A 69,583-nucleotide genomic window follows, 5' to 3' on the forward strand; every position below is an offset into this window, starting at 1 on the left:
GACAGACGCAGTCACAACCCAGTGCCCACAAATCAATGCTACGAAATGAGCCTCTTTAGTGAGCATTTACTGTGGCCACACCCTGCTGTACGCGCGACTTATCTCCTTATCCTTGCAAAAACCCCTTGAGGTAGCACTGGCCTCATTTTGTCGATGAGTAAAGTGAGGCTCAGGGAGATTCAGTAAGTTGCCTAAGGTCACAGAAAGCAAGTGGCAAATTTGGGGCTCGTTAGGGGAAGTGTGGGGTTCAGCGGGGGGCACATCCCAGAGGGCTTCCCAGAGGAGGTGCCGCTGCCCTTGAGGTGTCCAGGAGAGGGGACTGGTCCAGTAGAGAGAAGGAGGAGCGGGTTCCAAGCAAAGGGAACCACCTACGAAGGCCTGGAAGCTGACCGGCCTGGCAACCTGGGGTTGCTGCGTGTGGCCTGGCCAAGAGGTCACCTGTGCTGAGTAGAACTGGTCCCTTCCCCAGATGGTGGCCCCCGCTCGCCGCTCTCAGGGGCTCTGGCTCAAGGGCTCTTTGGCCAGGGCAAAGACTCAGCCTTGCCCAGCCCTTGGGACAGTGTCGGTGCCGGAATGCCCATCACGGAGGCGGTCCAGACTGCCTGCTCTGTCCTTTGCGGACTCTGTGGCCTTGGGCAAGTCACTTCCCCTCTCTGAGCCTTGGTTGCTTGAGCTACCTCACGGGCTTTTGTGAGGTTTACACGTTTTGAAAGATACAAAGGGCTCAGAGCAGGGCCTGGCTGGAGTTAGCAGTCTGGATGTGCCAGCTGTCACGGTTTTGAGACCATCCACCTGACAAATTCACTGCTTTCACTTGGGTTAAGGGACGCCAGCAGTGGTTATGGAGCCAGTGGCCCCCAGTCACCCGGCCCCCAGCCCAGGACTCAGCCTTGCCGGTTCCACCACCAAACCCTCACCACCACCCCCACCCCCCCCGGGGCCCGAGTCCCAGTGGGGGAGGCACAGGTGCCTCTGGCTGGGGACATGGAGATTCCTGGCAGTTGGGGGGAAGGGTGGGAACCAAGAGACGCGGTGACTAAGACGGGAACTCCTCCAGCAGGTGGGTTCTTTCACTCGGGCTCTGGTGAGTGACTCATGCGGGGGCAGGTACAGAAGGTGCTAGGGCCCAAGGGGTGTTGCTTGTCCTTCCCAAGAAGCTGGTTGCACCGTGGGCTAGGGAGGGCTGGGGGCGCCTCCCAGGCTCTAGGGCTGGGGAATGGATAGGCCCTGTGACCGGGAGGCCTGGAGTCAGAAAGACCTGGGTTCAGATTCCAGCACGGTCATTTTGAAGCTGTGTGACCTTGGGCAAGGAACTTCCCCTCTCTGTGCCTCAGTTTCCTCTCCTGTAACATCAGGCCAATTAAATCCACCTCCCGGCACTAAAGCCTTCCTATCGTGCTTTGTTGGATCTTGGTGACTCCCCACCTCAAGGACCTTCAGGGGCTCCCCCTTGCCCACCCAACAGAGCAGGGCCTTCTTCTGTTAGGAGCTGGGTGGCACATTTGCAGAATGTCTGCAGACTCTGTGCAGCTTTTCTCTTGTTCAAACCTCACACAGGTCTGTTTTACAGCCACGAAAGCAGCCCCACACAGGTGCTCAAGTTGCCCAGGAACAGGGGCGCCTGGGTGGCGCAGTCGGTTAAGCGGCCGACTTCAGCCAGGTCACGATCTCGCGTCTGTGAGTTCGAGCCCCGCGTCGGGCTCTGTGCTGACAGCTCGGAGCCTGGCGCCTGTTTCCAATTCTGTGTCTCCCTCTCTCTCTGCCCCTCCCCCGTTCATGCTTTGTGTCTCTCTGTCCCAAAAATAAATAAAAAACATTGAAAAAAAAATTAAAAAAAAAAAAAAAAGTTGCCCAGGAACAGACCTGGGTTTCAAAACTTCATGTATCCTCTCCGTCGCATGCATAGCCTCGCCCAGTTAGTACAATGGTGGGAGGATGTGCCTGGGTGGCTCAGCCGGTTGAGAGAGTCCAGCTCTCGATTTCGGCTCAGGTCATGATCTCACGGTTTGTGAGTTCAAGCCCCGAGTCGGGCTCCACGCTGGCGGTGGGGAGCCTGCTTGGGATTCTCTCTCCCTCTCTCTCTCTCTCTCTCTGCCCCTCCTCTGCTCTCTCTGTCTCTCAAAATAAATAAATAAACGTCTAAAGTAAATAAAGTGGCAGGCGTTTAAATGCAGGTATGTGGTTATTACAAAGAAGAAAGGAGGGAAGGGGAGAAAACCAGGAATCACACTGTAGAGTCTCATCTGTGCCAGGTGACTTTCCCAGACAGCCTGGCCGGCTCCGGAATCGCCATTAAGGAAAGAAAGTGCAGTGGGTGCCCCCCCCCCCTTAGCCAAGCTGAATCTTGGTGACCCAGACAAGCAAGTTACAAACCTCCCTTAATTCGGTTCCCTCTGTGTCCTAACTTACGTTTATGTTACATCCTGTTTTGTCTTGTCTTGTTACATACCTTTTTTTGTATGCATAAAATTATTTGTAAAGGCACCAGGCCCTGATGATTTCAAAGACGAATTTAGCTAATCTTCTGATAGTTTAAACTGATAACAGCAAAGGTAATTCTGATGCTTCTTAAACGATTCTAGGTCACAGAAAAAGACAGAAACTCTTCCATTTATTGTATGGAGGCAGCGTGACCTTAACATAAAAACTTGAAAAGCAAATAAACCCACCAACACATTTTAGCAAGAACAAGAAACACAAGCCAGTAAAGCACAGACCCAACTCTCTCTGATTTTGACGCAAACATTCCAAATCAAATGCTAACAAATAGGGGCGCCTGGGAGGCTCAGTCTGGTAAATGTCCTACTTCCGCCCAGGTCGTGTCTCATGGTTCCTGAGTTCAAGCCCCGCATCGGGTTCACTGCTGTCAGCACAGAGCCCACTTCGGATCCTCTGTCCCCCCTCTCTTTCTGCCCCCCCCCACTTGTGCTCTCTCTCAAAAATAGACATTAAAAAAAAAAGAACAAATGCTAACAAATAAAATATGGCTGTATATCAAACGAATAACATACTTTGAGCAAACAGAACTTACTTCAGGAATGCAGGACAGGTTCAATGTCAAGTAATCGATCAACATACAATATCAAGTAACTGATCAACATAATTGTTTACACCACGTTGAGAGAGGGTAACAGGGGCGCCTGGGTGGCTCAGTTGGTTGAGCATCTGACTTCGGCTCAGGTCATGATCTCGCCGTCTGTGAGTTCGAGCCCCGCATCGGGCTGTGTGCTGACAGCTCAGAGCCTGGAGCCTGCTTCAGTTTCTGTGTCTCCCTCTCTCTCTGCCCTCACCCCCCTCCACTCTGTATCTCTCTCTCTCAAAAATAAACAAACATGAAAAAAAATTAAAAAAAAAAAAAAGAGAGAGGGTAACAATGTGATCGTATCACTTCAATAGCTTTTTCTTTGAAAAAAAAAACTACTAACTAAAACAAATAAATTACTGAAGTATGATAAAGGTTCTTTGCCAAAACTAACAGCAAACATCATTCTAGATACTAAAGCCATTTCCCTTAGAATCAAAACAAAACAGTGTTTTTGGAGGTTCTATCAAATACACCAGGATAAAAAACAAACAAACAAACAAACAAACAAACAAAAAACACAAAAGAAATGCTACTGAAAAAGAAGAGATAAGGCAACTTGATATTGTAAGAAATCGTTGGCTAAAAACAGAAAAAGGAAAAGATTTCATTCATATGTATATTATTAGGGGGATACATCTACCAGAGAAGGTGTAGGACCTCCGTGAAGACAAAAGGTGTTGAAGCATAAAGAAGAAAGAGCTAACGTCGGAACGTGGGAGGAGCCCCCACGTGTGATTCCAGTCAAAATGCCAGTGGGAGGGGCGCCTGCCTGGCTCAGTCGGTACAGCAGGTGGCGCTTGATCTCGGGGTCATGAGTTCGAGCCCCAGGTTGGGCATGGAGCGCACTTAAAAAAAAAAAAAAAAAAAGCCAATGGGGCCTTTTAAAAATTAAGTACACACCTACCTAACCTGAAAGATGCTCCGCCTCATCAGAAACCAGAGAAAGGCAAATGAAAGTACCGACGAGTTAGCACTTTCTACTGAGAGGTAGGGCAACAATGAATGGCTAGTGGGGTTTGGGGGGAGGCACTCCGTCATTTTTGCTGATGGAAAGGCAAACTCTTACCAGCTCTTTTAGAAAGAAATCTCGCAATATCCCATACAATTTGTTTGCAAGAACTTAAAACAGTTTACTTCTTGTGCACCCTTTATTAGCTTTCTCTCACAAAATGTGCCCACAAGAAAGTGAATCAAGTAAGAGAAGCATAATTTGAGACACGAATAGGAACTCCAACATAGAAAAGAGGCAAAGGGACTCCTCGAGGAAATGAACGAGAGGAGACAGACCCCGGGAAGAAACCGCAACAGGTCTGGAGAGCAGTTGGTTTGTACTGGAGCAAGGCAGGGAGGGGGGCTGGGCTCTAGCAGTTTTCTAGAAGGTTAAATTTGGAAAGCACTTAAACAAACCGAATCCCTTGGGAAACGGTTTGAACAACGAGTGGAGAGATTGGGGTTGCGTTACTAAGGACATAGATGATTCTAAGCAAACGGAAAACAGAAAATTCCTAACAGCAGGAAAACGAAAGGTCGTGCAGAAAGGAAAGGTAATCAGAACTTCTTACTTGGCTAACGTTAATAATAGGGAATAACAATGTTCGCTGAGATTCTTGGATGGACAGATTAATGTCTTCCATCGCATTTGGGAAGTTTTCAGCCATAATTCTCCACATTTTTCCCCCCGCCCCAGTAAGTTTTTTGAAAGAGGATCATGGAGCAGATTTGCAAGCAGAAACAAAGTGAAGGTCTACCCAAGCGACGGTTGAACGGGGTGTACTAATATCACGCTGCAAAATGACATGGCAGAGGGCATGGGTACACCGAGGGTGCAGGGTTGCGGCCAAACGTTGCCCCCCACCACCATTATCCACAGGAGCTACCCCTTCTCAGCCAATTACTTCGGGTGGGGCTCTGATTCCAGCTCTGGGGTGGTCATGTGACAAGGCCTCAGCCAATCAGAGAACTGCGTTGTGGCCATGCGATTGGATCAGCCATCGATGCAGGGCCCAATCAGAACCAAGCAAGCTCAAGGTTGCCTGGGTGGCTCAGTCGGTCGAGCGTGGGACTCTCGGTTTCGGCTCGGGTCCTGATCTCAGGGTGTGTGGGTTCGAGCCACACCACAGGCTCTGTGCTGGTAGTGTGGGGGCTGCTTGGGATTCTCTGTCTGTCTCTGTCTCTTCCCCTCCCCTGCTCTCTGTCTCTCTCTCAAAGAGAAACTTGAAAAATTTCAAAAGAAGAATGAAGCAAGCACAGAGAAAGCACCAACTGGGATGGGCAGGACTCACACACGCTCTCCCGTTGGGCGGCGCTCTTGAGAGGCTGGAAACTTGCGGGTGGGCGGGGGGGGGGGGGTGGCCATCCTGCACCACAAGGAGAGGAGAAGTCTAGAAGAAGTCTACCCAGAAGAAGTAGATCAGTTGGGAGAGAGAAACGCATTGTGGTGTTGAAGTTGCTGCCTTTGCGTTACGCTGCACCTGAAGATTTTTTTTGTTTTCGTTTTGTTGTGTTTTTTTGGAGACAGAGAGGACACAAATGAGCGAGGGGCGGGGTGGGGTGGGGCGGGGACAATCTCCCAGAGAGAGAGAGAGAGAGAGAGAGGGAGACAGAGAAGCAGCGCTCACGCGATGCAGGGCTCGAGCTCACCAATGGTGAGCTCATGACCTGAGCTGAGGTCAGACGCTTAACCGAGGGAGCCACCCAGACGCCCTGAGGTTGGTTCTATTTCGGGACTTTTCTTTTTCAAATCAGCCAGTTTGAGTTGGGTTTTCTGTTGTTTGGGACCACATGGGTCCTGGAGAATACTCTGGTAATCTCAGCTTCAGAAGGGAGCATCCAGCCCCAGAAGGGCTCAGTGGCTTCTCTTGATCAAGGTCACTCCTTGGTCAGGAGTTGCTGTTAAGGCAGGGCCTCATAGACATCAGTGGCTTCAGGGGTCTTACGGATTAGGTTTCTCTGGATATTAGTCAGGACTCCTTTATATGCAGGCTGCAGACACCAGCCTCAAATGGATTTATGAGCATAGATTGGCTCATTAACTGCAAAACCCATTTATATCTAATTTCAGTCTTGGATCCTAGTGTTCAAATAATGTCCTCAGATTCCCTTTCTCTTAATCTATTGGCCCTGCTCTGTATAGGTGTCCTGTTCGGACAGAATCTACCCAAGTGGTGGCAAAGTTGGTTACCAGCAGCTCCAGCCTTTCCTCCCACAAACCTAGCAAATCTTATGAAGACAAGAACATTTTAGGGGCGCCTGGGTGGCTCGGTCGGTTGGGCCTCCGACTTCGGCCCAGGTCACGATCTCGCGGTTCGTGGGTTCGAGCCCCGCGTCGGGCTCTGTGCTGACAGCTCGGAGCCTGGAGCCTGCTTCCGATTCTCTGTCTCCTTCTCTCTCTGCCCCTCCCCCGCTCACGCCTCTGTCTCTGTCTCTCAAAAAGGAATAAACATTAAAAAAAAAAAAAAGAACACTTTACCTAGTAATAGGCGTAGGAAAAGGCCAGGAGCTGCCTCACTTGGGTCGTATGCCCATGCCTGAGCCAATTGCTGTGGCCGAGGAATGGAACGTGCTGGTTGACCAGACCTGGGGCATGTGGCCACCCCATGGGGCCAACGGGGGTAACCAGCCTGAACCATATGGATCAAGAACATGGAAGGAAAATTTGAGGTGCTGTCAACCAAAAGGAGGGGGTGAGTGGGTGCTGAACAGGCAAAAATAGCTGTCGTCCACTACCTTTTAGTCTATTCCCAGTATCCCAAGGTCATCATCACAGCTGTAATTAAATAGACCCCAAACCCTCCCCCTTCTTCAGGCACCCTGTGTTTTCCTTTAACATCAAAATAGAACGACCTGAAGGGCACCTGGGTGGCTCCCTCGGTTAAGCCTCCGACTTGACTTTGGCTCAGGCCACGATCTCACAATTCGTGAGATCGAGTCCTGAGTCGGTCTCTGCGCTTGAGAGCTCAGGTCCTGCTTGGGATTCTCTCTCTCTCTTCTCTCTCTCTGCCCCTCCAGTGCATGTGTGCTTTCTCTCTTAAAATAAGTAAACTTAGGGGCGCCTGGGTGGCGCAGTCGGTTAAGCGTCCGACTTCAGCCAGGTCACGATCTCGCGGTCCGTGAGTTCGAGCCCCGCGTCAGGCTCTGGGCTGATGGCTCGGAGCCTGGAGCCTGTTTCCGATTCTGTGTCTCCCTCTCTCTCTGCCCCTCCCCCGTTCATGGTCTCTGTCTGTCCCAAAAATAAATAAAAAACATTAAAAAAAAATTAAAAAAAAAAAAATAAAATAAAATAAGTAAACTTAAAAAAAAAAAAAAAGAAAGAAAGCGGTTTACCTTAAAAAAAAAAAATAGAATGACTCGAGCCCCGTTACCACCTGTTAGGGACAACCAGGCCCCTCCATGATCTCCCTGAGGATCTCCAAGCAGGGCTCACGGTCTCCTGAGTCAGGTCACGACCAGCCTACTTCTTTATTATTATTATTATTATTATTCTTAGCTTAACTGAGGTATAATTGACAAATAAAACCTGTATATGCTTAAAATGTACGACTTTAGGTTTTGAAATATGTATACATTGTGAAATGATCACCACAAGCTAATATACATATCGCCTCACATAGTGTGTGTGTGTGTGTGTGTGTGTGTGTGTGGTGAGAACACTTAAGACATGCGCTCTGAGCAAATTTTGAGTATACGATACAGTATTGTTAATTACGCGGCCTACTTCTTTGGCTGTCCCCGTACGCTCTTGGTCTCTGGAGTCGCCAGTCTCTTCTGCCCTTCTTTGGCTCCAAAGGAAAACCCCTGAATTTCTCCATTGCCCTCAAAGATCCAAAAACCAAGGCTGGGTGATGAACATTTTCCTCCCCCTCAACTGCCGGTAAATAACTCTCAATTACTTTTCTTACACCCACATTTCCACCCCAAACCAGGCACTAGATGCGGGGAGGGAGGTAAGGGCCTACATTTTTGAGAGAGACATGCTGTTTGGAGACTCTGTCGCTCAGTGACGTAAGCAAGCTGAGTGGGCATCGCGTGAAGGGGATGATGGGACGCTGAGGCTGCCCTTCTGGTCCTTGCGTCGGCATGCTTAGCGGTCACTGGCCGGTAGCTGGGGAAGCTTGCATAGCAGTTAAAGGGCATGTTGGGAAAAAAACGCAATCGAGAACAAAATCCTTTCCCTTCTTTAAAATAAAAAATTGTTTGAAAATGTTTATTTACCTTTCAGAGAGATAGACACAGTGTGAGCAGGGGAGGGGCAGAGAGAGAGGGAGACACAGAATCCGAAGCAAGCTCCAGGCTGCAAGCTGTCAGCACAGAGCCCGGCATGGGGCTCGAACCCACGAACTGCAAGATCATGACTCAAGCGGAAGTCAGACGCTCAACCGACTGAGCCACCCAGGCGCCCCCATAATCCCTTCCCTCCTGAAGTTCAATGTTATTGGAACTTTTCTGATGGACTGAGTCTAACCTGAAGACTATGGGGGGGGGGGGGGGGAGAAGACACCAAGGGCCCTTGAGAAGGAACTCACCATGATCAAGGGGATGTTACCCACCCTACATGGAAAGGGTTGCAGGGGTTTGTCTTGTTTAAGATAGGGTGTGGGAGACGCTGGAAACCCTTCTGGCCAAGCCCCTGTGGCCTTGACACAGGGATTCATCAGTGATGCTAAGCAGCAGGATGAAGCAACAGCGGCAGAAAACCGAGGCCCCCTGGTGGTAAGTCCCGGCACTTCTCTGACACTAGGGCAGTTAGAAGGTGCTATTCGTACACCCACCGAGCGGGGAAACAGGGCCACTGCTGGCATTTGCAGACTTCCCCTCCACCCCTTAATGATCCATTTTAAAGTGTTCTGTTAAGCCCCTAGGTATCCACTCTTATCATCATTGCAGGGAAGCGGCAGATGTTTTGAAACGGCAGGGTTTTCCTTTAACATATCCTAGCTAAAATTCTTGGGTATGAGCCCTTACCCCTGTGATCTAGTCGGAGTAGATTTGTTTTTCTCTTTTCTTACGGTTTTTCCTCTCTATTTTTTTACATGGATAATTACGTAATCTAGTGGATGTCTAGTTTCCTCTTCAGCAAGTAAGCTTCAGGGTATAGGGGTCGTTGGTCTTATTCATTGCTGGCTCCTCGGCCCCTAAAACAGTATTGGGCATTCATTCATTAAGCTGACGGATCGCTGGGGAGTGTCTGTCCTGTGCCAGGCCCTCCACTAGGCATCGGGGGTGGAGAGGGGATAGCAGTTTGCCAAACACTGACGCCGTTCTTGTGGAACTTCCGTTCTAGTGGGCAGAGAACACACTATCGTGAGCCGTGGTGGGTACTCAGCGTGTCATGAGCAGGGTAAGGGGCTCCTGGCCCAGGCGGTTTCCTCTGATCCCTTGATATTTGAGCAGGGACCTGAAGGAAGGGAGGGAGGGAGGGGGCTCCGGGGAGATTTGGGAGAGTCCCCAAATCTACTCAGGTACAGGCCCTGAGGGGAGAGCATGCTGGGCCGTCCCAAGAGCCAGTGTGGCTGGGAGGCAGCACAGGGGAGGGGAGAGGGGATGGGGTGGGACTTTGGAGGCCACCCTAAGGACTACCCGGCTGTGCCCCACTGCCCAGAGAACTCTGAATGCTCTGGTTTCCGTCTTCAGTGGGCTCCCGACACCCCCAAACTTGGTGAGCTTCTCAGTTACGTACTTGCCCAGTACCCAGCCTTCTATGTGGGTTATGTCTGTCTCCATGACTCCATCGCTGGCTGCCTGAGGACAAGGACACCATCTGTCCTGCTCACTGCTGTATCCCGGGTTCCTAGGAGGAAGCCCGGGACACAGAAGGTGCTCGGTAAATATTTGCTGAGTGGTGACTGGGTGAAAGCAGCCTACTCTGTTCCTCTGGGCTCTCGCTTCTATTTTCTGCCCAGTCTGAAGGGCTCCAAGCTGAAGGCGGACGCCAGGCCGGGGACAACTCACTGCCCCTTCCCTCCCAGAACCCGGTCCCTGTTCCCGTCGCCTTCAAGCCCTGGCCGGGACCTGCTCCAGGCCTGAGAGGCCCCAGGAGGCCTGAAGTAGTTGCCCTCGACTCTGCAGACACCCCTTCCCCCACTCAGAACATCTGTCGAGTTTGCAGTTCAAGAGTAATTCTGTGTGCCCTCTCCCTACTCCGTCCGTTTCTGAGACAAGACAGCCACCCAGTGGTAATTTTTCTAGGCTTTTGTTTATTTTATAGCAATTGTCATGATTAGAGAAGTAAATAACACATTTAAAAACCTTCTCAGGGCCAAAGGATGCCAGAATATTTACAAACACATGGGGGGGGGGGTGGCAAGACATGAGGGGCTGGGATTCCGCCCAGGCCCTGAGCCAGGCTTGGATGTTGATGCTAGCCACCAGGACTGTCCCACCGGCCACAGCACGGGCTCAGGGAGCAGTGGCAGCCGTGGGGCTCTGCTCAGTGGGGCTCTAGCTAACCTGTGGCCCCGCCTCCTGCCCAGGGGGCTCCCCACACCCCACAGGCCAGCTCAGAGGGGCCTCTGGGAAGCACCGAAGGACAGGGGCAGTATGGAGGCACAGGGGCTATGACAGAGACCGGGGATGACCCAGTCTGCCCGGGATGGGACGGACACGCTCACACACACACATACAGACACACACACACCTTCACAGAAGAATCGCCAGGGGAAGATCTTTTGTGTGTTTTTCGTCTTCTAAGTCTGCGTGTGTACGGTGTTATTAATTTTTTGCTATTTGTTTCTTCGACAGTGACATAAACTGAGGTAAACATCTGTGACCAACACCTCTCCTAAGGGGCGAAGGGTCCCAACCCAACCAGCAGGTGGCAGCACAGGGCCCCGATGGCCACGGAGCAGGCCGGGCTTCTTCCGCCCTGCTCCTGCGTGGGGCCATCGCTGCCCCTCTCTGTGCCTCCGCAAACAGGGGCTGGGCTACATAACTACGGTCCCCTTCCCGAGTCTAACATTCTAGATACTACGACGAGGGAGAAACTCCCAAAGAGGATCTTAACAGAGAAAGAGAGAGAGAGAGAGAGGGCACACGGCGAGGGACATCTACTTGGAATCTTGCTTCCTTGTTATTGCAGGAGAGAAGGGGTGTCGAGAGGCCTAAGGCAAAAGGAGAAGTCGCGGCTGGGAGAGAGAGGTGGCCCGGATGGGCTCCAGGTGGGCCAGGGGCAGTGACGGGGGGCCTTCTCTGAAACTTGGCCCGTGGTGGGAGGAGGGTTTGCTACTTACCTGGCGTGTGGAGGGCCCCAGTGCCCACTGGAGAGATGGGTCTCGAGGAGGGTGGGCGCACCGAGGAGAGCGGGGCCAGGCCCTGGGGCAACCGCAGTTTGTAAACTGGACCCAGGCAGGGCAGGGGGACCTATAGCCCTTTTGCGCGATGGGAATGAGGGATGAGTGGAGAGGTGGGGGCTCCAGGCCAGAGGGTGGTCAGGCCCTCCCTGGCCAGCCCGGCTCATCAGAGAGCCCCCTCAGATGGCCTAGAACCCCAGTGGGACCCTGGCAGGTGCGGCCCGGGCTGGTGGACGGGACACGGTCAGGCAGAAGGAGCAGCCTCACCCCTGTAGAGGTTATTGCGGGGTCCCAGGCCTCCAGAGATGGCAGGGGTCATGGGGGAACACTGGGTGAGCTGGCGTGCCTGTTTTGCTGCCTGTGGGCTGGAACCAGCCCGCAGGTGCCTCCCTGCCAGATTCCCTGAGGGGCGGGTGAAGCACAGGGGCCTGGACGCCCCCTGGCAGCTGCCTGGGGAGGGTCCTGGGGCAGAGTGGTCTCCAGAGGCGTCTGGATGCAATCACCGAACACACAGGACTGCACGCGTACACGTCCACTCTACTCACACACCGCACGCACGCCTACTCACACACACTCACCCCCCTCCTGTTTCCACGGACCCCCATTCTCACGCCCACAGCGGCATACTCCAGGACCGGGAACCTGGGGGACGCGGGGATGGGGACAACCCCAGGCTGACATGCTGGTCTCCGGCAGAAACCCGGGGGTATTCCTGGCACGAATCACCTCGCCGCCTGCCAGCAGCCCAGGCCGCCGGGTCTGGGCTCGGGGAGCCAGGACCTAGGATCTGGGGTTCCCGGGCCTGGGCAGGCGCGGCCAGCAGGGGGAGCTGGGCCTGCCCTAGGCTCGGCGCTCACTCCCTTCGCCTTAGGGATGCGGTGGGGGGCGGGGGGAGGAGGGCAGCTGGGCCCCGCCCCGGCAGCCCGTCAGTCACGAGGGAGTGGGACGCTCGCTGGGGAGGAGGGGGAGGGCTTCGGGAGCGCCACCTCTAAGGGGCTGTGCGGCTCCAGGCCAGTTGCCCTCCTCCTGTGCTCAGTGTCCTCATCCGGGGAACGGGTTGTGTGGGAGTCACTAGATTCTTCGGGTCCGTGCCTGTACACACACACACTTTTGCAGCATCCAGACATTTGCTACATTTTGCCGAGGGCTTGGCCTCTTCCCTCCAGCCTCCCGGGGAAAGGGGCAGGACGCAGGTGAGCAACGCCCCTGCCCTCAGCTCATCGCCTCCCCCCACCCCCACCCCGCCCGCAGCCAGTGTCCGGGGGCCCTACTCCCCTTCTCTGCCCCAACACTCCAGTCCCCTTATGTGCCCGGGGGCGTGGTGGCGCAGGGTAGGGTGGCCAGGAGGGCAGGACCAGGGGTGGGACTGCGGGACGATCTGCCAGGGGGTGCAAAGGGCCAGGAGCAACTAGGCAGGGTTCCAGGGTTCGGGGCGGTGTGGGGGAGTCTGCCCGCAAGCTCCCTTGCTCCTGGTGTCGGGGGACGGGGGAGGGGGCGCCTCTGAATCCTCGGGTCTGTGGGGCTCGGCTCCTGTGGGCCAAGTCCCTGCCCCACAGGCGGGGCGAGAGGTCTTTCGGTGGCTATCTCGGCGGCCCGCCGCGGACCCGGCGCCTGGGCCCGCCGTCCCGCCTAGCCTACCGCTACTCCCTCCTGCCGCCGCGGGGGCTGGGCGGATTTGCCGCGGCCGCCGCCAAGCCCCCCGTTTTGGCGCGGGCCCGGGGCGGCTCCCGGCGGCCCGGCCTGGTGCGAGCGCGGCGCCCCGGCCCGAGGGCGGCGGGGGCGGCTCAGACGCAGATCTCGATGGCCGTGGCCAGCACCACCTGCCCTTTGCTCTTGTCCGGGCGGCCGTCGGTCCTGCCGGGGGGGCCCGGGGGCGCCAGGCCGGCCTCGGGCACGGGCACGGGCACCGGCACGGGCACGGGCACGGGCGCGGGCGCGGGCCCGACGGCGGGGGGCGCGGGCCGGGAGCCGCTGCCGCTCTCGGTCAGCACCGTCCGCTTGAGCGGCCCGGGCGCCTCGAGGCGCAGCGGCCCGGCGGCGGGCGGCCGGTCCCCGGCGGGCTTGCGCGCGCGGTGCGAGGGCCGGCGCCGCAGCTCGGACGTGAGCTCGTGCTTGAGGAAGCGGAAGACCTCCTTGGCCGGCCCGCGGCGCTCGGGCTCCAGGGCCAGCAGGCGCTGGAACATGCGCAGCGCGGGCTCGGTGAAGCGGCGCCACTGCGACGGCAGCCCGGGCAGGCGGCCCCGCTGCCAGCGCACGAACTCCTCGAAGAAGGCGTCCGCGCCCGACGCCGCCTCCCACGGGAAGTTGCCGGTGAGCACGCAGAAGATGAGGACGCCGAAGGCCCACACGTCCACGCCCGTGTCCACCGCGAAGCCGTCGGCGCGGCCCGCCTGGCACACCTCGGGCGCCGTGTACGGGATGGTGCCGCTGACCCGCTTCACGCGGCAGCCCACGCGGCGCGTCATGCCGAAGTCGGCCAGCTTCACGCGGCGGCACTCGCGGTCGAACAGCAGCACGTTCTCGGGCTTGATGTCGCGGTGCACCAGCTGCCGCCCGTGCATGAAGTCCAGCGCCAGCCCCAGCTGCTGCACGCAGCGCTTCACCGTGTCCTCGGGGAGTCCCACCTGGCGGGCCGGGGGTGGGGGTGGGGGTGGGGGTGGGGGGAGCCGCGCTCAGGGACGGCCACCCCGCCGGGCCCTGCCAGGCCCCTCCCGCCGACCAGTCCCCACGGCCGCCCGCCAGGCCCCGCCGGCCTCGCCCCGAGCTCCCGGTCGCATTCCCGGGGCTGCCGCCTGGGCCATGCCTCTCCCCTCCCCCACCTCACCGGGGCACCTCCTCCTCCTCTCTCTCGGGCCCAGTCATTCTCATCCCGCACCCCCCCACCCCCACCCCCACTGCAGCCACAGACCCGGGCCTGAGCGCCCACGGTGGGCCGGGTGCCCTTCCCGCGCTGTCTCAACCCCTCACAGCTGCTGTTACGCCCACTTCCCTTATAGGGACATAAGGCTCTGAGAGGCCTTGCCACTCACCCCCTGAGCGCAGGAGCAGATTCATACCTGGCACCACCAGGCGCAGAGCCGGGAGCCTGGGATTTTCTGCGCACTCCCTCCCACTCCAGGGCACCTCCTCTGGGAAGCCTCTGGTGGCCCCGCGGCCTCCTCTCCCCCCTCGTGCCCCCACTGTTCCTACGCAGCATCAGACAAGGCTGCCGAGGAGGGTGGTGTTGGACTTCATCCCAGGGCCCTGGCCGCTGCCTTCCCCGAGCCTGGCTCAGTCTGTCATCTGGCTTATTTCGCAGTGTCTGTTCCCCACGAGGAGGCGCACAAGCCTTTATTCCTAGTGTATCCCGGGCCCTCCGGTGGCTGACGTACAGAAGGGGCTCCGTAAATGCTTGTTGGCTAAATAAGTGGTCTGACTGCCCCCCGCCCCCCCCCACTCTCCCCCTGCAGGGGTGGGAAGACATCTCCCCTTTCCCTGGGCCGCCACACCCAGTACCTGAGGAGGAATGATGTCGAACAGGTCCCCGGCAGGTGCGTACTCTTGGGCGAAGACGTAGCAGTCCTCGGTCTCAAAAACCACGTCAAAGACCTTGATGATGAAGGGGCTGGAGGAGAGGCTGCTGGTGATGCTCACCTCCCGCAGGAAGTTCTTCAGCTTGGTCTTGTTCTTGTTCACAAACTTCAGCGCCATTTTCGTGCCTGACGGGGCAGGAGCCACAGTGGTGAAGGCTCCTGTCCCCGCGCTCCCGCACCTGACGTCCCCAGGCCTGCCCGCACAGCCCGTCCCCGCCACGGGGCAGCGTGTGTCTGTCCTCATCTTACTGGTAGCAAACTGAGACCCGGGGAGGGGAAAGGACTGGCCAAAGGCCAGGCAGCGAGTCGGGGGTCAGGCCGGGTCTCCTGCCCCAGCCTGCCGGCCTCGGTGAGGATGGCCTGCTGCTTCCTCCACTCTCCCCTCTCCTTCCTGACGTACAGGATCCTCCTTCACGTCTCGGTCTCCCCCCACGCTAGAACGTAGCCCCCTGAGCGCGGGAATCTGTCTCGCTTGTTGCTGTATCTCCAGTGCCTTCAACAGTGTGGCGCACAGTAGGTGCTCAACACATGTTTGTTACGTGGCTAAGGAGGAATTAGACACTGAGAGGTGAGGGTCTGCAAGGCATAGGTCCCTGACTCTGCACTTGGGCAGCCATCTGTACCCACTGAGGGTGCAAAGCCGTGTGACGCACACGTGTCCACAGGGCCCTTACCTGTCACAGGGCCCTCTCTTCACTTCGCACTCACAACCCGCGCCTCATAATGACCCTGGGAGGTGGGCCAGCCCTAATGCTATCCTATTTTTAACAGAGGAGGAAACCTACGCACAGAGAGGTTAAGTCACTTGCCCAAGGTCACACAGAGAGCAAGTGGCAAAGGTCAGGCAACCCCATGTCCAGTGTTCCTCCCGCCGCTGTCAGTGGGCACAGAGCCCCCGCCCCCCGCCCCAGGTGTGTGCAGCTGTGGGAGCTCACGAAGTCCCCGTCCCTGACTGGCTGCATGGGCACCGCTGTGAGGCTGTGCTGTGGGGAAGGCATCATGCTCGCGGGGAAGTGAGAAGATTCTGGAGCTGACTTCTGGGGTCTTGCCCTGGCTCACAGCCTCTACAGCTGCATGAACTTAGCTGAGCGATGGGTCTCTGGGTCTCGGTGTCTTCATCTGAGAAATGGAGATGGCCACAGTGACCTCCCGGGGACATCTCCCACCCCTCCTGAAGCGTGGTGCCGTTTCCAAGGACGCACCCTTGGGCTCTGTCCACTCCGCTGGGGTCAACTACCCCCGATGGGCCAGTGATTCCGCAAACACCACTGCCAGCCCTGACTTCTCTCCTGAGCTCCCGATGTCCCGGGGTCATGCCCTTGGCCCCAAAGCAGCCCACCCTCCAGTCTGGGCCCCGGGCCCCGTCTCAGGTCTCCCTGGGCCGCTCAGGCTACATCTCTCCACCTGGACCACGAGCTCTGTCTGCCTGCTGACCCCTCGGCTCCGGAAGCGAACACCCACGAGCCCCAGGCAAGTCCCCCCGCCCCCCGCCCCCCAGCCTTCACACCCGCCGCCGGCAGATGCTCACCCGTGCCCTTGTAGGCCACCAGGTCGACCTTCCCATAGGTGCCCTTGCCCAGCTCCCGGACGAGTTCGTAGTGCTTGGTGACATCGCTAGCGGCCAGCGTGCGGAGGGTCAGTGCCTGCATATCTTCAGTGAGGAGCGGCACGCCTGCCCCCAGCCCAGGGGCGGTCCCCGGCCCACAGCAGGGCAGGGAGCGGGGTGGCTCGGGCTCCGGGCAGCCCACGCTCATCTTCTCCCTGTTGTGGGGGGCGCGGCACCAAATGTGACATCAAGCCAGGGCCCCCTGGCCCAGCCACCCGCTCCTTCCCCGGTACCTCGGGTCCCCGGATGCCAGGCTCAAGATGACCACACGGGGGCGACGAGCATCTATCCCCTTTCCCCCAAGGCTTCAGGGCCAGGCCTGAGCCACACTCCCTGGAGACACGGTCCCTGCCCCCGCAGTCCCCACTCGGGTACCACTGGCCCGTCTGTCTCAGGCTGTCATCCGGACACAGCCTCAGACAAGGCACACGTGTTTACGTCACACAAAGACACTCCGTGTACCAAGTTCACACGGCCGCTCCTGTCGGCAAATACTGATCACCACCTGCTGTTCGCCAGGGGCCTGCTGCTCAGAGCCCTGGGCCCGCATCGCTAAACCGACAGGTAAGAATCCCACCCTCACGGGACTTAGGTTTTGGGGAGGAGACGGGCGATAAACATAGTGAACGCGTGAATTACACATTATGATACAAGCAAGGTGTTACGGGCTTTTGAGAATGTAAGGCAAGGGGTGGGGAAGGTGCGGTCTCAGGGCAGGGGTCACGGTAGCAAATTCCTCAGCCAAGCAGGCGCAGACAGAACTCTGGCGGGGTGGTGCAGATGTCCCCCGCTCCCCCAACAGCCTTACGCCCCTCCCCCCTCCCCAGACAACACAACCCTGCTCAGGCATACGCGGCTACAGGTGGCATCCCGGGCCCCACCTCCCTCCCACACCAGCTCCGCCCCAGACCCAAGGCAGAGCCCAGGCCCACAGAGACCCAGCCCTCCCCTGCCTCACCCTCCACATTCACAGCCTGACTGACCCCTTCGGTATCCGCACAAGCTGCACCCACCCGTCAGAGGCACCGAGTTTGTCCCCAGTGTTGGCGGGTCAGGGAACTGCTTTGGGGAGAGTCCGGGGCCGGGTGAGAGTGAACGCCCACCTGGGGCCTGCATTTCTTGTCTGTCAAGTTGGCGGTGGGGGTGCTGGGAGCGAAGCTTCCAGGAGCAGGTGCGCACGTGTCTGTGCGTGTACCCGCAGGAGAGGCCGGCACCGAATCCTCCATAAGCTGAGCCCCGGGAGCCTGCCTCCTGGCGCACCTCCCCTTACCCCCTCCTACCTCCCATCCCAGGTGACTCACCCCACACTTCCCCCAGCCCCCACCCCTGCAAGACAGCCCAGGGGTCTTGGATAGCCGACCTGGAGCTAGCCACCCGGCTTTGAATCCAGCTCTGTCACCTGCTAGCTGGATGGCCTTGGGCAAGTTACTTCAGCCTCCCATGCCTCAATTTTCCATCTAGAAAAAGGACGTATTAGTGCCTTTTCTCTACGGGCTGCTCAGCCGTGGAGCGCTTGGTGCCTGGCACACGTAAGGGCTCTGTGAGTGCCCCGGAGTGGTGTCGTGCATCCTGCGTCCCCTCCGGCTGAGCCGGCCACAGGCTGCTCTCGGGAGCCCCGCATCCTCACCCCGGCCCAGCCGCTCCCCTTCCAGGCCCAAACCCTCTTCTCCTCCTCTGCCTTCCCCTTCCCTCTTGGCACGACCCAGCCTCCCACTTCACACGGAGAGGAGGAACATCAGGAGGGAACTTCCTGGCCTCCCACGTCCTCCGGCTGGCTGGGGGAGCAGGGGGCCCTCTGCCCCTCCTCCGATTTGGCTCCTGCCCCCTCTGCTTCCTCAGGATCCTGCTCCCCCACTCAGCCCCCTTCCCCTCCATTCATGAGCAAACCCTACTCCATAGAAGCTTCCCCCGCTGCAGGCTCTGCCCTTCCTTCCCTAATTCCTTTGGTCTGAACGGATGCCAGGAGTCTGTCTGAAACGCCACACGAATGCCCTCAGGCTGCAGCCTGGATTAGCCCATTTCATAGACCCCCACGGGGGATGGATGGCGCCAGGCCCACGGACACAGGGTCCCGCTGCCCCTACCTCTGCCAAGCTCCTTGTGTTGAACCCGACTGGGCCGTGGCACCTGTCACCCGGTCTCTGTGCGGTCCCAGCTCCAGCCAGACGGCACCCTGTTACTGTAGCCGCCGACTAGGCTAAAGTGGGCGGCATCTCCCCGTGGTGGTCTTTCCTTGCCTTCGGGGCTAGAAGGGGTCACTGGTCCCAACCTCTGCCAAATATCCCTCCCTGCCCCCCCACTCCCCGTGGGGAGAATTCCGAGTGAGGAAACCCAGGCGATCTGCTTTGAGGCAGCAGGGAGGGGTAAGGCTGTCTCTGGGTGAGCGTCCTCAGGCCCTTTCAGGGGAAAGTGCGGGCCGGTCCCCCAGGGGGTCTGATGAGTACACACCCTCTTTGCCTTGAACTCTTCCCCCTGCCGGCCAGTGAGACGCTGGGCTGCTCTGCTGACCTACTTCTCTTGATGATTGTGGACTCCCCAAGGGCTGCTGCGCTGGGCAAGGCCATGGGCGTGCAGGCACATATACACACCTGTGTGCAACACTCCCGCTTTGGGCTTTGGCCCTGCCAGTCCTTTGGGGCTGTTTCTACGTCCTCTGGGAGGTTGACCGACTGGCAGCTGCAAGTTGCTAGAAGCTCTTTCTCCCCCTCTCCCCTCCTCCCTCGCCCGGGGGCTGTGGGGTACATGGCTCATCCCTGCTGCTTTGGCCTCCGAGATGCACTGTGCAGGCAGCTGTCTGGGTCGGGGGTGCAGCCACAGTGGTGTGGGTCTGGGTCCCACATTTGCCCCCTGCACTCCGGTTTAGCCCTTGCTTTGACCACCACCCTGCACTGCATCTCGGTGGCTTCAGTGCCTCTCGAGTCTCCTCTGCCAGTCCCGCTGCCCGCCTTGATCTCCCCCTGCCCCACAGCCAATCTTCTCTTTATCCTCACGCCCCACTCTTCCAGGAAGGCTTCTCTGCTGCCCCAGTGCCGGGTCCTGCCTCTGCTGAGTCCCAGGATTCACATAGGGTCTGTGTGGCTCTCTCTGAGGGTTCCTGTTGAAGATCTTGGGGTGGTCTCCATTCCGTCCCCTGTCTGTTCCCATCAACAGGCCAAGAGCTCTCCCGGGGGTAGTGGCTACTTTCTCCCAACCTTTCTTAGTTCCTAGGACCCAGTTTTGGGGGTCCCCACTACTGGCCCCTCCCTCCTTCACAACCTCCCTCTCCCTTCAGACCTGTTCTCTGCCAGCCGTCAGCAGGCGACAAGGAATTAATCCACACAGCCCTCCCCGTCGCTGCGTCATAGCCCCAGGTACACGCTGCCTCTGACCCAGTTACGATGCATGTGACTTAAGTGGCACAGTGGGGAGCGAAAGAAACAGCATGGGCCTTGGGGCTCAGCAGGCTTGCCCTTGATCCTGCCCTGCGCCACTTTTTAGGTGGGTGACCTTGAGCGAGTCACTTGTCTGGGGAAAATAACAACAATGGCAATAGCAAGCAACTAACGCTGAAATGGGGCTTACTACCTGCCGGGCCCTGGACTCAGGATGAGCTCATCTTATCTTCCCGATTCAACGGGTAGGTGTCATCATCACCCCCATTTTAGGGCTGAGGAGAACGAGGCACAGAGAGCCTGAATAACTCGTCCAAGGTCATGCAGCTCGCGTTGGGACTGGCTCCAAAGCCGGTGCTCCGAACCACTGTTTTCCCAAGTGGGGAAACCGAGGCCCAGGAGAGAGCAAAGCCTGAGCCGAAGACGCCCATGCATTCGCTCAGCTCCTGCTGGGAGGTGACTGAGCGGCAGGCACTGTCCAGGCGCTTCACGGGTATTAACTCACAGCAGTAGGTAGACCAGCAACTTCCTTCAGGCGGGGACTCCAGGCCAGAGAGTAAAGTAAGACACATCCGCCTCCCCGAGTGGTCGAGGGCACATACACCTGGCATCGGTGGGAACTTGACCTGAAACTATTTTGCCTTCGTCACCATTGCCTCCGCTTGAAGGAGCGGCTGTGGACTCGGTGGCTGTGAACTTTCCAGCAGCAGGTGGTGGAGGCCCCTGGCTGGCCCCCTGTTCCTCCCATGTAGCCGGCCATGCCGGGGGACCTCACGTGCCTTGCACCTCAAGTGTGTGTGTGTGTGTCCTCGCTGGCCCCGAGGGAGGCCCTTGGTTTCCGGTCTGTGTTGCTGAAGGCAGGTGGGTGTCACCCAGCCTTCCCGGCAGCAGTTGTGGCTCTGGCCCTGTGGGCTGGGTCTTCTGCCGCACGCCGGGAGGGCTTCCCAAGCAAGAAACAAGACCGAACCGCCTACCACTTCCTGTTGGCAGGTGGCTTGGGCTGGGTGCCTCTCTTACGAAAACCATACCCAATGCACAACCCAACTCAGAGCTACTTTGGAGCCTGCCTTCCCTACCCTCCCCCACCACAGGCACACACAGTGCCAGCTTGGCAAAATGTCACTTACTGAGTCCTCATAAGAACCCTGAGAAGAAGGGCAAGATGCTCCCTCGGTTTTTTTTTTTTTTCTTAAAAACACAGCTATATTAGTACACACCACAGAATTTACCGGTAGTAGGCGTACGATTCAGTGATTTTAGCAAACGTCCGTTGCCGCAATCAAGTGCTGCTTTCTGTTTTATAGATGAAGAACCTAGGAGGTTGGTGATTTACTATGGTTCTGGAAAAGACAGCCACTGTCCACCAAAACTTTGTGTTCCCTCTTTTATAATACAGAGCTGCTGCTGGAGGGTGGCTGTCGGCAGGGTACTGCATTTCCTGCCTGCCTCGCATCCGGATGTGGCCATGTGACCAGTTTTCCCCAATGGAACGTGAGCAGCGATGATGGATGTGACTGTCTTTTAAGACTGGGAGGAGTTTCTCCATTCTCTCATCGGTCCTAAAAGACAGTGGAGTTACAAGATAGGAAGGAGGAGCCTGGGTGCCTGGCTGTAGGTCTCCTGGCCAAGAGGATTACCCACTCTGCATTTTATGGGAGCCAGGAGCGAACGGCTATTGTGTTAGGCTGCTGAGATACAGGGGCTTGCTTGTTACAGTGGCTAGCACTACTCTAATCCAAGGATTATGTAGCAAGGAGGCCAAAAAGGTATGATTTGAACCTCGGTTTGTCCACTTGCCTGGAGGATGGCCAGTCTCAAAAGAGAGGGGGGCCTGCGCTTACCCTGTCTCCTGGGAGGATAATAATACTGGCAAATGTTTATTGAGTGTTTCCATATGTCGGGTGCTGTGCTAACCACGATGGATTCAATCATTTAACAGTTACAAGCCTGGGCAGCAGGTTCTCCTATCATTACCCCATTTTACAGAAAGGACTCCTGATACACTGGTGGGCTAACTAATTCGGATTTGAACTCAGGCGTCAGGCTTCAGGTCCCGTGCTCTCATGCACCCCATCCGCTGAGGCTCCTGAAGGTAAACCCAAGCAAACAGCAACCTAAAATGAGACCGTTGTTACAGTCCCAACAGGGAGGACATGTGTTCTCCATCACTGGGGGAGAGAAGCAGAGAGTGGGGAGTTGGGGGTGGGAGGTGAGGTTGGACCAAGTGATATCACCCAGGCCTTTCTTACTCTCACTCGGGGGGGGGAGGGGGTCTAAGATTCTCTGTCCCCATAGTACAGGCAAACCCCAAGAGTATCCTTAACAAAGCTCTGGCCTAGAAGGATTCCATCCGCAGACGATTGTTGCTGGGTGGGTCACCTCCTTGGGTTCGTCTTATTAAAAGCCGTGTGAAAAAAGCAGCCATAAGGCATTATTTCAGGTACTGAGTGGGGACAGGGAGCCTGCTTCACTCTGCTTCTATGTAAAGCGAGGGGGTGGAGGCTCATTCCCCAAGCCTCCATGCCGAGCCAGCTCCCGATACCCCCTGGCCCCCTTATCTGCCTCCAGGCTTCTGCCTCTGAGGCCTCCTTGTCCGTGTCTTAAGACCACATCAGACCCACTCCTTGTCTTGCTTAGGAATTTTCAGTGGCTTCTTAAGTCGGCCTGTGGTGCTTTTTTCCTGCTCAGCATGAATTTCCCTTTCTTCAGGGAATGGCCCCTCTCTCAGGCCACGTGGTTCAGTAAGGTGGTCTCCATCTTGGCTTAGGGGCAGGCCTGACCTGGGCCTAGCTGGCCAGCACATCCATCCCACCTGCCAGGTCATGTGACCGGTTCACAGATGAACCTGTGACCAAAGGTGGCCCGCTGGGATCTAGCCCCAGGACTCTGGCTGCAGCTGTCAGGAAAGAGATGCCTCCTGATCCCTGGGATGCGAAGCTGGAGGACCCAGGTCTGGAGCTGCTGGGGGGCCAGCTTTGCCACCATGCGGGGAGCGCCTGCCTGAGAATGAAGCAACAGAGAAGAAAGGCAGAGCTGTAAGGCGGAGAGGTTTCTGATGGCTCGGGGCACCTGGATCCAGGCATGACTAAAGGCAATTATACTCCTGACCGTTTGTTTCATGCATCGATACATTTCCTTTCTGGCTTGAGCCACTTTGAGTTGAGTTTACGTAACTTGCAACCTTAAGATTCCAGATAAGTATACCCGCTCGGGCCCGGGCACCACGTAGGGTGCTGGCACGGGGCGAGTAGGTTAGAGTGAAGCATGAGGTAGAAGGTGTGAACCTACACTTCAAGAAGGCAGATAAAGTAAGGAGTCAGGTGACCAGAAGTCCGAAAAGCCAATGTCAGCACTCCAGCATTTCCAAGGAGGGCATGGCAGTGGGGGTCAGGGTGGGTTCCTGGAGGAGGTGACACACAAATGGGCTTTGAAGGGGGCTGACAATCCGGTAAGAAACCCAAGAGCTCCTTGAAAGCAAGCCTCATGCTTTAGTCACCTTGGTGTTCCTAGCACTTAGCCGGGGTGTGACAAATGGCAGGTGAGTAACGCTTTCCGTGTTGGGCAAGTTGTAAATTTGTGTCTCTTGGCTTTCCTGAACGTGACCCTGCAGGCCCAGTTATTTCCTCGGGGGCTTGTGTGAGGTAGCATCGGCCCCGTTTTAGCGATGCAGAGACTGATGGCCAGAAAAGAACAGTGATTTGCTCAAAATCACACAGAAAGTCAGTGGCGGGGCGGCACTAGAGGCCAAGGTGCGGGGTGAGGTGTGCTCTCCCCCCAACAGCCAGGGCCCCAAGCTCAGCAGAGATGGGTGTGGCTGGGAGTGCCACCGGTGTGGACAGAGTGGCAGGAGGTACGAGGATAACGGTGATAGCGGCTGCTAACACTAAGGATCCCTGTTGTGTGCCAAGGGCCTCACAAAAATCAACTCATCTAAGCCTCCCAACATCCTACGACACAGGGGCTATACTTCACCCCACCCAAAGATGAGAAAACTGAGGCCCAGAGCAGTCATGTTACTTGATCAAGATCATCCGGTCAATGGCAGAGTGGGGATTCAAATCCAGGCATTGTCACTCCAGTGTCCAAAAGCCTAACCACTCTGTTTCATTGACCCTAAATTGATATAGTACAGATTATCACTCATATTCTCAGTATGCCAATGCTTTGCATTGCTGCTGTCATCCAATCTTCACAGCAACCCCATTTTACAGATCGGGACACTGAGGCTCAGAGGGGGTCAGTAGCCTGCCTAAGGCCACTCAGCCGGTAAATTGCAGAGACCAGGACTGAACACTGAAGTTCCCCTGCTCCGCTCCACTCCTCTCCTCTCCCCTCCTCTCCTCTCCTCGCTCTGGCCCCAGCCTTCAGCACCACAGGTGAGGACAGCACCCAGGCGGGCTCAGTGCTAAGTGCAAGGTTAGGAGAGGCGGGAGCTGGGGAAGCAGGCAGGGTGGATGGACCACTGCAGACCTGGAACTCCGGCCTCCAGGGCTGGAAAAGGATGCACAGGTATACTGCCGCTGATTTAACCAGACCCCTAATGGGTTGTGTTCAACTTTTTTTGCTACTACAAACGATGAGAAGCCTGCACATAAATCATTTTGCTGTGTGCCGATGTGTCTGTAGGCTCAATTCTAGAAATGGGTTGCCAGGTTAAAGGGTGAGTGCGTTTGGAATTTCTGTAGAATGTTCGATTCCCCCAGAGGGCTGTGCCACTGGCCTTCCCCCAGCCGTGTAGGAGAGAGCTGCTTCTCGGTGGAGCAGGGCAGCGGCCACCAGCTCCTTCGCCTTCTGTGGGCTTCTGTATCAGAAATGTGGGGTGGTGGTGGGGAGATACGAATAGGTTTCTCACTTGCTTGTTATTTGCATAAAGTAACTCTGGAATCAACATCAGACATTAATAAAGGTGCTTGACCACCCTTGGCACTCACTCCCACCTCCTCCTTCAGCTACTGCGGTAACCTCCTGTCTGGTCCCCCCACCTACCACAATCTATTCTTCTTTTTTTTAATTTTTAAAATGTTTTTATTTATTTTTGAGACACAGAGACAGAACATGAGCAGGGGAGGGGCAGAGAGAGAGGGAGACACAGAATCCGAAGCAGGCTCCAGACTCCCGAGCTGTCAGCACAGAGCCTGACGCGGGGCTTGAACTCACGGACCGTGAGATCATGACCTGAGCTGAAGTTGGACGCCCGACCGACTGAGCCACCCAGGCACCCCTACCACAATCTATTCTTGACCCAGCGGCCAGGAAATCTGGCAGAACCTACTCAGGTCGCATTGTTCCCACCATCAGCTCCCATTTCATTCCAAAGTCCTTACAAGGGGCCTCAACTTACCCCTCTGACCTGTCTCCTCCCTCCCTCTGCTCCACACACACTGGTCTCCCTGCTGTTCCCCCAAACGCGCCAGCTCCCGGCCTGGGGGCTGTTCTCTCTGCCCTTAGATGGCTCCGTGGCTCCGTTCTTCCAAGCTCTGCTCAGATGACAGCTTCTCAACCAGGGCTACTCGACTGCACTCCAGTTATCCTGCTCCAGCTGCCCCCAGGGGAGGGTATCACTCTCTAGCGTGTTATAGAATTTAGTGACTGGCTCTATCGGTTGTGGCCGTCTCTCTTCCCCACCAGAACTTAAGCACTAGGAGGGCAGGGACTTTGTTGGGCTGGTTTTGTTCACTGCTGATCCCCCAGCAGCTAGCACAGTGCCTGCACAACACAGCACTTAATCGATATTTGGTGAATGAATGAATGCATACATCCCTGGGGAGAGGCGTGGGAACTGAGTGACCAGAGGCAGGGCAGGAATGAAACTTTTCACTAGGATTTCACAGTCCTCTTGGGTCTAGGGAGTACAAGGAAGTAGGCTCAGTTGGTGGTCGAGGCAAAGCCAAAGGAAAATGCAAGGGGAGGCCATGTGCATCCACCTAGGCTCAACAGCCCAGGGCTGGGATCCCCTGAGAGGGGCCAGAGGAGGGGTGGCCCCTGGGAGCCTCCTGGACACCCCACCCTGAGCAGAGCCCTCTCTATGTCCCCACGGCAGGTGCCGTAGTCTGGCTCTCGGCTGTTCACCACCTTCCCTAGAGGGTGTCCTTGATCCTCTCATTTGTTTGCCCCACTGAAGAAATCTGTTCACGCGTGGGTCCTCCTATCTGCTGCCAGAGAGTGGGGAGACCCAGAGCCTGGTCCCGCTGGCCCCAGAAAGAGGCCTATGGGGTGCTTGGAAAAGCACTTGCCCCTGCTGCTGCCCCCAAGGAGCTCTGGTCAGCCACCTGCCTTCCCTTCTCTTCAGTCTTCCAGTCTATGAAATGAGCTATTTAGTGGTTCTTATCCCTTCATCGGTCACCGAAGGTTCACTACCCTCTCCTCTGAAAAAGTCCACAGCTACCCCATGCACACTTGTATGTACGACATCGGGGGGGGGGAGTGGTGGTCAGAGCCCCAGGGAGCCCTCAAGAGACTCCAGATAAGGCCTCTCCCTCCCCTTGGCCTTTCAACACAAATATAAACTCTAGCAAACATTCTATTCTGGTCAAAAGGAGAAAGAGAAGAATATTCTCAAATCACTTCCTTGTCTTCCCCCTTGTGCAAATTCCAGCTCTATCCCTTCTTGCTGTATGACCTGAGGCAGGTTGTGCCACTTTCCTAAGCCTCAGTTTGCCCGTCAAGAAAATGGGGCTGAGAATGCCCATCTAACGTGGTGGGCCTCTGTAAGAATTAAACGGGCACTGGCTGGACAGAGGGGCCTGGGGCCGTGGTTCCGTCGTGGATTTGGCACAACCTTGCACCACCTTGGGTAAGACCACACTCTGACTTTGTCTCGGCTTTCTATGCTGGAAATGGGGGCTCTGCTAAATCTCACCCCCTGAACCCGCCTGAGCCAGAAGGGGCTTTGGAGGCCATCTGACCCAGCTTCCCCATTTCCCAGGTGAGGAGGCTGAGAGAAAGAGCTGGGACTTCAACAAGATCAAGCAGGCGAAACTGGAAAGACCTTCTGGCCACTGCCCTCCCCACTAGGGGCAGCCTAGGGTTCCCCTCGCTGCGAGGCTCGGCCTCAGCCTCCCCTCCCAGCTGGCGCAGTCTGCCCCTTCCCTGGGGCACATCCTTGGCGGTTATTAATAGCCTGTGACGCTGTCTGCCTGCAGCTGGTGCCCAGAGCTGGAACAGGCTCTCTGCTCCTTTTTGCCCTCCCGGCCGGACCCTGGGGGGAGGGGGGAGTCCTGGGCCTCACCCCTCCCCACTGGCCTGAGGGCCCAGTCCCTGTGGCAGCCCCTGCGGGTGTGGGAGGTGAGCCCTGTTGCCTGGGTGAGGCGGGCGGCCCAGCACCCGGGGAGTTAGCAGGAGTGGAGGGCCGAGAGCACGGAGGTGGCCTGCCACTGGCTGACTGGCCCGGGGGCCCGGGCTGGGTGTCCACCAGTGGAGAGGTGGTGACCACCGGAGAGACAACAGGGTGAGCAGAGGCTGCCTGAAGAGACGAGCCCTTCCCTAGCTATGCCCTCCGCTCTTCCCCGAGCCTCTCTCGGCTCTTCCCCGAGCCTCTCTACACGGGGTGAAACGAGGATGTAGCCTAGCTCAGGAGACACATTCAGGCACCCCTGGGTAGGGCCACCACCATTTCTCGTCACGGAACTCTGGGTAAGTCACTTGTTCTCTCTGTGCTTCTGCTTCCTCATCAGTAAAATGGGGATAATATGGTACAAGTTAAAGTATTATTAGGGGCGCCTGGGTGGCTCAGTCAGTTCAGCGGCCGACTTCGGCTCAGGTCATGATCTCGCGGTCCGTGAGGTCGAGCCCCGCTTCGGGCTCTGTGCTGACAGCTCAGAGCCTGGAGCCTGTTTCCGATTCTGTGTCTCCCTCTCTCTGACCCTCCCCTGTTCGTGGTCTGTCTCTCCCTGTCTCAAAAATAAATAAATGTTAAAAAAAAAATAAAGTATTATTAATAACCGCTAACATTTATGAGCCACTTAAAGTATAAGTTCTTTAGGTATGTAAAGACTCATTTAAAACTCACAACAGGGGCGCCTGGGTGGCTCAGTTGGTTAAGTGTCTGACTTTTGGTTTCAGCTCAGGTCATGATCTCCAGGTTCGTGAGTTCGAGCCCCGCAGCAGGCTCCACGCTGATGGTGTGCAGCCTGCCTAGGATTCTCTCTCTCTCTCTCTGCCCCTTCCCCACTCGCGCGCTCTCTCAAAATAAATAAGCTTTACAAAATTAAAAAAACGAAAACAACTCGCAACAATCTTGGGAGGAGCTATTAGTATTCCCATTTTGTCCCTTAGAGCTCAGGAAAACCGAGACTCAGAGGATGAAAGATTAGGCGACGTGTCCTGTGTCACTGAGCTAAGAAGTGGCTTAGAGACGTCTGTCTGGCTCCAGAACACTCCATGAATACTTGCTGTCGAGCCTCTACTTTGTCGAGCATCTACTATGTTCTGGCATCTGGAATACATTCATGAACCAAACAAACAGCCCGGCCCTCAAGGAGCTTATGTTCCAGTTTGGAGGCAGGCAATTGTAAGGGTAGGTAAGAGACGTAGGTCAGAGGGCCTCAAGGAGAAAGCAAGGCAGGGAGAGGTGAGGGAATGTTGAGGGTGAGGGATGAGACTGTAGACACTGGGTGGTGAGAAAAGGCCCCACTGACAGGACTACAAGCATGTGGATACTGTGGCGAAAGCACTTTCTCGGCAGGGGCTCGGGGAACAGTGGGGAGGCCAGCGCGGCTACAGTGGTAAGGGCGAGGCACAGGTCGAGCAAAGGGTGACGATGCCGTGTGCAGGGTCTTGGGGGCCGCGGCAAGGACCTGGCTTTCACTCTGTGAGATGCGCGCCGAACACCTGACTTGAGCAAACCCTTCCTGAAGCCAACCTGCGTGCCAGACTCTGGGAGGCCAAGAGACGCTATGAACCTGACCTCGCTTCCACTTAAGAGACTTGGAGTTGAGCCCCCCACCGCCTTCCACCACTGTCCCAGGCGTGGGGCTGAGGAGGAAGGGGCGAGGGAAGTCTTAAAAGCTTCTGGGAAAGTTTCGTGGGCCTGCACTGCAGATGCCTCCATGGCCCCATGTGAGCAGAGGTGGAAGAGCAGGAAAGCGGAGCGATATGTCCAGAACTGCAGCCAGAGCCCAGGCTAGGTCCTGTCGGCTCCTTCTGGCTGGCCTTGCTCTGTGAATTGTGTGCGAATGGTCTCAAAGTGGGCAGGATGTTCCGTGAATCCTAGATGTGGAAGCGTGAATAAAGACCTTCACCTCTGAGCTTCCATTTTTTTTCCCCTGTAAAAGTGGGGGCAACATTCCCTCTCTGCTCAGGGCTTGTGGGGACTCACGTTCACAGCACGTCACAAACATTCATTCGCTTCATCCTCCCCATGACCCCAAAAGGCAGGCATTACCACCATCCCTTTTTGTAGGTGAGAGATCTGAGGCACAGAGAGGTGAAGCACCTCGCCCAAAGTCACACAGCAGGGTCTAGAGGTTGTGCTTTTCTCCACTAAAATATGTTAACTGGGGGCCTCGCCACCCCTCCTGGAGACACTTGGGAATCAGGGCTGGCAGATAACCTGAGCCCTTGGGAAGGGAAGATCTCTCTGCAGGGCAGTGGGCCCCCGTAGAGAATGGGAAGCCTCCCTTCTATGATGGGGGAGTCGAACAGACCCAGGGGAGCTACTCTGGGGTGGAGATGTGTGCAGTCTCTCTGGGGCCTGACCAGGAGGAGGGGGAAGAAGGCTCTGTCTTGTCCAGTCCCCACGCCCCTGTCCCTCAGGGCCATCCCAAAGATCAGAGGCGGTTGGAACATTCTCTGGCTAATGTCACAGAGACAGCAGGGGGAGGGGGGTCATTGTGGCTTCCTCTGGCCTGGCCCAGCTCATTTGCATACCCCGCAGGGTGTGGCAGAAGTGACAGAGCAAACACTTAAGTATCAGGCACTGTTAAAAGCACTTCACTTGTAACACGTTCGTCTAATCCTCCCCATAACTCTAGGAGGTAGGAGGTTGGAGCTATTTTCACCCCTACACTACATCGGAAGGAACTGAGGCATGGGACAACTGTCTTGTCCAAGGTCACATGGCTAGGCAACGGTACAGGTGAGATTTGAACCCAAGGAGTTCGATGCCAGTTTCACCCAAACATTTGGTGGCTCATAGAGGTGGGGAGTCAAAATCCTCGCTCTGGGCTAATGTGCTGTTCTCAGCACTAAATGAGAAAGCATGGTGCACTTGACATCGAAAAATGTTCCACTGCTTCTTCCCAACCCTGATATTACACGGCTCCCCAAGTGGGGGCTGAGCTGGGAATCTGGACCTGCCCTGTCTCCAGACTGTAGCCAAACTACGTAAGGGCTCTAACGGCACCCTTCAGGCCCACTGCTGCTGCTTCCTGAGACCAGAAAGGGGGCTCAGGGGAGCAGGGGAGCGAGTTGGTGGTTTGGGTGAGACTCAGGATCTGTTGGAGAGGCTGGTCCTGGCTCTGGCCTGATGCCCAATCGCCGGGGACAGAATGCCTTGGGAACTCAGTCAGCAAAAGCCTGGCAGGTGCCTCACCTAGAGAGCAGAGGTGGGAAGGAAGACGGCCTTAACTACAGAACTATGGCCAAGCAGTCCTAGATCCCACCCCTTGCCACAGGGTAAGGTTCTGGAAAGGCCCTCATAGACTCTCAGGCTTGAACCCCACCCCATCCTGCCCAGACTCGTAGCAGGGCCATGCTTCATACTCTCAGGCACCACTGGCTCTCAAACACTCCCTTCCCCTTTCTCGGGGATAGCAGAAGCCCTGTGGTCTCCCCAGACTGGCTACGGGAAAACCAAGGCTGCATTATCACCAAGGCTTAGTCACCCACTTACCAATGCCCCTTTGAATATAAGAGTCAATAGTTACTGAGGACTTTTGACATGCCAGATCTCGTCCTAGGCCCTCTCTTCATGCTTTAGCTCACTTAATCCCCCTGATGACCTTGAGGGAGATATCATCCTTGTTTTGCACATAAGTCAGTTGAAGCTCAGAGAGGATAAGTGACTTACTCAAGGTCACACAGCAGCTATGTGGGAAACCCTGGCCGAGTCCAGAGGCTGTGATCGTAACCATGGTGCTTTGCTATCTCCTTTGACCTCGGGTTTCTATAGACCTTCATCCAGGAAGACGGCACACTCCCTTCCAGGGCCATGCCCAGTGGCTGGAGCCCAGTGCTGGCCCCTAGCCCCTAGCCCCGCCACTTGGCAACACCCATTGGCTTCATTAATGCTTAGGGAATGTCAATAATTTTGAGGGACTCTTGCATCTAGGCCCCCATCTCTCCTGCCTGACCAAAACTTAAAGCAGCTTGGACTCAGTCCTAGAAAGTTAGAGCAAGGAGTGGGCTGATAGCAGAGAGAACCTCTAGTCTAATTCCTCTGGACACCTGGGTAAACTGAGGCCCAGAAAGCAGTCCTCCCCCAAGAGTCCTCGGCAGTAGCTGGGCCTAGCGCCTTGGACTTTTGCTCCTGAAGTGGAACAATTGAAAACAAGTTTTTGGTGGGTGAATCCTTCTAGCGCAATGAACGGTCACAAGACAGAGCCTAGGGTAAAAGTGGGGCCAGGCTGGGATGCTGTGGCTAGAGGAATTCAAGTTCACTTCACCACTCAGCCCTGGAGGGACATTGCTCTGTGCAAGTTCTCACTTGACCACGAGGGAGGCAGGGAACACCCGCATGTGCAAAACACACACAGATGAAGGTCACCCGCTGAGCAAACATTTTCTGGCCTCCCCCTGGGCTGGCAAAGCCAGATGCCTACAGGAGGGGGTAGCAGGTCACATAAATGAGTAAGCAGGCCAGTTGAGGCCCTGGGGTGAGCTGGAGGGCAACTGCCCTAAAGAAGGTGGTGACTCTTCAGCTCTGGCCTGGGGTTGCCACACCATCGGAGTCTTTAAGAGGCTCCAAAAATCAGTATTTGTATATGAAATTGTATGTGTTTTTTTTTTTTTTTAACACTGGTAACAAATGCAAACATGAGAAAAACACTGATTGGCTCAAGAAAATGCATCTAGAAGCTGTATTTTCCAACAGGTGCTGTACAGCAGGCTGGGCTCTAGGATGGACACAGCCATTGCAACCCGGACAAGATAGACCCGGTTCCGTCTCCCGGAGCTCAGGGTCTAGGTGTGGAGACAAGGTCTCGCAGCACATGTAGACACGTGCCACTGTCTCCAAGCCGCCAAGCATCAACCAATCCAGCCCAGCTCTGCACTCTCTCTCTGGCCAGGTCAGATCAAAAGGGGAGGTGGAGGCAGAAGGCTGTTCCTGAGCCAGCCTATGGCAGGACTTCTCAGGTTGAGGGAACAGCCCCCCAGTGGCGGGAGGGAGTCAGAGGACACCCAGAAGTGTAAGAGGTGAGTGAGGAGTGAGGGTTGATGTTTGAGAGGCGGGTTAGGGCCAGAGGGCCAGTGTCAGGCCTCAACACAAAGGGCTTGGTCCTGTGCTTTATTCCAGACTCAGTGGGGAGCCACTGCAGGTTAGGGAGGAGGGGAGATCTTACTCCCCATCCCCTCTTGTCTCTTGATGGTTTTCCCTAGGCACGGTGAGTCAAATCTCCGCAATTTAGTGTCAGGCTCCACTCCCTTGCCTGTGGGTCATATGATAAGGCCCCGGGGCTCCCGGGAACCCATTGGAAATGAACTCCTTCAGAGAGGGAGAAGACACACCTGGGTGCTCCTTGTGGCCCAACTGTGATCTATATACTGCAGAGTGAGTGGCTCACTCTCTGTCATTATCTCTGGGAGATGCCACACGCTTGCCCAAGGTCACTCGGTCACCCGGTCTTCCGAGCAGCTGGCCCCTCCACAGCTTGGGCTGAGGGGGTCTGGCCTCAACTGTCCTTGAATGTGCAGGAGGGGCTGCCGGAGGTCTGGCCTGAAATACCCCAACCTCTTCTCCTGCTAGTCACATCCTCTCCCTTGGGTCAATGCCAGCAGCAGGTGGGGTGGGGGCACTTGGTATTGGGAACGGCGGAGAAGAGGGATCAGCCTCCAGGCTCAGGGCCCCCAAGAATGCAGCAGGATGAGGATCAGATGCTTCAGGTGTGGGGTCAGAACTGGTCAACTGGACCTGACCAGGTCTACCTCCACTGGCCCAACAGAGAGTGGTCTGGGCAAACGAAGAGCAGCCCCAGGGTCTTACGACCAGAAAAGACCAGTAAAAGGGGATCAGGATGTCGTGGGGGAAAAACAAACACACAAACCCTTGACTCCGTTGCCTGGCACATCACAGACACTAGCTAGAGGTTTGTTGAATGAAGAAATGAACAAAGGAACTCCCAGTGGGGCTCCCTGTATATCAAGTCCTGCCTTCCTCAGCATCACTGCCTGCCTGCAGAGGGCTCAGAGAGAAGAGACTGGGGGAAACCCCAGCAGCCCAGAGTGTGTTTCCTCAGCACCGTCCAGCCCCTTCCCAGGATCTCTGATCCAGAATTTCAGGGTACAACATCCCCTGGGCCTCTCGTCTTCCCACGAGCTGCAGGGCCTGGGGTTCGGGACGTTACTGACAGCCAGGCTGGGCCCGGCTTTGTAGAGCCTGGAAAGCTAAAGCAAAAACCTAGAATGGTCCCTTGGCTGTCCAGGACACAGTGATCCAACCTGAGGTTTGGCCCTGGGTATTATGGAGGTCAGGAGGAGAAGGCAGTCTTGGGTTTGCTGGCCCTAGGGCACATGGGGACAGAAAGGTGCCCTGACCTGAAATGGCTTCTTCGTCCAAACTACCTCTCCTCCCCACAAATCAGTGCCTCACTTTGGAAAGAGCTTGCCCCCTCCTGCAAAACATACAAAGTATGGCTTGGGGGCGACCTTCCCTGTGGCCTGGGTGGGGGGCAATGGAGTCACAGAGAAAATATGGGATTCCCACCCATTCTCTCAAACACACCCCTTCCTTGCCCTCTCACAGACAAAGACACACACCCAAAGCCCAGGCCATCGCCCTAGGGCCACGCACCGCAGGCCCCCCTCACCTGTGGACATCCCCAGATCTCCTCCCAGGGGGACTCTGCTTGAAAACTCAGCCCGGCCTTGCGGGGAGGGGTATATATACTCCAAGGGCCGAGAGTCCAACAGCTCCAGGTTCACAGTTTTTTGCAGGGCGTGGGGGGAGGTGACTCTCCACCCTATTCCCTCCTCTCCGTGGCATAAGGGGCTCTGCCACTACTCCCCTGCGAGGTCGGGGAGCAGCGTCCAAACCCCAGGGCTGGGGGTGGGGGGTGGGGGAAGGGAGAGGAGGAGGGGGCGGCTCCTCCAGGCGAGACACAAAGAGACGTCCTTCAGCCTCGGCTCCATGGCGACGCTGGGGAGGGGGCAGTGCGCACCCAATACTTCCTTCCCCACCTGGAGGGCTAGGGACCTCGGCGGCCACTCACCTGGGCCCGGCTTACCTGGGCTGGGGCCGCGGGGACGCCGCGGCAGGGGGCCTGGGCGCCGTCTCGGTTTCCGTCAGCCCGGCCCGGGGGGGCTCAGGGCGCCACAACCATGGGCTGGGATGAGAAGGGCGCCGCGAGGGGCTCAGTCGCCTGGGTCCTGGAGCTTTGAGGGGGGCCCCGAGGCCTCTTGCTGGTGAGGGATAGCTCTTGCTGTCCTCGGTTCCCTAGATTTGGGGTTCCTGTGTACCGGAATTGGGGGGGTCTAGGAACCCCCTGATCTAGGGGCGTTCTGAGCTGAGTCTTCGTGTCTTGAGGTGTGGAGTTGTAATGACCGGGTTCTTGACAGGGGGTCCCAGCAGTGCCGGAGGAGGGGGTCACTGCGTTCTAGGTCTTGGGGGGGGCCCGATTGAAGAGGGGGAGTCTTAGCCGTACCGTAGGGAGGTCACTGTCTTCCGAATACGGAGGAAGTCTCCGCTTTCCCCAGCTGGGGAGTAGCTCTCTGTTGGATCTGGAAGGGGTCTCCCGCTTTCTTGGGGGTCTCTGGGTCCTGGATGTGGTGGAGGGGGGATCCCCGCGCTCCCCGGCTGCGGGGGCTTGCAGAGTCCCGGCCACCGGCAGGAACTGGGAGGAAGCCCCTCAGCCGCTGGGGGGCTCCGTTGCCGCCGCTACGAGCAGCCCGGCTCTGCGGTCCCGGACCCCGGCCTGGTCCGGGCTCTGGCTGCGGCTCCGGCTCGCGATCCGCCCGGTTCTCGGGCCCCGGCCCCGGCGCCCGCCCGGGCAGCGCTCCATCGCTGCATCGCGGCTCCGCCCTCTGGCCCGCGCGCACCTGCCCGCCAGGCCCCGCGGCTCCGCCCTCCGGCTCGCGCGCCGCCGCCCGCCCCTTTGTCCGCCCTGCTTGGCGCGCGCTTTCGCGCACGCGCACTCCCCTCGGCGCGCGCTCTCCCTCCCGCCGCGCCCTCCCGCCGCGCGCCGCGGGGCGCAGATTCTCCCCGCGCCGAGGGAGCCGCGCGGCGCCCCCACCCCGCCTTCCGGCCGCGCTGGGTCCTAGCGCCCGTGGGCGCCCTCTCCACCTTCCCACCCCCGTGTTTTCTAGGTCAGAGCCCACGAGGGGGCAAGAACGAGGTTAGAGAGGACTCGAGGGAGTCTGAGAGGGTCACCTGGTCCAGCCTCCCGGGCCCTACGGGACCAGACTGCCCTAGACTGTCCCAGTCTGTTCTTGTAAGGCGGAGCATGTGTCTGTTTCAAGGAGGGAAGCAGCCAAGCTCTGCAATCGCGTGTGCATTCATTCATCCATTAGCCTGTCTACCCATCCAGCCAGCCAGCCAGCCATCCATCCCTCCCTCCCTCCATCCTAGTTTGAGCCAGACTTCGGAGAGCTACCAGTCTACTCGGGGAAGAGGTCGTCAACTGGGGCCTCGGGGGCTGTGACCAGCCCAGGGTAGGGTTTGCGACTCCCGCTGTGAACAGTCGGTGACTAGTCCTGGAATGCTGCTGATAAGCTCAGCGCTCACTGGAGAGAAAAGAAAGGGGATTCCAAACAGAGGGAGCAGTGTGTGCAAAGGCACGTGTGAAGGAGCATTATTTGATACTGGAAACTGGCTTGGAAGGAGGTGGGGTAGATGAGGTTGGCGATGAGATAGGGACCACTCGTTTCCCCGCCCCGGGCCTTACTCCCTCTCTTACCCCGATGGGTAAGAGCCACACTGTTTCATTAATGAGAAAGCCCCGACACACCTTCCATATTTCCTCTCTTTGTTCAGGCTGTTTCCTCCACCCAGCATACTCTTCCCAAGCACCCTGTTTTTTAGATCTTTTGGAACAAGGGATCGTAGACTCAAGCACCTATGGGTCACAGAAATTAGTGACTGGGCTCAGGCGTCGGGTGACCGGAAGTGGGGGACAGGAGGCAAACTGGAGCGTCATGGGCTTGTATGGACGGATGATTTTTCAAGAGAAGCAGGAAGTCCATATAGTGTCTTCCAGCTTTTCAATATTGGAAACTAATTCCCAAGTTTGGAAATACTGAATGGGCCAAACGAAACACACTTTGGGGTCAAATCTAGCCCAGGGGCCATCATTTTGCAACCTCTGCTCCTGAGAATATTGCCTCAGTTCCCAGTTTTTCTCGCTCCTGCTTCTTTCTAGACTCTTTTGTTCTAGAATCCAAGTACTATGTGACCATCAGCTCTGCAAAATACAAGATGGATTGGGTTGCTCCTTTGCATAAAATTGCCAAGGACACCCTGTTACCTCCAGGGCGAAAAATCTAACCTCCTTATCCTGGTGTTTAAAGCCCGTAGACTTTGGGCCTCTACCCCTTTCTTTACTGAGGTCCCCTCTTCTCCATTAAGCCTTGAACTTAGCCTAGAATGTGTGCTTTCTCATAGCGATTTGCCTTCATACGCTTGGTTTTCTTTGTTTAGAAACACTTCCCCCCTCTTTTTCGTTCTCTGAACAAGTTATCCTCTGAGATATCTCTTCTATGTCTGCCTTTTCTCTCTCACCCCTCCCTGTCCTGCTAATGTTCCAGAGTTTCAACTTTCACCCTTTGTTCTACTCCTCTCCAAGTAAGGCCTTATTGACCCAAACTAATGGAGGGGTTTGGGTTATGGGGCAGGCAGAAGCGGGGAGAGGAGAGGAGAAAGGAGAGGAATGAAATGTGTTCCTGGGTCTAATAAACCGAGAGGAAACTGAGACCTAGAGAGGGGGTAGGAGCAGAATCTGGCCTTGAAATGCTCTCAACCACAGTTATTAAGGGTTATCAAGGCCACCTTGTGCAGAAGCCTTCCCCGATTCCTCACCTGGGGCATTTGATTACCTACAATCAGAAAATGTTTGCTAAGATGTATTGTGGGTATTCAAACGCCCTTCCCCAAACCCCCAAGCTCTGCAGGGTGAGAAGTCCTGGTCCCCAAAGGGGGTACACTCTGACCAGGGGATACATCAAGGGTCTCATTAAAACTTAAGCTACGGCTGCTGCCAGGGTACTTTAGACCCCATGTGTTTGGAACTGACAGGCAAGAAGAACAAGTCCCTTCTCTGGCAGTCAAAATCGACCCTAATCAATTACTAAAAGTTACTAGAAGTACCCCCGATTAGTTACTAGAAGAAGGCAGGGCTGCTTTTACAAAGTGGGAGCCGGGAGAAATACATGTGGAACCCAGTGAACCACTGGAGTGATCCCTTGGTTATGATAACCTAGAGCTTAGACCCTTCAGGACTGAAGGGTTGGGTCACAGCACCCGGTGATCCATCAAGACCAGGGAAGGTGATAGCTGAGAGTGTGGATAATTAAGAATGGAGAGTGAAGGGGGAAAGGACAGGTACCGGTTACCCGGTTACGGCCCTGAGATCAAGTACAGGAACGGGGGAGGGGCTATAGTTCACATCACTAACCACCCTCCTCACAGTTTCCATTTAGAAAGAGAGGCATCCACGGAGGAGCTGTGTGGCACGAGGCGGGGGATGTGGCAGCCACGAAAGTGCACCATCCAGACCTCTGACTGCGGGGCTGGTGACTGCCCAGGGCAGCGGCGATGGGGTCTCTCCACGGTTCACAGAGGGGTCTCCACTTTACCTTCCTCTAGCTGGTCCCAGTCGATGACTGGGTGCAGCCAAGACACCAAAGCATCCAGCTCCTTAGAGACACAGAGCTTCCCTGATGGGCAACTAGGGATCGAGGACTTCCCACTGGCTCCATCAAAACTTTCTTAGCATTCTCATCCCACCTTCCTTCCTTCGATCCTCATTCCAAGCTTTGGATCCGTTGAGCCCGACGGTTTGCCCAGCCTCCCCCAGCTCCCTTCTGATTTTCCCGCCCAGGCATTTTCCCCAGCAGGATGGATCACTTGCACATCTGACCCCGTCTTGGCCCGCTTCTTAGAGGACTGAACCAACACAACATATCTGAAGACAGGAACTAAAATAGCTATGCCTAACGCTGCGGTCCCTTTTCCCTGACACCTGGGGATAATCCAGTCTTGCCAGCTCAAAGTTTTGCATCCACAGCATTGCGGCCCTTCCAGAGAGGGTCTTGGTGGGTATGATCTGGGTAGTAGAACACAAAGATAAAACTCAGCTCTGATTTCCATAATAACACAGAAGAGACATCGGGAAACCCCATTTGGGTTTCCTCTGCCAGGGGCCCACACCCTCTTTGATGCTGGGGAGTCCTCATACTCCCGGGCAATCAGTTTGCTGCTCCCTGTTCATGGAAGCTCGTGAGGCCAGTGACCCCAGGACTTCCCTTTGGTTGCCTCTTGTATTCACTGACGAATCACAAATCTCTGTTGTGGGGATCAGGGAAGGAGTCAAAACAGAGTCCCCGTCCTTTAGAATATATACCTCCTGTTTCAAACTATACGAGTTTGGGTAACTCAACCGGCCGTACTGAAAGTGATCTGTTAAGGTGATATGTCGGCCAGGGGTGCCTGGGTGGCTCAATTCGGTTAAGCGTCCGACTTCAGCTCAGGTCATGATCATGCGGTCCGTGAGTTGCAGCCCCGAGTCGGGCTCTGTGCTGACAGCTCAGAGCCTGGAGCCTGCTTCGGATTCTGTGTCTCCTTCTCTCTCTGCCCCTCCCCTGCTCTTGCTCTCTCTCTCTCTCTCTCTCTCTCTCTCTCTCTCTCTCTCTCCGAAGTATTTATTTAATGACTAAACATTAAAAAAATAAAAACTAAAAAAGATGATGCATTGGCCATATTGATAGTCCCCAAAGCTGGGGGAAAATGATGGCATTTGGGGATCTCCCCAGAGTGGTCTATGTTCTATGATGCTCCTAATTGCTCACGTTGTCAGTTATAACAAAGAGAAAGCTTCCTGGCCTGTTGGTCCGCATTACGATGGTACGGGAAGAACCTTCGGCCCTGATGGCCACCTGCACAGGATACTGCTGCTGGTGCCCAACTCGTCAGCATGATCAGAGATCCTGGTGGCACTGGTGACTGAGTAGTTCGGAGGGCTGATCAGGTTTAAGAAGCTGAAGATGATGATGTTTTGAGCAGAGGTTATGGAAGGCGTTCAGCGCCAGGAACAGGAGCCCCCAGGGCCCCTGGGAGACACAGATCAAGCTATGGCCAATAATGAAAAACCAACAGGTCCACCAGAACCCAAGATGGATCAGAAGGAAGACAGCGGGGCAGCCCGGGACATACAGCGGCTGCAGGTGATGGATCTTTGAATCTCTCGTTACCTTTTTTGGAGGATATATTCTGAAGTGAGAAACACAGTGTTCCAGCAAGAGTCCTGATGAGCTCCCCACCTCCCGCGTCCAAAGACAACTCTGTGACCGCGGCCAGCAAGATGGCACCGGATAATGGCAAGTACAGAATAATGGCGGTGCAGAGAGGGAAGGGCCTGCTTCTTTATGATTGCGCAGAGCTGCTGAGTTGTACTTGGAGCGGCTTTGAAGGGAATTCTCCTCCCTGTAGCTGAAAGCTTGCCAACGGACATGAGAAAAATATCTCTAAAATCGTGAGAGTGGTTGCTCCCGGAGATGGGATCCAGGAAATGGGACTGGGGTCGGGGTAGATAATGGGAATTCGTCTTTCTGTGTCACGTGTTTTCTTTCTTTCTTTCTTTTTTTTTTTTTAATTAAAAATATCTGACACAGGGGGCGCCTCGGTGACTCAGTCGGTTGGGCGTCTGACTCTTGGTTTCGGCCCAGGGTCGTGAGTTCGAGGCCCGCATGAGGCTCTGTGCTGACAGCGCTGGCCTGCCTGGGATTCTCTCCCTCTCTGCCCCACCCCCTCCCTCTCTCTGTCAAAATAAATATATAAACACTAATTTAATATTTATTTAAAGCCAGATCCAGGAATGATCTAAAATGACCCCACCTCTAGGGGCGCCTGGGTGGCTCAGTCGGTTGAGCTTCCGACTTCGGTTCGGGTCATGATCTCGCGGTCCGTGAGGTCGAGCCCCGCGTCGGGCTCTGCGCTGACAGCTCGGAGCCTGGAGCCTGCTTCCGATTCCGTGTCTCCCTCTCTCCCTGCCCCTTGCCTGCTCACACTCTGTCTCTATCTCTCAAAAATAAACATTAAAAGAGTTAAAAAAAAAAAATGACCCCACCTCTCCGTCTCTGAGAAACACAGGACTGGGTAGTACCTTTCGCTCTCTGGCCCCCTGCCCCTCACACCTGTGGCGCTCCTTAGGCCTGGATGTGGCTGTGAGTGTGGATGTGGAGTGCGGATCTGATACGTCCTCCCGTCCCCCCCGCCCGTGTTTATTGCAGAGCATCAAGAAGCATCCTCTGGAATCCTCGGAACAGAAGCAGAGCTACTCAGAACCGCTTCAGTCCCAGCTCCTTCGTCGGGGATGGGTCACCAAAGCCATCCCCGGGAACGCAGGCCTTTGGAAGGAAACACGTGCTGTCTGGTGCACGTCCCCCGGGGTCTGGATTTAATGATGTCCTAGTTTGGGTTTCCCAGAAACGGACCCTGAGACAGGGATTTGAGAGGAAATAGTTTATTTGGTAGGTGATCTCAGGTAGGGGAGTGGAGAAGTGAGCCAGGAAGGCAAGTGCACACTGTGGGCGACAGAAAGGGAATCCCAAGGGGGAGGGGGCTCTCAGAGACAGTGTAGAATGCCTACATGCGTAGACCATGTATGATACTCCAGCCCCCCCCCCCTCAGGCATCAGTGAGAGCGGCCCGATCAGATAAGGCCCCCAGGAAAAGTAATGAGAATGCTGGCAAGTAGAAGTGGGGGAAGGGCCCAGAAAGACTGGATGGGGAGCTGACGGTGGGGCCAGCCACGACCAGCACTTACTGCCCCGGGTCCCGGGGCTGGCATGATGTGCACATTGCCAAGTGGAGTAGAACCCTCTTATCCGGCATTCTCTCCGCCATCTTTTAGCAACAGAATCTCAATTTTCCCTTGGGGACCCATTTTCCTCGACATACCCTTCCCTATGCACTAGGGGGTTCTCGGCGGGGGGGGGGGTTGCCCACCTGTTCGGCTCTAGGAGGGGGCTTGCGACCCAGAGCCTACCAGTGTATTCCACCCCCCTGGCCATCCTGATTGTTTCTGAGATAGGCCTGTGCCCCAAGCCAGGCCAATAGGATAGAACTCTCCTTCCATTGAACTGTAGAGAGAGGGAGAGGTGGGTCTGGAGTTAGTACCACCGGGGAGACTCAACCAGAGGACGAGGCCGAAACGACAGACGGCAGAGCCGGGAGCCGAAGAGTCAAAACCCTCATGCCATCACCTGAGCCCCTGGATCTAGCCACACCCGAAGACTCCGGATTGTTCAGGTCCGTAACCCACTGAAGTTCCTTTTGCGCTTAAGTCAGTTGGACTTGGGTCCCTGCCACTTGCAACCCCAAGTTCTTTACGCTGCGTATAAATGTGGGTTTCTAAAATGTTTACAAACGCAGGGGTAAATGAAAGATTCTGCCATCTGTCCCCATACTCACTATTTCCTCAGCATCCAGGTTGTGAAAGGGAATTCTCAGAGGGCGTTCAGCCTCCCCAGGAGTAGGAGGTTCAGATCCTGGGAGTCCAGCTCGGGCTCCCTAAAGGCAATCGTTCCTAAGGCCACACGAGGAGCCGGGTAGGTTCACAGCTGAGCGTGCTGGTGGGTTCCTGGGCTGCCACAGGGGGCCCCTTTCCCTTTAAGTTGCAGGAACCTCCGGGTTCTTGGCCAAGACATGGACGCAGTCATTCATTCATTCACCCTTGATAATAGGCACGAGGATAAATAGGTAAGTTACGCAGACAATCCTGGCCTTCAGGAGCTTTCGGCCCAGTGGGGGAGACACTGTACTCATCACACCAATGAGTGGCAAATTCTAGCTGAGACCAGACTACCAACGAGAGACAAAGGTCGGGGCTTTCTGGAGGAAGTGACGGCTGCACTGGGATTGCCAGGGGCGAGCAGGGGCTCCGTAGGTAAAGGGTAGGCAAAGGGCCGTCTCGGCGTTCAAGCCCTTTCTCCCCACTTCTGATCCGTCTCAACCAAGCCATCCTCACCTCCTCCTCTCCCCAGATGCCATTCGATCTCGTTTCCTTCTCCCTCCCTGTCTCCCTCCCTATCATGATTTCTCGATTTCTGATTTCTATCTATTCCTGCCTGTGGGCTGCCGCCTGGGAGGGGCCCTGTCCTGGTGTCCTGGGACAACGGCGGGGGGGGGGGGGGGTTGGGAGAGGGGTGGGGGTGTGGGGAGGGACACAGGGCAGAGGTCTGGGTGGTAGAAGGGCCCGGGGGCCACGCCCCAATCTATTCCCAGCTTCGTGGAGGCTCGGACTGAGCCTTGAGCCTGAGCCGGGGCCTGGAGGAGGTGGGCAGGGTGGGAGCAGGAAGGGGCTGGGTGGAGCCAGGCCTGCAAGCCCTAATTAAGTCAGTTAATTAGGTGGGGAAGAGAAGCCTGTGGGAGTTAATGAGCTTGGCTAATTAAGTGGATCCTGGAGAATGGCTCAAATTCTGGTGGCTGGGGAGGGATGGGGGCTTAGGCAGGATGGAGGGAGGGGGAGTGGGATGCCTGGTGCCTCCCAGGTGTCACCAGGGTCTGTCTGCAGCCACCACTGGGGTCTGAGGCCACTACCGAGAACTTCAGTGACCATCGGGGCGTGCAACGCCCCCCCTCCCCCGCCCCCGCCACCAGGGACTGGTCTAAAGTTACCATCAAGGCCCAACGCCCTCACCAAGGGCATATATGCTATTGACATCTGGGCCTGAGGTCATTATCGAGGCCTGGTCCCGTGTCACCCGTCCCTTGGGGGTTCAAGCTAGGTTCCCTTTGAGCAGTTTGGGGGATGGGGACAGAAATTGAGCCCTGACCCAGGAACCCTTCAAGGCAACCAACACAATCCCTGTGGTGGGTGGGGAGCCATGACCGCCACGCCCACATGCCAAGTTTAAGTCTGCAAAGCATTCCCGCTGTCACTGCCAGCAGGGGGAGCTGCAGGGCTCTTGTCCCAGCTCACAGATGCGGCAACTGAGGCCAGGGAGGAAGGAGCTTGCCCTGGCTCTTCCTCAGCCTCCTGCTCACGGTGCAGACCCGGGAGGCAGGGCCGTGGTCGGGGGGGGGGGGGGGGGGGGAAGGGGAGGAAGAGGACAAGGGAATGTTCTCTTCCAGGCCTGGAGCCAGTCACCTGCTAGGCCACCAGCTGTTCCGGGAGCCTGGAGGCCTTCTCTTGCCTGAGCCCTGTTTCTCTCTGATTGTGGGGTCCTGAAACGCCACCACCAGGGATCCTGGGGCAGTGAGGTCTACCTGATACCAGGGCCGGCTACAGAATGTGGGCCTCCTGTTCAGGAAGCAGAAAGAAAGCTTTTCCCTTCTACCCAGCTCGCGCGCGCTCTCTCTCTCTCTCAGCCTGTCATGGTGGTTTTTTATTTGTTATTTAAGGCCATGCTCCCTTGGGCGTGGGGATATGCGGGGGCCAGTGCAGACCCTCACAGGGGCCCAGGGCCACCCCGCTGCACACTTGGTGTGGAACCTGCCTGCACCCAGGCCCCTGCCCTACAAAGACCAGCCCTGGTGACTGGGTGGGGGCAAGGAGTGGGGAGCTGGGAGCCCCCCCCAACCCAGGGGGGTGTGGGAGGGTGGGATTGCTTGTGGCGCAGGCTCCGTCCTCCCAACAGACCCCACTTACAAATTCAAAGATGAAATTATGAAGAATTGCCCGATGCCACCTACAGAGCAGCAAACCCCAAGTTCGGGGCCCCGCGTGACGGCACTGGTCACACCCAGCCGGACACACACAACCTGACGGTCGTCGCGGCCACTCTGCACGCTCGGTGAACTGCCCCCAGTTCACCTACTTGCTCATTCATTCATTCATTCATTCATCAAGTATTTATTGAGTGCCTCCTCCACGCAAAGAACAAAACAGAAAAGATCTCTGCCCTCATTCATGCTAGTGAGGGAGAGAAGGCAACAAATGGGGTACCTGAGTAAATAATTATGCTTCAAGGGATTCGAGTGAGGGAAGAAACAGAGCAGAGAGGGCAAGTCCTTGCAGAGGAGGTTACATTTGAGCAGAAACTTGAAGGGGAGGGAAGGAGCCATACCGATACGAGGGGTCCAGTAGGCCAGCCACGGGCAACAGCCAGCGTAAAGGCCCTGGGGCCAGAGTGTGCGTGGTGGTGGGGGGGTGGGGTGGGGTGGGGGTCAGGAACAATGAGGAGGCTGGTAAAGCATGAGAGGAGATGAGAGGTAATGGGGACAGTTCACTCAGGGCCACCATAATAAGCCTTTGGCTTTGACTCTGAGTGAGGTGGGAGTTTATTGGAGGGTTTTGAGCAGAGGAGGGATGAGCTTTCGACGTTAACGGGCTCCCTCTGGCTGCTATGGGACAGATAGCCCTGGGGGGGGGGGTGGCAGGAGAAATGAGGAGGCTCCTCACCCAGTTGGGTGAGAGAAGACGGCAACTTGGAACAGGGCTGCAGGAGGAAAGGTGGTGAGAAGTGGACCTCTGCTGACAGACTGGATGAGGGGGGTGGTGTGTGTGTGTGTGTGTGTGTGTGTGTGTGTACAGTTTACCCTGGGTACCTGGACCATGAATTTCCACGAACAGGTGAGGACACTAAGCAGCTCTCTGGTCCCCAGGATTCTGTGCCCTTGAGAGTCGGCTGTCATTTTGGGGGCACCCCCCCCATACCTCTACATTTCTGCCTGCCTCGGGCCAGCTGCTGCAACGTGGAAAAGTTTACATGAACGACTATGGATGGGGGACATGGCCTGGGCGGGGACAGCGGTAAACCCGAGAGCCCTGGTTTATCTGAACAGTGAACCTGTGACCCTGTGACCCACTGTTGTCACATGGGAATGTGCACTCAGGCTCTCAGAGCTTGCAATTTTTCAAGAGACGTTGGAAATCTAGATCTTAGGACGCAATGCCCTGATTTTTTAAATATTGGCAAGTCAATTCTTTTAATATTTACTTATTTATTTGGCGGGGGAGGGGCAGAGAGAGAGGGAGAGAGAGAATCCCAAGCAGGCTCCATACTCAGTGCAGAGCCGGATGCCGGGCTTGATCCCACAAAGGTGAGATCATGACCTGAGCTGAAATCAAGAGTCAGACGCTTAACTGACTGAGCCACCCAGGCACCAGGCACTGAGGCACCCAGGCACTTACCCAGGCAAGTACATTTTTTTCTTAATTAAAAAAAATTTTTTTTAAAATATGTATATATTTTTGAGAGACAGAGAGAGACAGAGCATGAGCAGGGGAAGGGCAGAGAGAGAGGGAGACACAGAATCCAAGCAGGCTCCAGGCTCCGAGCTGTCAGCACAGAGACTGATGTGGGGCTTGAACCCACGAACCACGAGATCATGACCTGAGCCGAAGTCAGACGCTTAACTGACTGAGCCACCCAGGCGCCCCAGGTAAGATTTTGATGTCAGGGCAGGCTATACCCCTGTGTGGGACCAAAGATAGGACAGGGGCTGCTTCCGTAGGCCCTCTTCCCATAGCAACATCTGCATCTGGGGTGTCTGGAAACCCAGATCCCCCTGGGGCGTGGCTTGATAGGTCAGCTCTTGGAAGGTCTAGGCAGGAGCCGGGGTGAGGGGCCGTTAGAACAGTTGGCAAGGAGTGACCCCTGTGAGCCCTTTGGGTGCCAGGCAGTGGCATAGCTCCAGGGATGATATGGTTCCCAGGCAAGGGTTGCCGCTGGTCCTCTGGGCACCCCAGAGCAGGGAAGAAGGTACAGTGGCCAGAAGGGTGAGACCGTGGCCAAGAATGAGCCATAGGGTGAGATTTGCTCCAAGACAAGAGAACCAGCATGAAGGGAGGGCGCCTGGACTTCTCCTTGTCCCTGCCCTAGAGACCACCCTCTACCCCAGCCCCTGCTGTCCCCAGACTCCCCCCAAAAAGCCCACCTCCATTTCTCCATTTCCCTGGACCTGGGCTGGGCTGAGGGGCTGCGGGAGAAGCAGAGAGAGAGGGAGAGAGAGGCGATAGCAAAACTTCCTCCGCCATCACGTCGGGTCAGCATCCCCGTGTGGCCCTGTGCTTCCCAGGTGTGACCTCATTCATCCTGCCAACGTCGGAACGACGGCTGTGCCCATTTTAGTGCTGACGAAAATGGGTCACAGAACAGCTGGGTAACCTGGCCAAGGTCACAGGGCCTTGGAAGTAGTGGGAACTGCAGTTAAGCCCGGGGGTGTGTGGCTACAAAATCTAAAATATGAACACAGAAACTGTCAGATAAAAAGAGTCCAGAGCCTCACCGCCGGCCACGGGCTGGGCCAGTCGCTGCATGTGTGAGCGCAGCGCTCCCTCTAGCGGCTGGTCTGACACGGTGCAGGGAGGACTGGGACTCTCAAGCGCGCGCGCGCGCGCGCGCGCGCACACACACACACACACACACACACACACACACACACACGTTTACTCTCTGGTTCTCCAGAGGAAGACCACACCATCTCCATCTTCTGCTCCCCTACAGCCCAGGACCCGTGGCCTCTACCCAGCTGGTTCACCCAAGGCCCCTCTCCTTGGTCAAGGGAAGCTTGACCTTGGTCAAGCTGCGCCAACCCCGGGGCATCTTCTTGCTGCTCCCCTGCTTGTCCCTTTCTCTCTGTCGATGCCTGGGTCTCTTTGTCTCCACCCGTGGTTCTCTCAAACTTGGCTACACGTTATAACCCGCTGGGAAGCTTTCAAAAATCATGATGCACAGGCCACACGGGAGAGGGAATGAATCCGTCTCCTCTCACCATCTTTGATTTCCAGGGACGTGGGGGGGGGGGGGGGGGTTCCGGGAAGCCTACGGCGGGCCTCTCGGTTTCCCAACGTCGTCTGCTTCCAAGCTTATACCCCAGATCTCACCGCCCCCCCCCCCCCCCCGGAGATCTCTATTTTGTTCAGTGTTTTCCAAAACCCTTCCATCCCCTTCACCACTTGTTATGATACCCGGCTGTAGCAGCTCATCGAGCTCATGGAGACCATCACCCCTTTCCGCCACCGCCATCCGTCTCGTCCCTCTCGGTCTCCGCCCGACACCACCAGAGCTGCTGCCCGGAATCCCCGCTCCCCTGCCCACCTCCGTCGTGGCAGTACCCGCTTGGCCATCACCGACTCTCTGCCTGCACCGAGCAAAGCCGACACGGCTCGGAGCGTCCCACACCGGCCTGGCAGCTTCCTTTCTGGTTCATGGTCTTTTTCTAAAATTGTTTTTAAGTTTATTTCTTTATTTTGAGAGAGAGGGAGGGAGCGAGAGAGAATCCCAAGCAGGCTCCGCCGCCGTCAGCGCAGAACCCCCTAGGGGGCTCGATCTCACCAATCGGGAGAGAGCGTGACCTGCGCGGAAATCCAGAGCCAGACGCTTCACGGACTGAACCACCCAGGCGCCCCTCCGGTTCGGTTCGTGGCCTCGCAGGGGCGCTCATTGCTGCCGCGCAACCCCCGCTGGCCTGCCAGCTGCTTTTCCCCCCCCTCTCAGAGAAGGGAAACTTCCATTCCCCTGTGAATCTCCTAGGGATCTCGGCGAAGGCCAGGCCCCTGCGTGTCTAACCCGCCCCGAGGCGGTGCCAGTGCTTCCGGTCTGCGCCCCTCCCTCTGAGCCGCAAGGTCTTGGACGACTCTCTCCCACCTGCTCCTTTCGCCTCCGACCGCGGCTCCCACTTCGCGGAGCAAACAGATGGATCAGACTGCCTCCCGCCGGCAAAGCGCAAACCCACCCAGCTGCTCACTTCTCGCTTCTTCCCATCTGCTTTGGGTGGGGGAAGCTCTCCTCCCGCGAGGCCAAGCCTCCCTTGGGACCTCGTTGTCTCAGGACTCCGCTCCCTCCCTGCCCCACCAACCTCCTTCTGGCTCCAGGACTGTTCCCACAGCAGGCGGCGGGCTGGGCATCGCCTCCCTCACCCCACGCCTCCAGCTGTTTCTTGGACCCCCCCCCCCCCATCCCCCTGCACAGTGTGGAAAGCTTCCCGGCAGAGTTGGCTTCTTGTCTCTGCCCTGCCACCTCCAGTTCTCCGCTTTGTGCTTCGTGTTCTTTCCACTATCCTTTTGTAAATATGGCTCTGATTTGTAGTCAAGTTCAACGTGTCCGTTGCTTAGAATCAAGAAAAGCGCAGCACCCCCACCCCACCCCCATTTCCCACGCCCGAAGGGCAAGCCTTTCAACTCGGGGCAATTTTTACTTCTGTGTTTCCTACAGAGCACCTTCACTTTGCTTCTTGCCAGGTTTAGGCTTTCGCTGTCGACTTCCTACTTGGGAAGAGCAGGATTTAGCTCCCTTCCGTTCCCCCCCACCCCCCAAGTTTCCTATCCCTGCCCTCCTAATACAGTCGTATCAGAATATTTCTGGTGCTTACACGTTGTGGAAACATTGCGGACATGGAAACATGTGGCATTGTATGGTTTCTTCCCCCCTTTTCCTTTTTTATAATAGATTTTTTTTTTTAAGTAATCTCTAGGCCGAACGTGGGGCTCGAACTCATGACGTTGAGGTCAAGAGTTGCACGCTCCACCGACGGAACCAGCCAGGCGCCCCTGGACTTTATCTTCTAAAGCAGTTTTAGGTTTAAAGAATTGTGAAGAAAGTACATATCCCGCCTCCTCCTTCCAGGATCCTATTATTAACGTGTCGCATTAGGGCCATACGTTTGTTACAATGGATAAAGTAATACACACACCACCATTCACTATGGTTTGGGGCACCTGGGTGGCTCAGTCAGTTGAGCCGCCAACTCTTGATTTCATCTCTGGTCATGATCCCAGGGTTGTGAGATCGAGCCCCGCGTTGGGCTCTGTGCTGAGTGTGGAAGCTGCTTATTAGGATTCTCTCTTTCTCCCTCTGCTCCTCTCACGGTTCCCCCTCCTCGCATGCGTGCGCGCGCGCGCGCACACACACACACACACTCTCTCTCTCTCTCTCTCTCTCTCTCTCTCAAATAACATAAATAAAATAATGTTATAAAGTCCACAGTTCACCTGAGGGCTCACTCTGTGCTTTACGTTCTATGGTTTTTGACAAATGCATGGTGTCATGGACCCACCCTTGCAGAATCATACAGAATAATTTCATTGCCCTAAAAAGCCCATGCTTCACCTGTTCATTCCCCTGCTCCCTCCCCACACGCCCCTGGCAACCACTGATCTTTTTACTGCCTCTGCACTTTTGGCTTCTTCAGAACGTCATGTAGCTGGAATCGTAGATTACATACCCTTCCGGACTGGCTTCTTAGCAATATGCGTTTATGGTTACTCCATGTCTTTTCATGGCCTGATAGTTAATTTCTTTTTATGGATGAATAATCTTCCATTGTATGAATGCACCACAGTTTATTTATCCACTCCTCTGTTGAAGGACATTTTGGTTGCTTCCAAGTTTTTGGCAATTATAAATAAATCTGCCATAAACATTCATGTGCAAGTTTTTGTGCGGACATAAGTTTTCAACTCATTTGGGTAAATCCCAAGAAACGTTATTGCTGGATCATATACTAAGACTCTGTAAGAAACTGTTGGTCTGTCTTCCAAAGTGGCTGTACCACGTTACATTCCTGGCAGCAAAGAATGAGAGTTGCTATTAGTCTCACATCCTCACCAGCATTTGGTATTATCAGTGTTTTGGATTTTAGCCGTTCTAATAAGTGTGTAATATAGTATCTCACTGATGGCTTAATCTGCTATGCCCTAAGGACATATGATGATGAGCATCTTTTATACGCTTATTTGCCATCTGTATATCGTCTTTCTTTCTTTTTTTTTTTTTTTTTTTAATTTTTTTTTCAACGTTTTTTATTTATTTTTGGGACAGAGAGAGACAGAGCATGAACGGGGGAGCGGCAGAGAGAGAGGGAGACACAGAATCGGAAACAGGCTCCAGGCTCCGAGCCATCGGCCCAGAGCCCGACGCGGGGCTCGAACTCACGGACCGTGAGATCGTGACCTGAGCTGAAGTCGGACGCTTAACCGACTGCGCCACCCAGGCGCCCCTGTATATCGTCTTTGGTGAGGTGTGTATTCCAATCTTTTGCTCATTTTAAAATTGGGCTGTTCGTTTTCTTACTGTTTTTTTTTTATTTATTAATTTTTTTTCAACGTTTTTAATTTATTTTTGGGACAGAGAGAGACAGAGAATGAACGGGGGAGGGGCAGAGAGAGAGGGAGACACAGAATCGGAAACAGGCTCCAGGCTCCGAGCCATCAGCCCAGAGCCCGACGCGGGGCTCGAACCCACGGACCGCGAGATCGTGACCTGGCCGAAGTCGGACGCTCAACCGACTGCGCCACCCAGGCACCCCGCTTACTGTTTTTTTTTTTTAAAGAAATCTCTGTATACTTTGGATAATAGTCCTTTATCAGATAAATAGTTCTTCTGCATTTCTTTTTTTTTTTTTTTAATGTTTACTTATTTTTGAGAGAGAGAGAAAGAGTGCAAGTGCAAGCAAGGGAGGAGCAGAGAGAGAGAGAGAGAGAGAGAGAGAGAGGGAGAGAGAGAGAATCCCAAGCAGGCTCCATGCTGCACGGAGCCCAATGTGGGGCTCGATCCCATGAAGATCCCAATGAGATTATGGTCTGAGCCAAAATCAAGAGTCGGATGCTTAACCAACTGAGTCACCTAGGAGCCCCTAGATAAATAGTTCTTTATCAGATCAATTATTTTTGCAATTTTCTCCCCATTCTATGGCTTGTCTTTTCATTCTCTTAACAGTGTCTTTCACAGAGTAGAAGTTTTAAATTTCAAGATTCTTGGGGCGCCTGGGTGGCGCAGTCGGTTAAGCGTCCGACTTCAGCCAGGTCACGATCTCGCGGTCCGTGAGTTCGAGCCCCGCGTCAGGCTCTGGGCTGACGGCTCGGAGCCTGGAGCCTGTTTCCGATTCTGTGTCTCCCTCTCTCTCTGCCCCTCCCCCATTCATGCTCTGTCTCTCTCTGTCCCAAAAATAAAATTAAAAACGTTGGAAAAAAAAAAATTTTTAAAAAAAAATAAAAAAAAAAAAATAAAAAAAAAAATAAATTTCAAGATTCTTTCTCTTTTCTGCACAAAAGTTTTTTTTCCTATGTGTTTGTCTCATTTGATCCACATTCTCTCCTACTTGTGTAAATCTCTCACGAGTTCAAATACTTAGGCATTCTATCAATTTCATCTCCTTAAAGAAATATTTTCTAGAACCTTTTGTCTTATTTCACAATTTTTTTTTAGGTAGGCTCCATGCCCCTCAGTTGGTTGAGCATCTGACTTTGGCTCAGGTCATGATCTTGCAGTTAGTGAGTTTAAGCCCTGTGTTGGGCTTTGTGCTGACAGCTCAGAGCCTGCAGCCTGCTCAGATCCTTTGTCTCCCTCTCTCTCTGCCCCTCCTCTGCTCATGCTCTGTCTCTGTCTCTCTCTCAGTAAATACACATTAAAAAAAAAATTTTTTTTTAAGTAGGCTCCATGCCCAATATGGAGCTTGAACTCACAATCCTGAGATCAAGAGTTGTGTGCTCTACCAACTGAGCCAGCCAGGTGTCTCCCTTCTGAGTTATTTCAATGTGAAATGCCTGTCTTTTCATTTCCCTTCACCATCATCTGGGAGATTTCCTTTACCTTCAAAATTGTGGGGCCCTTGTAAATCTGAAATAATCTTTTTCCTACTCTCACTTTATGGACAGTTTGGCTAGGTATAGAATTCCAGGCTGACAATCATTTTCTTTCATACTTTTGAAAACAGCTCCACTGTCTTCTGGTTTTCCGAATGGCTGTTGAGAAGTCTGATGCGATTTCGATTCTGGATCCTTTGTAGAATCTTGTAGAATATTTTTCTTGTTCCTGTATTTTAAAATTTACTGGTGACTAGCCTTCGTGTGGGTCTGTTTTTATCCTGTGATTGGACACAGTGGACACTTTCTACCTGGAAATTCAGGTCTTTCCATTCTGAGAAATATTGGAAATATTTCATTATTTCCTGTCTTCTCTTTCTGGGACTCTCTTATGCAGGTGTGAGATTCTTGCACTGGTCCTCTTATTTTCTTACTCCTTCTTTCCTATTTTTCACACAGTGGCAGCCCCAGAGGTGCCCTGCTGGGTTCTCCCTTCCAGAAGAACTTGTCACTCAGCTGTGAGGAATGCAGGTGGCTGACAGCCTCCAACCACAGGACCTTTGAGATCTGTCACAGCCTCTGAGCTAAGACCAAGGTCTTCTTGGGCAGCCTTAGCCAGCGACTGAGCTCAGCAGACACCAAGGTCTGGCCATTTCTGCCATCTGAGGGGGTCCCTCGGATGGACAGTCTTTGTTTTGGGAGCCCCTCCTGGGTTGGCCAAGACTTTGTTTGGGTCAGCATCCAGGTCAGGTGCTCTCTGCTTAGATCTGTTTCCATCTAGCATTCATTTCACAGGTGTCAGATCTACATCATGGTTTGAAGACTCTCCCTACCTTATCCTGCTTCCTCTTCCTTAATTTTCATGGGCATGAGCCATCGGACACTTCTTGCATTCCTAAATCTGTGTCACGACGTCTGTGACTGGAGAATCCAAACCTACACATGTATCTTTACCCTTTTGCTCTACTTTTTGAAAAATTTCTTTAACTTTATCTTCTCAGACAGTGGTCAGCAAATTTTTTACTCAGGGCCCAGTGGGAAATACTTGAGGCTTGTGGGCCATATGGTCTCTGTCGCAACTACTCAACTCTGCTTGTGTGAAAGCAGCCACAGGACATAGTAAATAAATGAGTGTGGCTATGTTCCACTAAAACTTTCTTTCTTTCTTTCTTTCTTTCTTTCTTTCTTTCTTTCTTTCTTTCTTTCTTTCTTTCTTTCTTTCTTTCTTTCTTTCCTTCTTTCGAGAGACTGTGTGTGCACGCACACAGGTGGAGGAGGGGCAGAGGGAGAGAGAGACAGAATCTTAAGCAGGCTCTACACCCAGCACTGAGCCCTACTTGGAGCTTGACGCCGGGCTTGATCTCACAAGCTTGGGATCATGACCTGAGCCAAAATTAAGAGTCAGATACTCAACCTACTGAGCCACCCAGGCACCCCGCCAATAAAACTTCATTCAAAAAACAGGTGACAGGCTGGATTTGGCCTGCAGGCCATAATTTGCTGACCCCTGTTCTAACTCTTTCAAATATGTTTTCCATTTCTGTACGATATTCTTAGTTTCTAGGTACTTTTTTTTTTATTTGTCTTGTTCATTCTCAGAGTGTTTTTTTCCTTTCAGGATAGCAACTAGTTTTTGTTTCATAGTTGCAATGTATTTTCCTAAATTTCCAAACATAATCATAATCATTTTGTTTTTAGGCTTTCTGTCCCTTGTGTACTCTGTTTCCTCCAAATTCTGTTTTTCTGTTTGTTTTTGCTCTGCTTCTTATATTACAGGTTTTTCTCCAATGTTGACGGTCTGTGGTTACCTGCTCATACTTAAAAGATTTAAAAAGAGCCAATAGAATAGTGGCTGCCTCTGTGTGTGTGTTGGGGCAGGAATGGATTGGGGCATGACGAAACTTGCAAAGGTGTTACCTTACATGGCAATGTTCTAGATCTCAATTGAGGTGTGGGTTACACAGGTGTATACATTTGTCAAAACTCACTGAGAGGCACCTGGGTGGTTCAGTTGGTTAAGGGTCCAACTTCAGCACAGGTCACCATCTTGTGGGTCATGGGTTCGAGCCCTGCATCGGGCTTTGTGCTGACAGCTCAGAGGATGGAGCCTGCTTCGGATTCTGTGTCTCCCTGTCTCTCTGCCCCTCCCCTGCTTGCATTCTGTCTCTCTCACTCTCAAAAATAAAATAAACATTAAAAAAAAAAACCTCATTGGGACGCCTGGGCAGTTCAGTCGGTTGAGCATCCAACTTCGGCTCAGGTCATGATCTCCCGGTTGGTGAGTTTGAGCCCGCGTCAGGCTCTGTCAACACAGAGCCAGGAATCTGCTTCGGATTCTGTGTCTCCCTCTCTCTGCCCCTCCCCCACTTGTGCACGCACGCGCGCGTGCTCTCTCTCGCTCTCAAAGATAGATAAACATAATAAAAAACCCAACTCGTTGACCACTTACTTAGGACTTTTACATTCCACCCTAACTATGTCTTGATTACAGAATATAAAAATACAATTTATAAAAGCAATCCGATGAGTATCCCTGTAGGGGGGGGCGGGGCGGGGCTGGCTGACTTGGGGGTTCAATCTAGAGAATTCTGGTTGGGCTGTTTCCCGGGGATATCCCTGATGCCAACCTACAAAGTATTCTATTCTTGGCCCTTTAGACTCTAAGATAAAGGACAGAACTAATACAAAGAGAAAGAAAGCAACTTGGAGAAAACAAAGACTATGCAGGGAGAAGAGACTGAGAACGAACAGGAAATGAAATAACAACACTAACAAAATACTCATCATTAATGTATCCAGAGACTGAGGGAATGAACTCTGGCATGTCCTACCTGGAAAGGTGAGTCCTGACCTCGCAGTCATGGGAATCCAGAGCAGGAAGGAGCCTGGGGGTGATGGTGGGTAGAGGGCGGGGCTTCCTACAGTCAGGAGGTGGACTTCAAAAAATCCTTCTAGTTGGGGGCAGAACTGCCCCCTCATCATGCTGTGGCCTCCCGTTCAGAGACCCTGTGTTTTATCCTCTTTGGAGAAGAAACCTCCAGCCTTTGTCAGGGCGGGGGAGGGGCGGCCGCTGGGCTGTGCCGAGTGGGAGAAGGAAATCTGAGAATTAAGGCCCTTCTTACACCAATCCTCCTGTCTTGGGCCCTAGCTCTACTCCCATTTCCGGAGGGCACTTAGTCCACTAACTCTGGAGACTTTGGGGGGGTTGTGGGGTTGGCTGGGGAGATTCTTGCCTTTCTCACTCCCAGAGTGGGGCTCGCTTCCGGTGCACGGTCACGAGGGTGCTAAATCAGTTATCACAGGCTCATCTGCCTTCCAGACTCAGAATTCTGTTGCTGTGGTCTCCTTTCCAATGTATCCGTTTTTGCTGATTGGTACTGTAGAGGGCAGAATAATGCTCCCCCGCCCCAATGTCTGTGTCCTAATCCCCAGACCCTGTGAGTATGTTACCTTACCTGGCCAGAAAGGGCTTTACAAGATGTGATTAAGGTTAAGGACCTTGGCACGAAGGGAGGATCCTGGATTATTCAGGTGAGCCCAACCTAATCACATGAAGCAGGAGAAGCAGCAAAACCTTTCTTTCCCGGCTGTGATCAGAGAAAGAGAAAGCGGGACCAGAGAGATGCTACCGGCTTGTGGGAGGGAGGGGGCCACAAGCCAGGGAGTGTAGGGCACCTCAGAAAAGACTGGGGGATGGATTCTCTCCCCTCAAACTTTCAGGAAGTTCTTCCAGAAAGAGCTCCCTGGGACAGCCTTGTCAACACCTTGATTTTAGCCCAGAGAGACGTGTGCTGGGCTTCTGACATACAGGATGAGATAGGAGATGCGTTTGGTCTTAAACAACCAAGTTCGTGGCGATTCGTTATGGCAGCAAACCCAGGACTAATAGGTGCACTTTGAAGAATCCACTCGCTTCCTTTCAGTGGGGTTTCGGAGAAGTTCGGTGTGTGTCTTCAATTCGCCGTCTTACCCGGGTGTCTCCGCTCCCGCCAGCTTTTGTCTCCACCCCTTCGTGAAACGTTCTTGGCGAAGTCACTTTCGACCTCCGTGTTGCTGAATTCTCATTCTCATTTTCCTTGACCGTTTGGCATTTTTGAGATGAGTTGCCCATTCTCACTCCTCCTTGAGATGCTCTTCTCTTGGCCACGGGGACCGCAGCACACGGCTACCAATGCCACCTTTCTGCTGATGTCTCTGACGGTCTGTCACCAGCCAAGAGTCTCCTCCTTCGAGCCCCAGACTTCCGGAATCAAGCCCTCACTTGACATCATCCCTTGGGCAGCTCACGTGCTTCTCAAATTGAAAACACCTGTGGCAGAAGTCTCACCACACCTCCCCTCCCTTGGGTCTTCCCATCATTCCCATGCATTTCTCCAACCCCAAAACCTCAGGTTCGTCCCACATCCCTTTCTTGCTTTCCCCACCAGCAAATCCTGTCTCCCGAATATATCTAGAAGCCGTCTGCTTCCCCATCTCCAAGGCCGCCGCCACGGCCCCTCCGTCATCACCATGACCTGCCCACTGGTACCCCGCGTCCACTCTGGCCCAGCTGCCATTGATTCTCTCCAGAGCTTCTTGAGAGATCGTTTAAAATGTCAATCGGATGATATGTCGTCCTCCACTTAAAAGCCTCTGGAGGTGTCCCAATCCTGTCCAGGATAAAATCCATTCCCTTACCACCGCCCACGCCTGTGTCATTTAGCCCGTTCCTCACCTCATGTCACTCCCCCCCCCACCCCCCGCCCATTTGCTCCGCTTGAGCCGCGCTGACCTGATATGTCCCCACACTCCCCTACCTCTGGTCTGCCCCTGGGCCTTGGCACGTCTGTTCTCCGGGCCTGGGATGCTCCTACCCCCACTCTGCCCAGCTACCTCTCATTCTTTAGATCTCAGATGAAATGTCCCTACCTCCCCTGTTCACCTTATGCAAAGGGGGTGTCTCCCCCCATCCCTCTGGTCATTTCCTTAACAGTGGATTTAGATCATAGTTGTGTGTCTGTTTAATCATGTCTTCTTTGGCTCCCCCATTGGATATAAGCAGGACGGGCACACAGGTCGTATCTTCACCTTCCGATGTCTAGTGGAATTTGTGGAATGAATGAATGAACGAATGATCGCCCGAACAGACACGCCGCGCACCTGTTATACGCCAGGCGCTTCGACATATTTCAAATTTTTCATTTCCACAGCCCTGTGAGGTTGTCACAGCTGGGCTACATATCCCAGGGGTTTGGTTTGGTTTGGTTTGGTTTTTGCAATTAGCTGTTCTGGCCAATAAGTGCGGGCCGAGGCAGAATAGGCCACTTCCGGCTTTGGCTCAGGAAACCTCACATGTGATTCCTGTTCTCTTTCTTCTCTGTCTGCCAGTGGTTGCAGGGGATCCGGCGGTGGAGGCTGAAGCCCTGGGTGACGGCCGAGTGAGTCACACGTTGGGAGAAGCCCGGGTCCCCGAAAGACTGAGGGGAGCATGGTCTCCACGACACCCCGACCCCTCTGGAGCTTTGCATAGGCAGGAGCTGGCCTCTGCCACATCCAGCCACCGCGATTTCCAGGCTTACTTGTTACAACGGCTAGCCTCGCCTTAATTGATACATCAAAGCGTCCCACGGAGGTGGCTTTGAGGCTTTTGCTGACAATGCCTGAGAAAATCCAACTTCAATTTCACAGAGGCCCACGGAGGGTTACAGAGAAGCGGGGAGGAGAATCGGCAGGACCCAGGGCTGCTAAGTATGCCTGTGGTTATTGGGAGTGAATCCTGGTGCCTTCCAGGGGGCTGGAGGAGGGGTGAGAGGGGCAGGGGGGCAGGGGGGGACACCTTCTCTAAGCCCCTAAGGCGACCCCACCAAACCTCACTGCCCACTGCCCCTCCTACAGTAGGAAAGAAATATTCCAGAGCCTTCCTCCCACTCACTCCAGCCCGCAGCCTGGGTGTCCACATCACTCAGTATTTTTAGCTTCACCACCTGGCACCTGTGGTCACTGTCTGCCCAGCCTGGCGGTGTCCCCTCTCCGGGCCTTAAAGGGCAAGCAGCCACCAGCTGGCAAGGAGACTGGCTTCTGCAAACGCCGTATCCCCAGGGCAGGAGACAGAGGGCAGTCCCCCGCGTTGGAGGGTGCCGACATTTGGAGGCGGGAGATGGGAGGAGGAAGGGACAGCAGGATCTCACTGGTGCCTGTCTGTAAGGCCTGTTTTATCTCATTCTAGAGTTTCCCAAAGAGTGGTGTGCTCAAGTTGGTCCCCTGGGCCCTGGCCACAACACCACACCGGTCCCCTCTCAGACCCGAGGCCGCCAAGTCTCCAGGGCAGGGCCCGGGAGTGTGTGTTTTTTAACCACCCACTCCGAGGACTCTGGTACCCTATGTCCTCATATCATCATTCGTTCGACAAGCATTCTGAGCCCCCACCATGAAAATAACGCTTCTCTCTGAAGTCCATTGCTGTGGGACTCACCTAGGGTCGCACTGAGTCTCCAGCTTGGGCCCTCCCCATTGTTCACTCCACCACCTACGGATTAAGTCCTGGGCTCAGCAGTCAAGGCCCCTTGTGATCTGGCCCCCTGGACCCGGCCAGCCTCCTCTCCCCGATCCCCCTTTTTTCTCGGATGACTGAGCTCCTCCCGTTCCCACTGCCTGTGATGCCCTCTCCTCAACGTCACTCGGCACCTGGGGGAGGACCCCAGGGTCTCCTGCGGCCCCTGCAGGCAGAGGTGGTCCCCCTTCCCTTCTGACTCCCTGAGCACAGTGCACCCACCCTCAGCAGGGCGCCCATCATTCTGCCAAGCTGATCTGTTTGCGTGTCTGTCTCCCCTAGCAGGCTGTGACCCCGCCAGGGCTGGGGCTGACTGATGGACTGACAGCCATGGCAGGGAATATCTCCCATTCCACAGATGAGGACACAGAGGCCACAGAAGGAAAATTATAGCCTGGGGTCCAACAGAGAAATTCAGGGAGGAACCTGGTCCAGGCTGCAGGAGCCCACACCCTCGCCCTCCTGAAAGGAGCCCGGAAGGGGCACCTGGGTCGACCCTCAGCCCGCCCTTCTCCCCACCCAGGGTACTGCTGACTCAGGCAGCGATGGAGGCGTGGGCGGGCTGGGCCGGAGCAGAGGTGACCCCTGTGTCCCCTGCAGACTCTCCATCCATTCCCGGAGTCTGTGGTCACAGCTTGGGTAATGCACTTGGCTGGAGCCCGGGTTTCCCTGCAGGTGGGGGCGGGGAGAGCTGGCAAAAGGGACAATGGCCCTTGGGGCAGGAGCCCTCACCGGGGCATAGCGCACAACCCTTTTCCTACAGGTACATCGAACTTGCACCCACTCCCACAAACATGTATGCACATGCACAATCACACACACGCCCCCAAATGCCCAGTCACACAGCCACGCCAACCTTCGTTCTCACCCCTTCGCCGCGCCCTCCCTTTTCCGCACACACACACCCAAGCATATATGTATATATATATATATATATATACACACACACGCAGACATCTTCACTTAGTAATTCAACAAAGACTGAACATTATCAGGTGTCAGTGCATTGCAGGGAGGAAAGGTGGCTCTCAGCTCAGGGTGGGGCAGGGGCTTCCTGGAGGGCTTCCTGGAGGGCTTCCTGGAGGAGGAGGCATTGCCACTGGGCCTGGACGGTGGGGAGCCCGGGAAAGGGAAGCCTGGGCAGTTTTCCCTGGGGGGGTGACTCTAGGGGAGCAGAGCACAATGAGGTGGGTGCGGTCGGCCCAACCACACAGGCCTTGAACACCCCGCCAAACGCTGACTTCATCCTGTGGGAGTGGGGAGCCACGGAGGGCTCTGAGCAGGGGGTCAGGCCCGCAGCGGGAGAGGACAGGAAAGTCACTGCGGGGCCAGAGCGGGAGAGCCAGGGCGGAAGCTGTGGTGAGAACCAGGTGAGGACCTGTCTGGCTCAGGGAGGTGACAGAGGGTGGTAGGCAGTGGACAGAGAGTCCAGAGCAGGTCTGCGGGGCCCTGGGGGGCCGAGCCCCTCGTCCTCGCCCTGTCTCTCCCCCCCACCCACCCCCGCCCCAGCACTGACCTCTGCAGTGGGACCTCTTCCAGAAGCTCCTCCTCCTCCTCCTTGTGGAAGCACACGAAGCAAAAGGCTGGGACATCCTCGGTCCCACAGCCCAGGGGCCAGGCTGGTGGCAGCTCCAGGACGGGGCAGGGGTGGCTGCTGGTGGCCTCGGCAGCATCGTCCCCGGCCTGGGCAGGGGTGCCCGAGCCAGAGCGCTCCAGGGTCAGCAGCCGGTTGGCCTCGGGGCCCTGCGCCTGCCCACCTGCCACCTGTGCCTTTTCGCTCAGGTTACCCGTCGCCTCGGTGGGTGGGAGAGCCTGTGGCTCCGTCCGATGGGAACGCCCGTCCTGCCCCGCAGGGCTGGGCCCGGCCAAGTGGCTTCCGGCCGGAGCCTGGGCTCAGAGGTGGCTTGCTGGGAGACAAAGGTCCGGCAGGGCCCCTCGCTGCCCCTCGCGGAGCCCTCGGCTCCCCGGCCACCCGCTGTGCTGCCGCCTGTCAGAGCCGGGACCGGGAGGGCAGGCTGGCGGACGCCCTGTCCGTCTGTTCATCTGTCTGTCCAGACGCCGTCTCCTCCCTGTCCAGACGGCAGCAGAGGTGGCTTCCCTGAGAAAGTTTGTTCTTCCCTCCTGGGGTGGGTGGCGTGGGTGGCCTCCAGGACAGAGGATCGGGACCCGAGGCTCCAGGGGGGGCGAGGCCCGCGAGAGGCTGGCACGGCACCCACGCCGGCCCCAAGAAAACTTCTGGCCCTCGGAGTCCTGGCTCTGGCTCCGGCTTCTGCCCGGAGCTCACCTCCCTCCGCTGCCTGCTCCCTGCTCCCTCCGACTCCAGTGGCTGCTCTGGCAGACCGCTTGGCTTGGCTGTGGGTATTAATAGCTCCACATTCACGCTGAGAAGCCTGGAGGTTAACTCCTTCCCTGCCAGAGCTGGGGAGGCCGCCGGGGCGGGGCAGGCGTGGGGAGGGGGGGGGACAGAAGAAAAGGCGGCGCCTCAGTTCCGCCCCCACCTGAGCCTGGCTCGCTTCTCGCTTCTCGGCAGGACCCTCTCAGATGCCTCCACCTCCTGCCCACGAGTCTCGGTGCAGCACGGGGCCATTGGGATCTCGGTCAGCGTGCCTGGGCCACCTGCACCCTCCATACGCCCCTCCTCCGGGGAGCCAGGGGGGACTGGGGGCTCCGGACAGCACCCCTGCGATGGACGGGGCTCTGAGCTGAAGGGAGTATCTCCGGGACTCCTCCGCTCACACATCCACCCCTCAAGCCACTGGATCCTCCCGCCCCATTCCCTGAACAGCCACCATCTCTGACTTTGGGTCCGGTTCTCTCGCTGGCTTGGGGGGCGGGGCGGGGAGGGGAGGCCCCCCAGTTGAACCGCATGCAGCTCCCACGGGACCCAGAGACCGATTCCCTGCACTCGGACGTCCTACGGAGGAGCATGGGAATAGGGTGGGAGTAGGGGAATCTGGGTCGAATTCGCTTGCTTGAAAAATGTTTCAAGCATCTGTGTGCCAGGCACTGTGCTGGGTGCTGGGGACCCAGCAGTGAAGAAGGCAGACACAGGGGCACCTGGGTGGCTCAGTCGGTTAAGCGGCCGACTTCAGCTCAGGGCATGATCTCGCGGTCCGTGAGTTCGAGCCCCGCGTCGGGCTCTGTGCTGACAGCTCAGAGCCTGGAGCCTGTTTCGGATTCTGTGTCTCCCTCTCTCTGACCCTCCCCCGTTCATGCTCTGTCTCTCTCTGTCTCAAAAATAAATAAACGTTAAAAAAAAAAAAAAAAAAGAAGGCAGACACTGTTCTTGCCTTGCGGGAGGGGGGGGGGCTTGCATATGCCGGCGGGAGGCCAGTGGGCCACAGCCCATCTACGTGGAGCCGGTGTGTGGATTAGAACGAGGCAGGGGCAGCCGTCTAGCACCAGTGTGCGGTGCCCCTCACAGGCTGGGTTTCAGCCCCACTCACCCTCTCTGCAACTTACAACCCACGGAACCATTCACAGCGGCCCCGGAAACACCAAGAAACAAAGGAGAAATACATTTGGAATGTGAACCGGGCTATGAGAAAATACAACGGGGAGGTGTGGGAGGCGCTGAAGACGGGGACTTGGTTTGGTAGGGTGTTCAGGGAAGACCTCCAGGGGAGGTGACATTGGGGCCTGGAGCCGTGACCAGCAGGAGGAAGAGGCAGCAGCCGCCAGAGATCTGGAGGGAGACCACCCAGGGAGAGGGGTCAGCAGGTACAAGTGCCCAGAGGCAGGAACTACCTCGGGGCTGGGTCTTAAGGAGCGAGCAGAGTTTTTCCGGGGGCCTCAGGAGCAGAGGGAGCAAAGGATAGGTGAGGGGGCATGGTGCCAGTGCCAGGCGGTCAGAGATGTGGCGGGTATTCATTGCAGGGCTTCCTCTCCCGGGGCTCTGCGGGTGGAGGATGGCGGGGGGGGGGGGGGAGCAGGAACCCGGGTCAGCTGAGGGGCTGAGGAGGTGGACGGGGGCGAAGAAGCTTGGAAGGAAACATCTATATTTGTTGAACCGAATTCCACTGGCTGGAAGGACAGAGCTGTACTTTCTTGGCTAAGAAAAGGTGGGGGCTGGGGACACAGCCCCCACACATCGTTGTTTAGGCTGTGCACACTGCACAGGGCATCCTGGCAGATGGTGAGTGGGGGCTGATATCCAGCCCTATCTTGCTCCGCCAAGCTTCGTCTCTTTAGCCCCGTGACAGCACGGGGTGTGTGTGTGTGTGTGTGTGTGTGTGTGTGAGGATGGGCGGGGGGGAGGTCACCTTTTGCTAATTGGTCAGCCTGAAGAGTGCCTTCTAGTTTTTAATTTTTTAAACTTTATTTATTCTTGAGAGAGAGGGAGAGAGAGAATCCCAAGCAGGCTCTGCAAGGTCAGTGCAGAGCCCGACGTGGGGCTCGAACCCACGAACTGGGAGCTCATGACCTGAGCCGGAATCAATAGCTAGAATCTGACTTAACTCACTGAGCCACCTAGGCGCCCTTGAAGGGTGCCTTCTTAACATCAGTCCACCTAGAGGGGTGTCTTTTTGGAACTGGTCTATCCAGAGAGGGTGACTTATTTCTAATTTGCCCAAAGCTGCCCCTTAGGCTGGGCTGGGGGGATGGCCTAGAGGCCCCAGGTTCTAGCATGGGCTCTGCTACAGTCCTGTTGTATGTTTTGGGCCAGTCACTGTCCCTGTCGGGGACCGTAGACCTATAGGCTTAACTAGAAGTCAGCCAACCCTGACACTCCGCAGAGAAGGGAATGAGCCTAGAAACAGGCAGACTCCCCTGGGGTCCCCCAGTGACACACGGCAGAGCTGGGCTCCTTGACTCTCACCTCAGTGCTCAGTGTTTGCCTGGGTTGCTTGCCATGGAGACTTGGTCTTTCCTTGAGGGGAAGACAGGAAATGAGAGGAGGCAGGAGGAAGAGTGAAGATTCTGGGAGAAGGCGGAGGAGGAGGAGGGGAGGGCAGGCTAGGCCAGGCTATGGCTCCCCGGGGTGGGAGTCAGAAGGGGTCAGGGTGTCCCAAGCCTCTAGGTGCCCCTTCCCCCCTCCCCTGGGCCCCATGGGTTGTCATTTGTGGACGTTAATTATTCACGATGCTGGTGCTTTGCCTGGTTTTAATGCACTCGGATGGCGTTCTCTAGCTAATGGGGAAAATCAATAGGTTTTAATTCTCGGTGGCTGTGAAGCTCTGTCTCCCGTTTGGGTGACTGGGCCTGGCCCTTGGGCTGGGGGGTGGGGTTGGAGGGTCAGACCAAGTTTTCAGGGGCCTGAGACCCCACCTTTCCCTCTCTACCCTCTTCTGATTCCGGCCTGGGGAGGAAAGATTAGGGACCAGGCAGCTCCAAACTCTGCCCCAAGCATCTCGGAGGGTCTGCGCCCTTAAGTCAACCATTCGCTGCAAAAGGGATGACCGGTATTCCAGACCTATGGGCCAGAAGGACATCAGCAGAGGCAGCCTCACCAGCTTGTGGGTGCCAGAGTCAGGCCTGCAGCCCTGGGCCCCTGTGTTTGTAGTCTCGGGGCGCCTTCCCCTGTCCTGGCCTCAGGGTCAGCCCCGGTCATCCTCCTGGGCTCAGGCCAGGCTCACAGACCTGCCTCAGGCATGGAGGGTTGCTTGTCCAGGCCTCGCATTCTTGAAGACGCTTCTCCCCCCCGCCCCCCCGCCACCCCGAAGAGACTTCTGATATGATTTCTACGTGCAGTTCTGTATTCAGGCATGACAATTTCCCTGACAGGACTGAGGCCCAGGAACATTCGTGGGACATTACGAGCATGTCTTACTGTCCCAGCTCAGACCACATCCTCCCCACAGCATCCCATGGGATGCCCTGAGTCAATATCCTTTATGAATCCTGTAATTACCTTGTGAACGGAACAACTGTTTTGCCCTGTATTTGTGTGTGTGTTAAAAGCGTTGATTAGGCAAGGGTGAACGTTTAAGATACCCCTCGGTCTTCGTAAGGTTGTTTTTGGCACGTCTCCATGTTTCCAGAACACAATGAGGCTCCAAAAAAGGGAACCCAGGCCTTCCCCGGGGGACCCAGGACCCACGCCTGGCTGATTGGAAACACTTGGATCCTCGGCAGGGCCTGTCTGCTGGGTTCCTAGCTTAGTGCCGTGGCCCTCTGGAACCCGGGGACCAGGACGTGGAGAAGGGTGACTGCCGGGCCTCACCCATCCCGTCCACCCAGGCCCCAGCCAAGCCCCAGAGGACATTCCCCGACATCCCCTTATTGGCATACTGAGTATGGCTGGTGTTTTTCAAAGTCCTTCATTCAAGATCTGAATGATCACTTGGATGAGCTTCATGGCCTGGTGAAGAAGCAAATATAGGCCCAACTAGCCCTGATTTCGATTTCGAATTCAGTAGTCACTGGGTGCATACTCTGGCCAGGCCATGCGCTGGGCAGTGCTTGTGGGGGCCCAAAGAGGAAAGGGCCCCACCCAAGGGGGATTCTACGCCCAGTGGGGGTGGGTAGAAGATGGCCCTTTTCTCTCTCTCTCTTAGGGTACACTAAGCCACTGTAACAAAGAGGGCCCACATTACAGCGGCTCAAAAAAGTCTTCTGATAAGTCAATTAGGAGCAAATGCCAAAGTTGTACTTCAAGTTTGCCACGAGGTAAGGGGCTTATAACCAACTTGGTTCAAAGAGTCCTTTCCCCATTCTAGGGAAAAGAATGGTTAGATACTCATTGTGTAACACAAGAAAAATAGAATGTCTGATTCTGGATCATTAGCACCACTGGCTGACAGCTGAGTGGATGGGAACCTCGCTTCCCAGAAAAGTCTTACTTGAATTAAAGTTTATGTGAATGTTGTTTAAGCATTCTGTTGAAAATGCCAGTGTCTTTCCAGAAGGAGCATGTGAATTACATCACCAGGGAAACGTTTTGTGTCAATCCAGGTCGGGTCCCAGTTTATCACGAGGTGGATATTTATTTCTCTTCAGGTAACAGCGCAGAGGTAGGTGGTCCTCTGGGCTGAAGCTGGCTTATGAGCACCGTATTCACATTTTAGTCCTCAAGAGGGAGGGAAGATGGAGTGATGCAGAAGAGGCATTCCTCACTTCTACTCATATTCTCAGCAAGTATTTAGCCCACCAGCATGAAAGGAGACTGGGAAGTTCAGGCTCCATCAGCACAACAATATGCATAGCTAAAAACTAGGGCAGAGTATTACTAAAAAGAATAAGGGAGGTTAGGATACAATTAGTAGTCATGAAGCCCTAATTTATAGCCAAGGAACTGAACACTGCTCCCTGCTTCCTGCCACAAACTGTGTGCCTGTCCATTACTTGGTCTTCTTAGTTGAGGAAATATATGGAATAACCAATCTATATTGGACCCAGAGGACAGAGGTTCCAAGATTTAAAGTATATCGTGTGCTTGAATCTATAAAGAAGAGTTTTTAGTTTTGTCACGAGAGTTTGAGAGTGCATTAATGAAGGTGAAATGAAAACATAAAGCAATTATTAACTCCAGTGAAAACAAAAAGTTGACAATAAGGGAAATGTAATCATAGTATACTATGTGGCTGAGGTGTGCATATTATCGACCAAGGCATAATAGTATAAATACTAAAAAATTATTTTAGCCAAAACGTCATATAACTACATTGGGAGGATGAGGACAGGATGCATGTGTGTGGGAGAGGCTGGAGTGAGGGTAGAGGAGAACTAAATTTTCATTGTCTATATTAGGAAGTAAGATAAAAAAACAAAAAAAATAATTAAAAAAATAGGTGTGTTAGCATGTTATTTAGAATCTTGCCATTTAAAGAGTGATCCACGGACGAGCAGCATCAGCATCACCTGGAAACTTGCTAGAAATGCAAAATCTTGGAACCCACCCCAGACCCGCTGAATCAGAACCTGTATTTTAACAAGATCCCAGGTGATTCACATGCTCCTTGAAGTTTGAGAAACCCAGACTTAGAATAGCAAACAGAAGGAAGAGTCAAAGAATTGAATTTGTTGCCTTTAGGAAAAGATCTGCAGTACAGAGGGGTAGGGGGTAGGGGACTGCTAACTTTTTGTATAAGCCTGCAGCTTTGCTTTTTTTTTTTTTTGAGTTTTAAACAATGTGGAAGATCTACGATGCTGAAAAAAAGTAAATCATGCTCATGATTTTAAATCCCAACAATACAGGGGTGCCTGGGTGGCTCAGCTGGTTAATCGTCTGGCTCTGGATCATGATCCTACGGTTCGTGCAGAGCCTGCTTGTGATTTTGTCTCTCTCCCTCTGCCCCTCTCCCGCTTGTTCTCTCTCTCAAAATAAATAAATGAACTTAAAAAAAAGAAATAAAATCCCAACAATACAAAATGGAAGGCAAAGTCCTCCTCCTACTAGAGACTCCCAAGCTCCCCTTTCTCCTTGTCCATCATTTCTACAGGATACATTCAGAATTTTTCTTTGCATATCCACCCACTGTGCGTATGATTATCCTGTTTATTTTTTATGCACATGCGCGGCACGAATTTGGGTCTTGCCATTTTTTTCCTCAACAGTTTCTTGGAGCTGGTTCCAAGTAAGTGCATATAGATTTGCTTACTTCGTTTATAGGTTGGTTTTATAGGCTATTACAGGGTGCCTACTATTGTAACTTACTTAGCTGTTCCCCTACTGATGGGAAATTAGGCTCTTTCCAGGTTTCCTCTGTTTCAGGCACTGAAACTGTTTTGGGACGTCACTATGGCGTAGAGATAAGGGCACAGGCCCTGGGCATAGCTTGCCTGGGACTAGCAACCCAGAGCTGCTGTGAAGGCCAGTTATGGGGATTAAAAACAATACTTGCTCTAAAGGTGGTTGGGAGGGATTTGTTCCATGGCTATTTGTTGAGCACCTATTACGCGCCAGGCACCGCTTTAGGCCGGAGGGATTCAGTAGTGAACAAAATATAAAATTCCCTGCCTGTGTGAAGATTATATCCTAGTGGTGGGAGACAGATAATAAGTGAGATAAATTAATAGAACTCAGGATGGTGAGGGCTAAGGAATTGAAACAAGGAAGAGGGTTGGAGTGGGTGGTTTGCAATTTTAGATAAGGCAGTCATAGATGGCCTCACTGATAAAGTGACACTTGAGTGACAGAGACCTCAAGGAGATGAGTGGTGAGTCATGTCATTGCTGGAGGGAACACGCTCCAGGCAAAAAGATCAGGGACGGGAACTCACTCCTTCTCGAGATGGCTGCTGGTAGTGGGAAGGGTGCCTTCTACCCATGAGCCTTGAGTCCACCCTTCGGGAGTCATACACAATAGAGCCCCTCCCCTGCTGAAGAAGCCCAGTGGTCTCAGAGAGGGGCTGGGGTTCCCAGCCGGGTGGGGTCAATCCCTGGCACCAGGGGCCTTTGCCTTGAGACCTCAGTCCTTCCTCGGGAGTTGTATGTGGCTGGGAGGAGGAACCAGGGAGTGAGGGGCTGGGAACGCTATCTCTCAGTCGGTACACCGAGGCGGACTGAGCTTTGCAAAGACAAGTTTCACGGGCTGGGCGAGCTGTGTGGAGATCTCAGTGAGGCAGGTCTTAGGTCTGGGACAGCAGCCCTTTCAGGCCTTGTTGATCTATCCTCCTGAACCCGAGTAAGGTGAGTTCTAGCATTTCTCTGCGGACAGTTTTGGGAAGGCAATCCGATTGGGAGAGGAAGAGGAGTTTGTTTTGAGGCAGCGATGGAGGGCAGGGGTGCCATTGAACTTAGAATATGGTTATTTGGGATGACTTGGGGGGGGGTCTGATGAAGTGGTGGGAGGGCTAAAGCCCCTCAAGCCACCCCTTAGCATCACCATGGCCCCAGAGTCCTAGCAGCAGGTGCAGGAAGGTCCTCCTCATGCTCTAGCCTCAAAATCTATTAACCCAGAAGAAAAATGGTTTGCGGAGCCCTGTCCTCTGCATTGCAGAGCAGTGTAAAGAGGTAGGTTTGAGCTTAATATCTGGCATGAGGGCGTTGCAAATTAGCGAGGGAAAGATAGGCTACTCTTTTCTTTGAGAAAGACGTATATCCAGATCGTCACTTACCGGATACCTAACTCGTTAAATCATAAGAAACACTAGATAGAGGAAAAGTTTCAAACTTAAAAATAAAACTATAAATGAATTAGGAGAAAACAGGAGTGAATTAAAAAAAATAATCCCAACGGGAAACTGTCCTGCTGGTCAGAAAGCAAGTTCAGAAATCACAAATTTGACTGTAAAAAATGTTAAAATTTCTTAAAAAAAATTTTTTTTAATGTTTATTTCTGAGACAGAGAGAGACAGGGCATGAGTGGGGGAGGGGCGGAGAGAGAGAGAGAGAGAGAGAGAGAGAGAGAGAGACACAGAATCGGAAGCAGGCTCCAGGCTCCGAGCTGTCAGCACAGAGCCCGACGCGGGGCCCGAACTCACAAACTGTGAGATCGTGACCTGAGCCAAAGTCGGTTGCTCAACCGACTGAGCCACCCAGGGGCCCCTAAAGAAATGTTAAAAATTTTTTGGCAAAATGTTGGCAAAAGCTACTGCCAACAGAATAAACACAAACGGCCAACTATTTTTAAAGCGAGTTAGTAATCCATGTACTTTAAATACCTTACGATTTTGTCAATTATGCCTCAATAAAGATGAAAACAATGACAGATAAAGGCTGATATCCTTAACACAAAATTAGCTCTTACAAATCAGAAAGAGAGGGCCCCACGAACCCAACAGGGCAAACAGCAGAGACCAGGAACTGGCAGTTCTGAAATAAAGAAATACAAATAGCCAGCAAATATGTGGGGAAAGATATTCAACTTGTCTTTTTCCTCAAGGGTCTTTGCACTTCCTGGTCCTTTGTCTGGAACAGTCTTGCTCCAGGTAGCCACACAGCTGGCCACTCAGTTCCTGGAAAATCTCCTGTAACATCTTCGGGGGCAGGGATCCCCCGCTTCTATTGTGAGACCAGGCTGGCGGGTACCAGGCCACGCCCGCAGGTTAAAGGTTTTGATTTGATCCTAACAGCAAGTGGAGGCCAACGTGGGGGGGCAGGGTGGTGGTAAAGGGCCCACACAGGTGATGCAGTGGTCCAGGGTTCCAGTGGTGGTCTGGAACAGACTGGTGGGAAGTGAATGAATTAGAGAGATATTTCGAGGGCAAATCTCAGGACTTGGTGAGGCTTGATGAAGAGGAAGGCCCTGAGGATGATGTCCTGCTTCTGGCTCGAATATCTAGACGGATGCTTGCATGTCTAGACTCAGTCACTGAGGGTGGAATGGGAGACCAAGAGGGCGAACCTGGCCTGACGGGCGCCAGAGACCTTGGAAGCATCTGGTCGGAGTTGTGGAGCGGGAAGTCAGAGGTACAAAA

At 54.9% G+C, this 69,583-nt stretch overlaps 1 protein-coding gene and 2 long non-coding RNA genes across 7 annotated transcripts; 2 read left to right on the forward strand and 1 right to left on the reverse strand.

Moving 5' to 3' along the window:
- Nucleotides 1-12,459: 12,459 nt before the first annotated feature.
- On the forward strand, nt 12,460-14,776 carry LOC131501494 (uncharacterized). Its single transcript, XR_009256806.1, has 2 exons — nt 12,460-12,563; nt 14,367-14,776. It is a non-coding gene; the product is annotated as an uncharacterized LOC131501494 (long non-coding RNA).
- Nucleotides 12,848-60,600, reverse strand: SBK1 (SH3 domain binding kinase 1). 5 transcript variants are annotated; one of them, XM_058711734.1, is made up of 4 exons: nt 59,800-60,600; nt 16,471-16,703; nt 14,866-15,068; nt 12,848-13,994 (listed from the first exon to the last, which is right to left on the reverse strand). In XM_058711734.1, exons 2-4 carry the CDS (start codon nt 16,694-16,696, stop codon nt 13,155-13,157), a joined length of 1,269 nt encoding a protein of 422 aa, XP_058567717.1. In that variant the 5' UTR covers nt 16,697-16,703; nt 59,800-60,600; the 3' UTR covers nt 12,848-13,154. The 5 variants fall into 5 exon arrangements, with proteins under 5 accessions (XP_058567717.1, XP_058567716.1, XP_058567720.1 ...); XM_058711733.1 differs by lacking the exon at nt 59,800-60,600 and adding an exon at nt 34,301-34,523; XM_058711737.1 differs by lacking the exon at nt 59,800-60,600 and adding an exon at nt 20,425-20,960.
- On the forward strand, nt 17,799-21,797 carry LOC131501493 (uncharacterized). Its single transcript, XR_009256805.1, has 2 exons — nt 17,799-20,164; nt 21,316-21,797. It is a non-coding gene; the product is annotated as an uncharacterized LOC131501493 (long non-coding RNA).
- Nucleotides 60,601-69,583: the final 8,983 nt, after the last annotated feature.

Source organism: Neofelis nebulosa, chromosome 18 (assembly GCF_028018385.1).
Source record: "Neofelis nebulosa isolate mNeoNeb1 chromosome 18, mNeoNeb1.pri, whole genome shotgun sequence".
Taxonomy (NCBI): Eukaryota; Metazoa; Chordata; class Mammalia; order Carnivora; family Felidae; genus Neofelis; species Neofelis nebulosa.

Coding starts and splice junctions, on each gene's coding strand:
- SBK1 (XM_058711734.1), bottom strand. CDS start 16,696: ATGAGCGTGGGCTGCCCGGAGCCCGAGCCACCCCGCTCCCTGCCCTGC. Junction 15,069..16,470: donor GGTGGCCTACAAGGGCACGG/GTGAGCATCTGC, acceptor CTGCCCCGTCAG/GCACGAAAATGGCGCTGAAG. Junction 13,995..14,865: donor TCGACATCATTCCTCCTCAG/GTACTGGGTGTG, acceptor CCGGCCCGCCAG/GTGGGACTCCCCGAGGACAC.